Raw genomic sequence first — 72089 nt, 5'->3', positions numbered from 1 at the left:
AACATGGGCACCATCAATGCACTGACCTTGAATAGTTAAAAATTTTAAACAATCCCCTTCCTTTTCCAGGGACGCTTATAATTTTTAAACCAAATCCTCTTCCCTCTCTAGGGATATTAAGACAGGTCAGTGCACCCCCATGTACATATACAACATGCATTCATCTCAATGGCATCATCAACATCAACATCATCTCATCGCAATGTCATCATCAATATCATCTCATCTCAATATCATCACCAACATCAACATCACCTCATCTCAATATCATCACCAACATCAACATCACCTCATCCCAATAACATCATCAACATCAACATCCTCTCATCTCAATATCATCATCATCACAAGCAATCACATTCCTCATATATACATATAACTCATGTTTAGGATTCACATTACTTAGGTCTTCAGACAACATACATCACATATCATAATAATTCGTAATATAACGAGATTGATATTCTTTTAAGGGAAAATTCTAAATTAAAGAAGAAAACTATAGTATACAAGCAACTTTTAAGCCCATTTAAAATTTAACCAAAGAGATAAATAAGAGAACAAATGTAAAATTTTGGGCAAAGTCTCCTCTATAAATAAGAATTTTCTCAAAAATTTCAATGAATACAACAATGACATCATTCACAGTTTTATTCATCTATAACGAATATATCACATGCCATGAGTTTAAAACACAGTTTTTCTTGAAACCAACATACAACAGGGACAAACATTCCACCCCATAATTGGGTTCCCTGACCCCAACTATGGTATCAAAAGCTATTAACAAACCATAAACTCCTCTCACCTATCTATACCTCTCTCTTAGTTCCTCGTGGCGTTGTTCTGAGAACTTTCAACACTACTAGAAAATAGGATTTTAACATCAGTTATTAAGGACTTTTAACATCGGTTATTAACTGATGTTGAAAGTACCAATGTTGAAAGTAATACCGTTAACATCGGTTTTGAAAAACCGATGTTAACATAAAATTGACAACATCAATTTTTTTAAAAATTGATGTTATATAGTAAGAGTTATAAAAAAAAGTCATATATATTCATATAAACATCGGTTTTTATACATACAACCGATGTTAACTTATACATACAACATCAGTTTTTGGAAAAACCGATGTTAATATATACATTCAACTAAAAACCGATTACGTATGTATATATTAACATCGGTTTTTGAAAATACTGATGTTGGTAGTCAGCCAACAACATCGATTTTTAGTAAAAACTGATGTTGTTTTCTGATAACTGACATCGGTTTTTGGTAAAAACCGATATCGTTGTTCAACAACATCGGTTTTATAGAAACTAATGTTGTGAATGAAGCTTAACATCGGTTTTGAAAAAAATATACATACAACATCAGTGTTAATATATAAAAACCGATGTTATTTTTTGGATTTTTTTTTTAATGTGCTGTCTTTTTTTTAAAATAACCCCAAATTAACATGTAAATTTAAAAGCAGAACCACAATAGATAATTTTCATTCTGTTTTCAAACAGTTTTTAGCAGAAATTCCATAAAAATTGAATATTTACTATGAATTAAAAGAATATTTAATGTGCATATAACATGAATTCTAAAAAATGTAAATTAACTAAACTACAATTCCAAAATTACTTAAATACTAATTGTTTCATTTTTAACTTTCAAATAATAGGTTGCCCAATGGATGCAAAGCGCCTTCAATCTCTCTAGTTCCAATGGTCTAACATCATTGAAATACTGCATGATATAATAAAACATAAGTTAATAATGTATAATAACAATTATAAGAAAATGAAATATGTTTGAATTAAACAATTATCGTTTTCCAATTATTCTTGAAACTTCCTAAGATTATAGTTGACATCCAGTGCATGACATAATATCCACAATCAGTGCTTCCTTTTTGTCTATTACACTAAGTACATTATGAAATTTAGATTTTGAATGTTAAATACAAATTAGTCTACACACTATTAAAATATAACTAGAAACATTGTTTAAATGGCTTACTTTAACAACAATCCACCTAGCAGCAACCTTGGATTTACTTTGTGGAGTATCATTAAATCCTTTGTTCCCGACTAATGCTAATGCAAATGTATTGAAAAATAGAACTAACCTATTAATAATTCCTTTGAGGTAGTTGTCTGACCTATTATGCAACGAACAAAACCAGATGACAACATTTTCCATAGGCAAAATGACGACCATTTGCCAATGTGCATTGTAGTGGAGAACAATATAAGTTATTATACTATTATACTATTATACATTATTTAAATTCATTTGTTTAGTTTAACTTACCCATTCAAGTAGGCTTCTAGGTACACACCCCTCTTTGAATCTTGCATCCAATTCTTAATATAACTTTCTGATTCAAATTGCGATTGTCTAGATCTCTGTATGGATTGTGGCTCGAGGGATCCATACACATCGCATTCCCTGCTTGCATACTTGTCTCAGTCATATTCCTATTGTTGTTAAAATAAAGTAAATTATGTATGAATTTAAAACAATAAGTTAGGTAATAAACAATAATATAAACTGACTTACAAAATTCACAATTGTATAACAGAGATGCTGAGACATTGACCACCGTGTGCTATTTTAGACAGATCTTCATGCTTTATGTACAAGGGGAAGTTGTCATTAAACACCCCAAACACGGTAGCATCCCACATAACCTACAACGGCTTAAGAAAAAACTGTGGGATGGTCAATGTCATCAGATATAGGGGATCATCAACATATGATCCAGCCTATCTACAGGTTTCGCCGGTCCCAAAGCTCTCTGTCTATCCAACACAGTTAATTAACATAATTTAATTACAATGAACACTGCAATTGAAAAAAAAACATTTAATGACAGTGAAATACATGTTCTAATAAACGCTTGACAAGATGTGTCAGCCAAGCAACGAAGGTGTTAAGTGTCTGCCCCACTAACTGAACCTCTTGAGTGGGTACAAGAATGGGAGCATCTACATCTCTAACTTCCCCAAAATCAACCTTGACTTGATCATGGTGCAAAGGGATATTGTGAATGGTTGTCGACCCCTCATAAAGTCTTCCTAGGGCAACCAGGTGGGGAGGATTTTCTTTGACATACAACCCGCATTTCTCTGAGTCACCCGTGTCTGGATCGTTCTTTGAGGGATCAACATAACTTTCCTTTGTGCTGACCCGAGCAGCTGAAGGACCAACCTCAGGATCAGGAGGCAATGTGAGTCCCTATGATTGCATTAGCCATTGAAATCAGGACTGCATCTAGCTGAAGGACAACATTAGTTGTCGAGTCACTTTTTCTGTGATTGACTCCTCCAGCTGGTCCCTGTGTTTTGCATCAGTTACTCCAGGACTTCTAGAGCCATGGATGAAGACATGCGGGAGGTCCTTGGAGCCGGTCCAAAGTATTGTTTGATTGTGACACCGACTCCAGCAGCACACACACGACTAGGGTGTTCTAGTCGCCCAATGGAAGAAGTCAATGCATCTTGACGTTCATGGGCAACAAAGGAACCCTCTGAGGCCTGCTCCTCCAAGGAATCCTGTAACAAATACATTTATTGGTTTATTGAATCAAACAATAAACATAAATAATTGAAAGTGACTTACAATCTTGTTAGCAATTTGCTTTGTTGCCTCAAATGTCATTTTCCCAGTTTTCTTGGTGCAGGCCATCTTCAACTTCATGTGTCGTCTGATGGGAGATGGAGGATCAATGACGGTGTCAGTGCTTCTAGATTTAACAGCTTCCTCCAATTGTTTCTTTTCCTTCTCCTCCATCACTTGTTTTCTAGAAATTCATAACCCCCACGAGACAACACGTGAGGGGCAATGTTGTGTTTCTGGATGGCCTGTGCCTTCTTTCGCACATCCTTTAAAAATTAAAGATTATCCAAAGTTATGATTACTGACAATAATAAGTAAATATAAAGTTTAAACCAATGAAAATCACAAAGTTACCTCCCACGAAGGGTCTATGCGGCTCTGACAAAATTGGGTCCACTTCTCCTTGCTAATGCCATACTTTTCGCATACAATGTCATCGACACTGTCCTTATTGGCTGCAAGTGCCCATTTCAATGTCAAATCAGACTTAAATTTCCTACATCGCTCCCTCATAGTATGAAGTATTTTCTTTTTTGTCCTCGAATCAGATGCTTCAGGAATATCAAATTCAGCCTGACAAACAAAAATTACATTTTATTGTTACTAAATTACAATTTTATTGCCAATGAACAACTTGCAACATTTAAGTAAAATACATGAATATCCTCCCATATCAAATCTTTCTGAGCAGTAGGGACTTGTTTCCAATTCTTGTATGTCACATCCAGCTTATCACGAGCGATGATCTCCAGATATGTTCTTAACTTCCTTCTGTGGGGACTATCAGCTTTCCCGGTTGCAGGATCCACATGGACCAGGGGCTCTCTACCCCAACTGGTCTAGTAGCCAATGATTTAGCCGGGTCGTTTTTCTTGTCCTCTTCATGGTAGAAGGTGAATGTGATGTTGAATCAGTAGAAGGAGGAGGAGGAGGGGAGCTGGGTGGTGTAGCCATTTGCGTATTAAGAAAAAAACATTAATTTTAAAAATGATCATAAAACTATTTTATGTTATGTAATTGAATAAACTGAAATGAAGTACATATAAAAAAATTACATTAGACAACATTAATTAATTATCCTTCATCATGATCATTACGATTTGCGTGAACATCGTTAGCTTCTTCTTGTCCAACGATGTTAGGCAAGATTTCTGTGGACTAAGGACTAACATAAGTATCAATGAGTGAATCATCATCTTCAACATTAACACCAATTGTTTTCCCGTGTAGAACCACTTACCATCTTTCATCACAAGGGCCTTGAACATAAAATACTTGTTTAGCTTGTTCTGTCATGATGAATGGGTCATTCTGGTAAGCGAGTTTCTTACGATCTACCAACATAAATCCTGCATCGTCGGTTCGCACACCGATATTATTGTCAACCCATTTACATTTGAAAACATAGACAGTAACTTGACATAGTTAAGCTCCTAGATTTCTTCAACAAAACCAAAGTAAGGGATGGAAGCTACACGGGGATTGTCATCATGTACACTAGAGAAGTGTTGAGATTCAGTCCTTAAGGTAACCCCACTGTTTTGCATTGTAATTTTCTCGTCTTGTGCTTTTGTATAGAAGGAATACTTGTTTATATCGTATCCTAATCAAGTTATAACATTTCTTTTAGGCCCATCTGCTAGTTTTCTTAATATTTCAGAAGCATTATCATCACCAAAGATTGTATCTTTAAACCAATTTAGGAAACTCTTGTTATGCTCTTTCAACACCTTGTTCTTTGACATTTTTGGATTACTTTCCTTCACTAAACCTTCATGGCAAAGTATGTAAGGCAAAAATTCATTACTGTAATTCAATACATATAAATGAGCTTATTACAAATCTTCTACACTTGGAGTGATAACATGCAGTTCTCTTGAACCCTTACCTCCCACTCTTTCGTCATGCCGAGACTCGGGAAGCCCAATAGGTTTTTCTTTTTCAATGTACTTTGAACAAAACTCAATAGCTTCTTCTATAATGTACCTTTCCACAATAGATACTTCCGAATGGTGTACATTCTTTGTATACCCTTTTAACATCTTCATGTATCGCTCAACCGGATACATCCACCGCAAATAAACAGGACCACAAAATTTGATTTCTCTGGCCAAATGAACAATTAAGTTAACCATGATATCAAAGAAAGCAGGAGGAAAATACATCTCCAACTAACAAAATATAATGGCAGCTGTTGGACCAGCGGCCTCAGAAATCTTAAGAAGGGGTGAATTAATTTCCCACTAACAAACTTTTAACCCCCTTCTAAAAGAGATAGGCTCAGAATGCAGAAGAAGTAGCAATCAATTTAATAATGTTCTTTAAACATGAAAGACAAAATTGATTGCAACAAAATAAATGAGATAAGGGAAGAGAGAATGCAAACACATTTTTTATATTGGTTCGGCAAAGTCCGTGCCTACGTCCAGTACTCAAGCAACCCACTTGAGATTTTCCTTTTCTCTTTGTAAAATCTTGTTATAAAGTCTAAACTACACAGGGACAACCCATCCCTTGTTTAGGAATCCTTACAACTTAAGAGACCCTCGATCCCTTAATCAATCTCTTTGTATAAGAAGAAAGAAAAGGAATTCTCTCTTGAAGAGAAGGATATTACAATTGAAGTCTATGGATGAACTCTTAATGGATTTGCAAGTGTTTGCCCAAGAGTTTCTTTTGAGAGAGCATTTGACAATGAAGTTCTCTTGGAATCTCTCTCATTTCCTTTTGAGAGGATAAGACATTTTGAACCAAAAGCTCTCTCTTCAAAATTCGTGCCTAAGTCACCTATTTATAGGCCTTTGATGGCCATTCACAAATTCAATCAAAAGATGTGACTGTTGGTAGATTTTCTAAAAACTCTCCACTGGTAATCGATTATAATGTTTGTGTAATCGATTACACAGTTATAATTTGAAGGGTTATGACTTTTGAATTTGAATTTCCAGAGTTCTGTTGTTGGTAATCGATTACAAACATATGGTAATCGATTACATGTTCAAAATTCAAATTCAGAACCCTTTTCAACAACTCTTTTTCATTCTTCCCTTCTGGTAATCGATTATAGTTCCTAGTAATCGATTACCAGAGCCTTGCATGACTTTGAAACCCTTTGTTCTGAGGCAAGGCTTGATCTTTAGTGAATCTTGAAACAAGGTTTTGTTTATTAAAACAATCTTGAAGCAAATGCTTATCCTTTGAAGCGACCTTGTTTGATTCTTCTTTGGCATCATCAAAATTCATGTATTCATACATTCACAGCAGCCTCATTTTCCAGCTCATTTGACTTGACAAGATCAAGGACTTTGCTACATATGGCATTGAAGAATAAGCATAGCTGAGTTATGGCAAGCCTGACTTTGTTAAGCAAAATGTCTCGTATGGCCACGACTAACAATTGTTGCACCAAGACGTGGCAATCGTGAGAATTTAAGCCTACCAACTTAAGATCTTTCAATTGCATAAGGCTCTTAATATTTGAACAATATCCTTGTGGGACTTTGACACGGCGCAGACACTGACAAAAACTCATATTCTCCTTTTTAGACAAAGTATGACAAGCTGGAGGCAAGTATATTTTTTTACCATTAGACCTTGGATGTAACTAGGCTCGTATACCCATCTTAGCTAGATCTAACCGAGTATTCAAACCATTTTTCGTCTTGCCTTGAATGTTAAGGAGTGTCCCAATGACACTATCACAAACATTTTTCTCTACATGCATAACATCAATATAATTTCTAACATCTAGATCGGACTAATATGGAAGATCAAACAAAATCGACCTTTTCTTCCATATGCAAGTCTTACTTTTTTTTCCTTCTTTTGGGTCTTTCCAAATATAGTATTCAAGTGTTGAACCCACTAAAATACCTGGTGACCAGTTAATGGTATCAGCACACTTTCATGCTCTTGACTTCCATTAAATGCTTTTTTCAATCGTCGATAAGGGTAATAAGGTTTCAGAAAACGTCGATGCCTAGTGTATACTATTTTTCTACCATGTTTTAGTTGTATGTAGCTTGTGTCTCCTTCACAGATGGGGCATGCACGATGGCCCTTAACACTGTACCCACTCAAATTCTCATATGTTGGAAAGTCATTAATGGTACAAAAAAGCATTGCACGCAAATGAAAAGTCTCATTTCGAAACCCATCGAACACTAAAACCCCCTCGTCCCACAACTTTGCCAAGTCTTCAATCAAGGGACTGAGATAAACATCGATGTCATTTCGTGATTGTCTTGGGCTCGATATCATCATAGACAACATCATGTATTTTCGCTTCATGCATAATCAAGGAGGCAAGTTGTAAATTACTAGCAAAACAATCCATAAACTATGTTGAGTGCTTAAATTGTCATATGGATTCATTCCATCAGTGGCAAGTCCAAGCCTAAGATTTCTTGCCTCTTTGCCGAAATCTGGATACAAACGATCAATCTTCTTCCACTGGGAAGAATCAACCGAATGATGGAGCATTCCATCACAGTTTCTCCCATCTACATGCCATGTAAGGTCTTTTGCATCATCTTCATTAGAAAATAGACGCTTAAACCTTGGAATGATAGGAAGATGCCACAACACCTTTGCTGGGGGGACCTTATTTGAGTTTTCATCAGTACTACTACACTCGTCATCATCCTTCACTTTGTATCGTGATACCCCACACCTAGGGCATTTGTGCATTCCTTCAAACTTATGTCTGTAAAGTATGCAATCATTAGGGAAAGCATGAATCTTTTGATACTCCATACCCATCGGGCACAATATCTTCTTGGCCTAATAGTAACTTTTTGGCAACGTGTTTTCCTCTAGAAGCATATTAGCACTACTTGAAGCAATGAACTAAAGCTTTTGTCACTCCACCCATATCTGGCCTTCACATTAACCAGACTTAACACTGCTGACAACAACATCAAGGAATTGTTGCACCCCAGATACAAATGTTTCTTTGAATCAGTTTGCAATGTATCATACATAGGGGCATGTACTTGCTGAAAAGACTCTTGTCCAAGATCACAAAACATATCCTCTAAGGGATCTCCCATTTCTACATCAAATGGTTCAGATTGGGACCCACTCTGCATGTCTGTCAATTCACCATGACATATCCATGTTGTATAATTCTTCTTAATCCCATCACACAACATATGCCCCCATATGTCGTCGAGTATTTGTCGTCTCCCATTCAAACAATTTATACACAGACAAAATTTTTTTCTATCCTCATCCGATCAACTTCTTTTGGAAACAAATTGCAATAACTATTCCACGCCTTCCTCATATGCAGGGCTCATGCGACTTTCCTTCATCCAACTGTGATCCATCTAAATAATAAGTTTGTGATACTCACAAAGTTATTTGATGCATGAAAATCTCACTTTTTCATTAAAGGTGTGACCCTATCCATTCAAAAAGACATTTTTTTATGGTAGATTCATACATCAAGGTTAAGTCTCTTTTGTTAAATTTGACGAAATTTCAGCAGCATTTCATATTGATCTCCAAGTACAAGACATGAAAGCAGTGACATTAATTTCCTGGCAATCTAGTATGCACTCAAAGAACAACTAGAAATGCATTGTACTGAAATTTCATCAAATTCAACAAAATAATCTTAACCTTAACGCATGAATCTACCATAGAAATATGACTCTTCCCAAACTGTCCAAATGGACAATTCAAGATTCAATGCAACGTAGAAAAGCATTGGTAACAAAAATGAGCATCAAAAGTTTATGAAAAACTTTCTTACCTGTGATGATGATCAGTACAATGTCCAACAACGAATGACGTGATTACGATGCAAACAAGAACACAAATGGTGCCTACAAATTAAATATTTGAATTAGAATTGGAATTGAATAAGCAACATAATATATGATAGCACGTTTAACTTATTTCATGCTATTGTAAAGAAGGAGAAAGTCTCAATCTAATGCACCGAATGAGTGATGAGATGATGAATTTGTGTAGTTAGTAACTGATTTATTATTGTTTTGCAGTGAAATTTGGTTTGCATGCTAACAAATATTAGTCAATGTGGCTAATTTATTGCAAAAAATCTTAGAAATCCTTGCATTGCATTTACTACCATGCCTAAAATTAACGAATCTCAAATACTATTATTCTGACACTCTATCCGAATCATATATATACTCTTTGATTCATAGTGCAATGATTATTATAGCATAATGGAAAGCATGCGGCAGTAGAAAGAGACACACCACAAACACAAGGTGCAGGGAATCTCAATCCTCACAACAATCAGTCAATCATAACCATGTAGTAGTACTGTTGCACTATCTCAGTGTGCCTTAATAAGTAGCCTAGCTTGCTTGTACAAAGTTACAAACACGTTCCCTACTATTTAAGATAAGCCTTTGCCTTGCTCCTACAACTCTAACTACCTAACAAATTCCATAAATACTCTTACCCCCTCAACATATTCAATTACTTTTATTCTGCTATAAAGATCTTGAAATCAACGCATGGTAATATCTGATACTTATATGTGAAAAATAATAGGGTTACCCATTCAAATTTTTCATCTCTATGCTTATGGTTTATTGGAAAATGTTAAGCTAGATTATACTTTGTTTAGAACTGAGGCAACATTCTTCTTTATTTATAAATTTGTTTGGATAACTGAAGAAAGGAAAATCATTTGAGATTAAACAGAGTGATGACAAAAAAGCTAGATCTTGTTATCTAGATTAGTAGCAATTCCTTATTAAACAAACAAGGGAATGTATCAAGGAAAAACACATAGTTCTACTGCATTATTTGATCCAGGAATCCTAAAATCCAGAAACAATACCATTTACCACATAAGAATTTTGTAAAAAATAAATTCTAGATTATATAGCAAGGGAAATGGGATCCACACAATCAATGACAGCATAAGTAACAACAATGCTTATGTAAAAAACCAATACCACTTATTTCGCTTATAAAAATCATTAAAAAATCAAATCAAATACCTACTTTTTTTGCAAAATATAATTTTATGCACCAAAAGAAAACCCTGAAAGCACTAGAAAAGGATAAAAAATATATCAATTTCAATTCACAATCATTCAAAACAAGTGAACAAAATCTGAACAAACTATAATAAACAACAAGAAAATGTGCCCAAAGAATAGACCAAAACCACCCAAAAATGGAGCATAAGATCCCAAATAATCAGGCACCAAGCAGCACTCTCACAAGCAAGCTGATAAACAGGATCCTAAATTCACTTTTTTTAATTTCAATCGCAAAAGTAAACCATTCATCAATTGTCTGCATTATTTTCCAATTTCCCTTTCAAAAGATAAAAACATCAACACCCTCATTTCACAACATCACAAACCAAGGCTTAACAAATGTCCACAGTAGCGATTCCAGCCACAGCATCAAGCTTTTTACAGTCACGAACCGCATAATGGCGGCTACATCGATTGTATTTTTCCATAATTACTTACAACAATAGAGACCAGGAGTACCAAGTTTGTATATCATTATTTCCTCAAGGGTCCTATCAGTATGTTATTGAGTTTTGAACCTTGGAAGTTATCAAAAGCTTTCCTCTACCGATTGAAGCAATAAGTCAAGCTGTTAGAGGTAATCAACAAGTTCTAGACTACTTCATCAAGGTAAAGAAGTACAATTATGCAGAATAAACATAAAATTAGGATGATACTATTAAGGGAAAGGTCACATTTCTAAAGCAGTATTAAATAGCTTATCAACTTCAGTAGGTCGTAGGGATCAATCCTGGAAAAGCATCAAGTTTCCAAAAAGAAAATTAGAAAAAGTATATTGCTATTATGCATGGAAATTGGAAAGCCACCTAAGTCAACAACATTCCTAACCACGTACCTCAACGGATTGTATCTTCTAGTAAGTGATGAAAAGGATTCAAACTTTTTTATACCAAGGGATGCTCAGAATCAGAAAAGAAGCAATCACATACCTCAATGGATTGTATCTTCGAGTGAGTGATGAAGAGTATAGGGAATGCTCGGAATGAGAAAAGAAGCAACCATGTACCTCAATCTCGTGACAGCAGTGACGAACCCCAACTCGTGAACCAGTTGTAGGTTCAACAGCGCCAATGATGACACGTAACGACTGATGCTGACAAGGAGACGACGGTGACAGGTCGCAAACTGCAGTGTCATGACAAGGAGACAACAGTGACAAGAAGGTCTTGCTGGTGAGGGAGAAAGGGTTTGCAAGACTGAGTGTGCATGGGGAAAAAGGGTTTGGGGTTTTAATTTATGAATAAGACAACATCAGTTATTTTTTTTTAAAAAAAATCGATGTTACCATCAACTAGTTAACATCGGTTTCATAAAAAACCAATGTTAACAATCTTATGTTAACATCGGTTTCATAAAAAACATTTTAAGTTTAGAAAGTTAACATCGATTTTTCAAAAACCGATGTTAACATCAACTAGTTAACATCGGTTTTTTTTAAATTGATGTTAACGAATTAATGTTAACATCGGGTTTTGGAAAAACCAATGTTAACATCAACTAGTTAACACCGGTTTTTTCAAAACTGATGTGAATTAACTCAAGTTATTTATGAAAATGCCACCGTGCTCTTGTTAACTTCGTTTTTTTTAAATCGATGTTAACCACGCGATGTTAAATCTATAAATTATAGTAGTGCAGGTTCGCGTCCTTTGGCTCAAACATAAAACTCTATATACCAAATCAAAGATAATTCAGTATAGATTTCGAAGACATGGTCAAATTTAACATTCGGGGTCAAATACCCTCTTAAATTTAAAGGGAACTAAAAATGTGTGTTTGGAGTCCACATCAAATAGACGTCATTTTGAAATTCTAATCACGCCAATGTGATTGGGGTTCAGTGAAGGTCACGAAAACAACATCAATTTTATAAAAATGTAACTTTTACAACGTCTCATTTTCAAAGGTTTTTCGAAGGAAGTATAAAAATATCCAATAATGGCACTCAAATCACAAGAGATACTAAGGAAGGCTAAACTAACTAGGAGAAAGCATAGAATACACAGTTACCTTGAAGAAACCGTGAAGGGAAGGTCGAAGGCTCCGTTCTCTACTAAATCCTCGAGTTGAGTTTCAAAGATTCCACTCCAATTAAAGTGTTCCTCTCCTTGTGGTGGTCCGGCAACAAGCGGCAACAACTCGTAGCAGTCACTAATGGTTGTTTTTAGTGGAGAAGCAGGTTCGATGGTTTGGGTGAGGGTTTAGAGAGGGAGAGAGAGAGAGAGGTGAAAATCGCGTTTTTCACATCGATAAACGTATTTATAATCTGCAAGACTCGCTTAGCGAGCTCATCTCATTAAGCAAAATTTAACTTTTGGTGTTGAGCAAGACATTTCATGTTGAGCGAAATTTCTCTCTTGGCTAGAATTGCATTTGGCGAGCTAGTCTCGCTAAGCGAATTATTTCCTCTAGGTGGAATTGCGCTTAGTGAGCTACTGTCACTAAGCGAGATGATCAGAGATGTTATTTCGTAGATCCCAATGGTCAAAACGTGTAAACTTGGGTTGTGAACCTACAGTTCAAGAGTGAAGGTGATCCAACCATTAATGAGCCCGAGATTGTGATTTTACCGAAACAGGTTTTGGGTCAATCTCGAAATCACACAATTCCAACACAGATAATGAAACTCTACATAACCTAACATCCACACCAACCAATAGCACAAGGATAATTCACATTACACTTCAACTAATGCAAATTAATCAAATAATTAAATAACATAGAAATACATCAAACATCTATTTTTGGTTATGAAAATTAGAGGATGTTACATGAACCAAATTAAATGATCGTGCAATAGAAAAAGAGAGTTTAGAGAGAATAATAATTATATATATTCATTCTAAGAAGAGTAACCATTTATATCACTACTAAAAAAAGGCTTTCTACATCGCCCTATTAACATCGGTTATTGCTAAAACCGATGTTAACGAAAGCGCGGTGGCATTTTTGTAATTAAATGGAGTTACTTAACATCGGTTTTTGCAAAACCGACGTTAACTACTTCATGTTAACATCGGTTATTTAAAAAACCGATGTTAACATGATGTTAAGATGAATATGGTAACATCGGTTTCGGCAAAACCGATGTTAACTTCATAGAGTTAACATCGGTTTTGAGAAGGCTGATGTTAAGGAGTTGATTTTAACATCGGTTTGTTTAAAAACCGATGTAATGTATTTGATGTTAACATCAGTTTTTACAAAACTAATGTTAACTATATTCAGTTAACATCGGTTATCCATAAAAAACCGATGTTGTTATGTTTATAAGTTAAAAAAAATTGAGATTTCACAAGCCGCGCGCGCTCGAAAACCTTGCCCTCCCTCTTCTCTTTGTCATCCTCCTGCCTAAAATCGCTCTTCTCTTTCTCCTCCCGCCTGAAATATGCCGGAAACCGCTCCCTCGACACCCACATTGTCCTCGCTCGAACCCACAGAACCCCCTACACTACCGAAAAAACCACATTGTCCTCGCTGGAACCCACAAAACCCCCTACACTGCCGGAAAACCCACACTGTCCTCGCTTGAACCCCACAGAACCCACATTGTCCTCGCTCGAAGAAAACCCTACATACACTGTTGCTACTAGGGTGCTGAAACACTCGTGGGTGCTCAAAGCTCAAAGCTTTCTCCGCGAGGTACGTAGGTCAACTTCGTGTATGCTAAGTTTTCGTGGGTGTTCATGTTTTATTGATGATAATAATAATAATAATAATAATACGTCTTCAGTTGCAGTATTGCTGATTGAGGTACAAGGAAAGCTTAAAGTTTCATGCCATTTTGTTAGATCTCACTGCCATTGTCACTGTTTGGGTTTGAGGTAAGCTTCATCTATTTTTCATTTGTAGTTTACTTAGGAAACATGTTGAAGTTTGTCTCTGTTAAATCTATAAACTGCTTGGAGCACCAGTAGAGATAACTAGTGATAAGGATCCTGTTATTGTGAGTGGTTTGACCCAAATTGAGAGTGGCATCGGATAATAAAGAAAAGGTTTTTGTTTGCGATTCTACAGGCTTCGCTCACGTGCGTGTGTTGTTGGGTTCTCTTGATCAAGGTAACACTAACTTCTATACTTCATTTGACCTATTTTTTTTTCTGGGTAGTAATAACTAATGTTGCATGATTTTTAGTAACGTGTTATTCTGTTTGCACTATAACAGAGAATCAACTATGATTTCTGTAGATGGATCCACAGGGGTCTTGAAATTGCCTACAATTGCTTTAACATTTTACTGTCCAATAGAGGGGGGTTGACTGTTGTTGTTTTAACATATTTTTTGTTTCTTGAGCAACTGATGCTTAAGTATAGATAAAGCTCCCTCCAGTTTGCCTTTAAAGTGCACACGGGTGTATCTTGTATACTTACCCTTCAATTTTAGTTGTGGGTTTAGATCACTGGTTTGTGATGTACTCTTAAATTAATGGAGCGTGGATATACATACCCTTAGGAGCTTTTTAGGGTGAATATAGTTGTTTCTTTGCGTGTAATTACTGTTTTCAATTGTGGCTTTTGCAAATTCTTGACTAGGCCACGTTTTATTCCACTCTATTTACATCGCTGCATGGGAATTTTGTGTAACTAAATGCATGTTTTTACCCAACTGGATTTAAGGAATTGGGTTGCTTGCTTTCTTTTCTATTTTATTCGCTTAATTGTTGAATGCTTCCAGACTGTTTATAAACTATTCACTTGCCTCGTATTGGTAGTTTCTAAAAGTTCTCATATGTAAGTGTGCTTTCAAATAAACTATGCTTGTAACTGTTTTACAATAACATATCCTGAAGTAAACTGCTTATGTGTTCGCGAATTTTTTTTTTTTAGCTTATCTTCATAATCTGCACTTGAGCTTACAAAAACAAATGCAAACATCTCATCATTCATAAGATGATCTAGAATCTAGATACATTTTTGGACTTAGAAATTTCAATACTTTAAAGTAGAAAATTATATAATGCACATTGATTTTGCTAACTTAAAAGTTGAAACCTAACCACCTGTAAACATGATGATTCCTAATTATCCTCTCGTTATACTCAGTACTAATCTAAGACTATCACAACAGTCTTCTTGAAACCTAGACAATCTTCTGAATTGTAGAAACCTGCAACAATTATTCTCCTAAGTTTTTGTTGCTATCATGATAAATATACAAGATGATAGTGCTTTGTTGATCACTACCTATGAGAATCTCTTCTTGTTCAATGCCTTGAACCAACCCCGCCAAACCCTCCCAAAACATTTATTTCAAAAGTGCTTCTTATCCTACTTGTGGACTTGTGGTGCATAAACACTGATGATATTGATAGTCTCTTGTGTAACCATTAACCATTAAGTTTAAAGATAAGATTTTGTCCCCTATCCATTATACATCCACCACATTTTTCTTCCAATTCCTGTCCACAATATACCCACTCCATTCTTTCTTCTAACCTTTATGGCATACCAAAGTTTAATCCTTGTATTGTCCAGCTCAGTTTTTTCTCTAGCCCATTTAGTTTCTTGAAGATAAATGATGTTAGTTCTTCTCCTTATGATGACGTTCACCATCTCTAAAGACTTGTCAAAGTATCAATAATCGAAGGACTAAACTTAATCAAGCATTTTTGAACTAGCTTCTTTACTTACGTTGATACAGAAAAATGTGAGGACCTTGTTCATTTAACACTGCATCTGAATGCTGATACATTGACTATCTCATTTAACGCTGTGTTTGAGCCATACAATGCATTACTTCCGAGTAACAACCTAGTATTAGTATGAATCTGTTGTAAGTGATCCATAGTTGAGGTTTTGGCAAGTTTTATGTTGGTTGTCAAGGAGCCTAACTCAACTCTTTTCCTTTACCTGGGCTAGGGGCTGACTATAAGCCCATAGGCGGTTTTAGTGTAACATACATAGCAATTAAAAAAAAATAGTGTGTCATATTAGTAATTAAAAAAATGAAAAGATATTTTTAGGTTCCTCTGGCCCCTTAGAAGTTCCGTCATTTTCTATGTACAAGATATTTTTTATATGCATATTTTCTGGGCTCTCTCCAACAGCTCTGTGATTACCACAAAGAGGACACGTAATATCCTGTAAAGCCACATTTCTCCTAAGCAAATTAGCCCCGGTAGGGAGCCTATCCCTAAACAACCTCCATGAGAACATCTCAGCCCTTGGGGGGATTTTAAGCTTCCATAGAATCTGGAAGTTCCTCCTGTGCTGACCAGGGCTATTGATAGGCAGCAAGAGCCTGTATGCTGACTTGGTAGAATATATCCCAATAGGGTCAGCTTTCCACAACATTGTGTCCTGCACCTGCTGATGAATTGAAATAGCGGATATATCATCCATGAAAGCTATTGCTTGCTCATTCTCATGGTCAAAAAGGTTCATTCTCCATTTAAGATCCCAACTCCATGTATTCTGATGAAACTTTCCCATTTTAGAGATGGAAAGGTTTTGTTGTCTGCTAATCATGAATAGTTGATTGTACTTCTGCTGAAGGCTGCATCCCTGTCCTAGCCATAAGTCTTGCCAGAATCTTACCTTATCCCCACAACCAACCTTCCAGATCATATTCTGGTGGATAATGTGAAATTCAAGCTGATGATAAAGCTTTCTAAGGTCCTTCCACCATTGGGAGTGCCATCCTTTATCTCTACCATTCTGCAAATCTGACAATCTTCCATATTTGGAGATTAGAGTTCTGGCCCACAGCTTCTTGTGATTGGAGGCTAGGTCCCAGACCCATCTACCCCTCAAGGTTGCATTGAATATGGACATGGTCTTTAATCCCCAATCCCCCATCAATCTTTGGAGTGCATATGTCAGCCCACTTTACCCAAGAAATTCTCTTATGGTGTTGATTCCCCCCCCCCCCCCACATGAATTTCCTTTGAAGAGACACCAGTTTATCTACTATTCTTTGAGGAATCTTGAAGAAAGATAGAAGATAGATAGGAAGTGCATTTAGAACAGATTTTATCAAGGTGACCTTGCCACCCATAGATAAATTTTTCTGATTCCACTTGGAGAGCTTGGCTTCAAACATGTTGATCAAAGGCTCCCAAACCACCCTGCTGGAGGATTTAACAGCAATAGGCATACCCAAGTAATGGAAAGGAATGTCCAACTGCCTACAGTTCAGAAATTGGGCTGCTTCATAAGCCCAATTGGTCTGAAACCCGACAACCCTAAACTGGCTTTTTGCATAGTTAATCCTCAACCCCGAAACCATTTCAAAGCCCCTAAGCATGGACTTCAGCACAAGAATATTATCCCAAGAAGTCTCTCCAACAAAGACTGTGTCATCAGCATATTGCAATATATTTATAGGCACATTTTGCTTCCCAACCAAAAAAATTCTATAGAGGTTTTTATTCAAAGCCTCTCTCATCATGCCAGTAAGGCCCTCAGCCACTATATTAAAGAGCAGAGGAGCCAAAGGGTCTCCTTGTCTCAGTCCTCTAGAGGGGACTAGTTCCTTTGTAGGGCTCCCATTTACTAAAATTGAGATGGTAGCTGATTGAAGACAAGCAGAAATCCACTGTCTCCATTTAAGGCAGAAACCTAGCCTTTCCATCATGTAGTCCAAGAAAGACCAAGATACTGAATCATAAGCTTTTTCAAAATCCACTTTAAAGATCATGGCAGGCTTCTTTCTTTGAATAGCTTCATCCACCACTTCATTGAGAATCAGAATTCCATGCAGAATGTGCCTATTTTTTATGAAAGTTGTCTGCCTTTCATCAATTAACCCATCCAACAGAATCCTCAACCTATTTGCCAAGAGTTTGGCTATTACTTTATACATACAACCTATGAGAGAGATGGGCCTGTAGTCATTTAAGGATTGAGGTTGAGTTATCTTAGGGATAAGAGCCACAAAAGAGGCATTGCTGCCTCTAGGAAAACTTCCATGAGCATGGAATTCATCCACAAATCTTCGAAAATCAGGTTTGAGCACCCCCCCAAAACTCCTTGATAAATCTAAAATTAAAACAATCTGGCCCCGGGCATTTATCACCAGCACAACTCCAAATAGCATCTCTGATTTCTGTGTCAGAGAAAGGGGCAGTCAGCCCATCTCTTTGATTATGTTCTATCATAGGAAAATTGACCCCATCCAGGGTAGGTCTACAAAGGTTTTGTTCAGTGAATCTTTCATGAAAGAAAGTAAACATTGCATTCTTGACAAGATGAGGCTGCTGAACCCAAGCACCATCAATGAAAATTCCATGAATAGCATTTGAGCATCTTCTGAAGTTAATCACCTTGTGAAAGTATGTTGTATTACTATCCCCCTCCTTGATCCACTTGGCCCTAGACTTCTGTCTCATCAAGGATTCATAGGCATTTGTAGTATCCCATAACTCTTGTTGCAAGGCTCTCTTGGTTTGAACTTCAATTTCAGATAAAGTTCTATGGGAAGCAAGAGTCTCCAAATCAGATAACTTCTGCTTCAAGTGCTGGATCTTGTTAGCTTTAATGTCCCCCTTATCTTTGCTCCACTGATTTATAGAATTTCTCAAGTTCCTCAACTTATTTTTAAGGGCAATTCCACCCCAACCACCCTGCTGACCTGCAGTCCAAGCCTCTTCAACCATAGAATGATAGCCTTTTTGGTTCAGCAACCAATCCACAACCCGAAAAGGCTTAGGGCCCCAGTCCACCAGTTTTGTCTTCAAGATGAGTGGACAATGATCAGAGAAGTCTCTTTGTAGGACATGCTGAGAGGTATTAGGCCACATAGATAACCATTGATCAGACACCAGAAATCTATCAAGCCAACTCTTGGCACTGCCATTGGGCCTAAACCAGGTAAAGCTGTTTCCAAGGCATCTAATATCATGAAGCTCCATCTCAGATATCCAATCATTGAAATCTGAGATATCTGAGGTGGTAGCAGTCCTTTGAGATGAGCTGATTCTCTCATCCTGGCTCCTAATAGAATTGAAATCTCCAAGGACACACAATAGGCCATTAGGATTAGAGAACTTGAGGTGTCTCAATTCATCCCACAAGATCCTTTTCCCAGCTTGGTCACAAGGGGCATAGACATTGACAACATGCAACCACTGGTTTTCTTTTGCCCACTTGCCTACCAGCATTAGGAAATGCCTACCTTTGACCCTCATTTCCACCTGGAAATCAGAATTATTCCACAAGCACAACAAGCCACCTGATGCTTGGGTTGATGGAACAAAGTCCCAGGATATAGAGGAGTCCCCCCCACATGGATTGACAAATAGTCTTATCAAAAGAATCCTTTTTTTGTCTCTTGAATACAGACAAGGTCCACCTTATGTTTCATATTGATCCTCCTAATGGAAGCCCACTTAATTCCCTTGCCCAAGCCTCTTGAGTTGTAGGAGAGAATAATCATGGTTGAGCATGTTTAATTCCCATCTCAACTGCCAGCTTAGTGTCCCTTTTTTCCATGTCTGACATCAACTCTCGAAGCTTCATACTGTCCTCCCCATGGGTCATACCTATTTCTTCTATTAAAGCACACTGTCTTCCCAGGATATGGGGGTTTGATTGCCCAAAGCAATTGTCCTGATTTTTGCATTTTGAGTCCAGGTGAGATGCTGTAGTGGTATGGGTTGTCTTCAAGGTTCCTTTGTTAAGAGGAACCACTATAGGAGATGTTAGAGGATCCACAACCAATTCCTAGTTATTTTGGGCCTGTTCTCTAGACCCCCTAGCCATTTTTCGTCTAACATAAAATTTAGTATCAACAGAACCAGGGATTGGGTCTGGAGGTCTGAGGCCCATATCCCCATTTTCCATTCTTATGTCGGTCTGGTCTAGGGATATATTATCCCTATTGTCGGCCTGGGCAGAGGATGTTGGTAGACTTACTACCTTCATATGCTGGTGTTCCTGCTTCCCTTCTGAGTGGCGGTCTGTACCTGCGGAGGTTTCCTCAAATGGATTCCTCTGCTGACCAACATGTGGGTCAAAATGCCTTATCGGTCCTAGGACACAACAGGAGCTTCAACGGTTGGGTAAAGGTTCAATTTTTCGTTGTCGTCTGCATAAAAGACCATTACCAATTGGATATGTACTTAAATTGTGGAGTTTGTAGAGAAGACCAAGTTATCTTCATTGTAAGTAATCATAAAACTAAATAGAACAATTACAAAAAAATTGAAAATTTAGTGTGCAACTGTAGGTTTCTTAAGCAAATGACACAACTCCCACTAATAGAAGTGATCGTTACGCACTTACTCACACATGCAGTATTTGAACCAATGCTGAGAAAGTAAAGATAATACAATTACTTGTTTGATTTTGGTATCCTATACTATTAGAAAATCCTGCTCTGATATTGGATGACCATTGGTTGAAATGAATACCAAAATCCTTCTCCAAATGTGTCAGCCATGTCCATAACAAGAAAATTGCATCATCTAATATTCTGTTAGGGTTGAAACTCCCATTGGAGAATATGATGTCATTTCTTTGCTGCGAAATGGTCCAAGTCAATGCAACTCCCTGCTGATACATAAAACTTTCTAGACTATCATGTCATTTCTTGTCTTCAATATCATTTAGCTTCTGCTCCTCCTCACTGCTGATTTTATTTTTCAGAACAAATTAATTCAGTGTTATGTATGACATGGACTATGGTTTTTTTTTAGGTTATCATATACTACTTTTAATTGACATTGTTGTTGAAGGTCGTTCGGGTTATAGCAACTCTAGGTACGTACGTAGGAACTAGTATGTATATACTGCTGTTTCATTTAAAATATTATATACTGGTGTTTGCTTTAAAATGTTATATACTGGTGTTTCATGTAAAATGTTGCATACTGGTTTCAATGAATGAGGAATTGAGTCCCTTAGAAAATGAAGCATTCACATGAAATTCTGCAATAAACCTTAGAAACTCAGCTTTCAGCTCCTTCCAAAAATGCTTATTAAACCTTTTTTTTATCAGCAAAGATAAATATATTATATTGAAATAAAGTACCAGAGGTACTAATACAAAGGTATGGACTATTATATGTAGTACATAAGTAGTCAAATAGGTCTACTTGTGTGGTGTACAAGTATTGCTGAATTATGTGCACTCCCTCTACATAAACAAAAAACCTTGTCTAATATTGCTTGACCACTGATTATAACGGACTGTGAAGTCCTTCTCAAATTGTCTAAGCCAAGTCCAAACTATAAAGATAGCATGTTCAAAAAGCCGATTAGTATCAAATTCTGCATTTGCAAACAAAATTCTGTTTCTAAGCTTCCATATAGACCATGTTACTGCCAACCACCAATACCTTCATCGCTTAGCGCCTTTGATATTCATCCATGACATCGATTCCCACCAAATTGGTTGGATTTTGATGCAATGAACAAATAGGTGAGATTCATCTTCCATAGTTCCACTGCAGAAAGGGCAAAGCATATTGTTGATCTGCATGTGCCTTTTACGCAGATTCTCTTTTGTGGGCAATCTGCCCCTGCATAATCTCCAAGCGAATACCGCAATTTTGCTAGGTATGTTTGTGTTCCATAGTTCCATACTCTAATCCTCCTTCTGACCACCAACAATTTCCTCCCATATCAGATTGTAAGCGCTGCGAGTTGAGTAATTCCCTGATGGATCTCCTAGCCACTTCCAAATGTCAGTTTGCTGTTGCTGTATGGTTTGTCCTTCTACCTCCCTAAGAAAATTGATGGTTGTATCAATTTCATTGTCAAAAAGCAGTCTTCTCCATGAAAATTTCCATTCCCAGCCCTTGTCATTGTGAATTCCCATCTGCCTAATGGTGTGAATTCCCATCTGGAAATTGGTCTTTGAGGGGAATCCAATCCTCAACCCAAGCATCTTCCCAGAACAGGATTTGGTCACCCCTACCCATCTTCCACCTGTTCAACCTATCCTCAAATTTCCTAATTATAGGATCCCACACCACCTTTATTTTGGGATTGACACCAATCAGAATGCCTAAATAGCAGAAAGGAAATTGGAGCAAAGCATAATTGAGGTAGTTTGCAACATGAAGACACCACTCCTCAAATTGACCAACAGCTCCAAATTTGCTCTTAGCAAAATTAATTCTCAATCCAGAAACCAGCTCAAAACTCCTGAGAATAACCTTCACAGTTTTGACATTTGCCATAGATGCTTCTCCAAAGAATATCGTATCGTCAGCGTATTGAAGAACATCCACAAGCACCTTATTGCTCCCTACCAAAAAGCTTGTAAAGCATTGATTTGATACTGCTTCTGATGCAATCCTATCCCGCAAGGGCATTAGGTAGAAGACTCCAAGTAGATTGGGCTAGAGATCCAAGGGAAGGCCCTAGGGTTCTCATGAGCCTTAGGGTAGATTTCGAGCCCATGGGCTAAGTATGAGCCCTTTTATCTTTGTAAATATTAGAATAGGTTTTTCCTTCGTTTGGGCCTTGTATTTTGGCCATTCTAGTAGTATAGGGTTTTAGCCTTGTATTTCGGGCATTTTGAGTAGTCTTTGTAGTAAGGACTTTTTTTTTTGTATTTTCATGTTTTTTGTCATGGGTGTGAGCTTAGCTATTATAGGGGGTGTGTAACTGAGTTCTAGCTTCTCATCTCAAGGAGGTGAGCTTAGCTATTAGAGAGGTATGTGTAGCTAAGCTCTAGCTTCTTTAGGAATCTTCTTAAGGAAGCTTCTCAAGGAGGTGAGCTTAGTTATGAGAGGGGTGTGTGTAGCTAAGCTCTAGCTTCTCAAGGAAGTTTTCTCAAAGAAGCTTCTCAAGGAAGTTTTCTCAAGAAAGCTTCTCAAGGAAGCTACCTAGTCTATAAATAAAAGCATGTGTAACACTTGTTGTAACTTTGATGAATGAAAGTCTTATGAGATACACTTCAAAGTTCCACTTCTTTCCTTCTTTTATTCCTTCAATTTCGTGCTCCCCCCTTCTCTCTTTCTTTTCCTCCATTGAAGCATCCTTCCAAGCTTCTTATCCAAGGCTCATCTTGGTGGTGAAGCTCCTTCTTCCATGGCTTATTCCCTAGTGGATGGCGCCTCCTCTCACCTATTCTCCTTTTTCTTCCGCTGCATCTCCATGGTGGAAAAACACCATTAAAGGACCTCATTGAAGCTCAAAGATCCAGCCTCCATAGAAGCCCCACAAGCAAGGTTCCATCAAGTGGTAATCAGAGCACAAGAGCTTCAAGTAGGTGCTCCTTAAACCTCCATTATTTTTTTTCTTTACCTTCTCTTCCATTGTTGTTTCTTCATTTTTCTCCATGTATCTCCTCACATGTCTTGTTCTAAATGTTGTTAACATGATTCTTTAGAGTTTCCACCGATTAAACTTGCTATAGAAGTTAGATTTGATTTTCTATGGTTCAAATTTCTTGTTCTTGTTCTTGAACCTTGAATTGTGTTGAGTTTAGGTTCCTTTGAGTTTTGTCTTGTTATTTTTTGTGGCTGAATACTAAACCATAAAATTCTTACAAAAATATTAAAGTAGAAGAAAACCTCAAAAATCTAGAGTGACTTGTTCACCTATTGTAGTTTTGTCATAGAAGTCATGTCTAGTCATGAAACTTGTCACATAAGATTTCTTATGTTGTGCTGAATTTTATTTTCTTGTTTCTTTGTCTAACTCATTTGTTCATGAGTGTATGAAATTCTTTTAGCCTATTATTTGATTTGAGTCAAATCTTTCATGTTAATTAGTCCTTAACATGTTCATGCAAAATTCTTAGAGAGTCTTTGATTGTGAACCTTTTCTTGAACTTTTAGGTTTCTTTATGATTGTGTCTATTGTGAATTTGAGTTTTGGTGATTGAATTGCTGGCTGAAATGTTGATCCTAAGTGAATATTGAACTCCGAAAACTGTGGTAAACAATCCTAGTGAGTTCAACATACATAGGAAGGTTGAAAGTAAGCCCAAGGCAATCAATATACCATGCTTAAAGAAACAAATCGCTGGTGCTGGCAGCTTGGGCATACAAACTTGTAAAAATTACTGAGAATTGGTTACTTCGAATTTTGAGCTGAAAGTTTTACTGAATTTTCTAGACATCTGGAAAAAAGTTATAAAAAAAGAAACAAGTGATTTGGATAAAAGGAAAAAATACGAAAAATCGCACAAGTTGGCAGGAAAATCAGTATCCAGAAAAAAAAGGTGAAAGGGAAGGGTGCTTGTTGTTTTGGCTCAAAACTTATTCTATAATTGGAAATTTCAATTCAAAATTAGTGTGAAGCTTCTCAAGGAGGTGAGCTTAGTTATGAGAGGGGTGTGTGTAGCTAAGCTCTAGCTTCTCAAGGAAGTTTTCTCAAAGAAGCTTCTCAAGGAAGTTTTCTCAAGAAAGCTTCTCAAGGAAGCTACCTAGTCTATAAATAAAAGCATGTGTAACACTTGTTGTAACTTTGATGAATGAAAGTCTTATGAGAAACACTTCAAAGTTCCACTTCTTTCCTTCTTTTATTCCTTCAATTTCGTGCTCCCCCCTTCTCTCTTTCTTTTCCTCCATTGAAGCATCCTTCCAAGCTTCTTATCCAAGGCTCATCTTGGTGGTGAAGCTCCTTCTTCCATGGCTTATTCCCTAGTGGATGGCGCCTCCTCTCACCTATTCTCCTTTGTCTTCCGCTGCATCTCCATGGTGGAAAATCACCATTAAAGGACCTCATTGAAGCTCAAAGATCCAGCCTCCATAGAAGCCCCACAAGCAAGCTTCCATCAGCTTCCCTCATCATGTGGCTGATGATGTTTACAATTTAATGATCCTTTGCTACCCTGCAATGAGACACACACAGATACACAAACACACACACATAGAGACAAACACAAACACAAACACACACACACACATAAAGATACACACACACACACAGTCACACACACATAAAGAGACAGACAAACACACTGAGCCACAGACACACACACATAAAGAGACAGACAAACACACTGAGCCACAGACACACACACAAAGACACACACACTGAGTCACAGACACACCCACAGTCACACACACATAAAGAGACAGACAAACACACTGAGCCACAGACACACACACAAAGACACACACACTGAGTCACAGGCACACACATACACAAACACACTCACACACATAAACAGACACACACACACACACACACATAAAGAGACAAACAGACACACACACACAAATAAAGAGACAAACACAAACACACACACACACACACACACACACACACACACACACACACACACACACACGCAGAGTCACACACACATAAAGAGACAAACAAACATACAAACACATTGAGCCACAGACACACACATACACAAACACACTCACACACATAGACAGACACACACACACACACATAAAGAGACAAACAGACACACACACAGATAAAGAGACAAACACAAACACACACACACACACAGACTCACACACACATAAAGAGACAGACAAACACACAAACACACTGAGCCACAGACACACACATACACAAACACACTCACACACATAGACAGACACACACACACACACACACACACACACACACACACATAAAGAGACAAACACACACACACACACACACACAACTGTTGATGTCCTTGTATGTTCTTGTACGTCATGAATGTTCTTGTATGTCATGAATGTTGTTATACGTGTTGAATGTAATTTGCTATATAAATAATTGTTGTTCATGCTGAGTGAACCGTAGATTCCCGTTTGAGACTGAATGCAATGATTCTTGCGGATAGTTTGCATTAGTCATTGTATTTAGTCTTGAAATGTCTGTTTGGACAGTTTGGGGAGACTGGTATTTTTATGTTAGACTCATTCGGTCAGGTTATTATTATTTTGATTAATTTGATGAAATTTTGGTTGAATGCATTTCAAGTTGTTCTCTGAGTGCATACTTGATTATCGTGAAATTCATTTCACTGATGTCATGTCATGTACTTGGAGACCAATGCGAAATGCTGCCGAAATTTACTCAAATTGTTCAAAATAATGATAACCATGACGTTTGAGGCTAACATAAAAGACAATCTTCCTAAATGGGATAGGGCCACACCTATAAATAAAAAAGTGAGATTTGCATGCATGGATTTGCTTAGATGGATCGAAGTTGGATCAATCAAAGTCGCATGAGCCCAAAATATAAGGATGACGTGGAGTAGTTCTTGCAATTTGCTTTAGAAAGAGGTCGACCGAATGAAGAAGGAAAATATTATTGTCCTTGCATCAACTATTTGAATGGAAGACGACAACTACTTGACGACATACAGGACCATTTATTGTGTGATGGGATGAAGAAGAATTACACGACGTGGATATGGCATGGTGAAGTGACTGACATGCAGAGTGGGTCCCAATCTGAACTATTTGATGTAGAAATGGGAGATCGCTTGGAGGACATGATTCGTGACCTTGGACAAGAGTCTTTTCAGGAAGCACACGCCCCTGTGTATGAAGGATTGCAGAGTGATTCAAAGAAGCCTTTGTATACAGGGTGCAAGAATTCCTTAACCATGTTGTCTGCGGTGTTAAGTCTGGTTAATGTGAAGGCCAGGTATGGGTGGAGTGACAAAAGTTTCACCTCACTGCTTGAGGTAGTGCGCAATCTGCTTCCAGAGGACAACACGCTGCCTAAAAGTTACTATAAGGTGAAGAAGATACCGTGTCCTATGGGTATGGAGTATCAGAAGATTCATGCTTGCCCCAATGATTGCATACTCTACAGGCATGAATTCCAAGAAAAGTCCAAATGCCCTATGTGTGGGACTTCACGGTACAAAGTGAAGGATGCCGAGGAAAGCAGTTATGATGAAAAGTCACAGAAGGGTCCGCCAGCAAAGGTTTCGTGGTATCTGCCTATCATTCCAAGGTTTAAGCGTCTTTTTGCTAACGAGGACGACGCAAAAGACCTTACATGGCATGCAAATGGAAGGATTTCTGATGGACTGGTCTGTCATCCGACTGATTGCTCACAGTGGAAGAAGATTGATGGTTTGTATCTGGATTTCGGGAAAGAGCAAAGAAATCTTAGACTTGGACTAGCCAGTGATGGAATGAATCCATATGGCACCTTAAGCACTCAACACAGTTCATGGCCAGTTCTGCTAGTAATTTACAATTTGCCTCCTTGGTTGTGCATGAAGCGAAAATACATGATGTTGTCTATGATGATATCGGGCCCAAGACAGCCAGGAAATGACATTGATGTTTATCTAAGTCCGTTGGTTGAAGATCTGAGAAATTTGTGGGACGAGGGGGTTGTAGTGTTTGATGCATTTCGCAAGGAGACCTTTGAAATGCGTGCAATGCTTTTTTGTACCATTAATGACTTTCCAGCATATGGGAATCTCAGCGGTTACAGTGTTAAGGGTCATCATGCATGCCCCATCTGTGAAGAAAATACAAGTTACATACAACTTAAACATGGGAGAAAAACTATCTACAGTAGGCATCGCCGCTTTCTAACACACAATCATCCTTACAGACGACTGAAAAAAGCTTTTAATGGAAGTCAAGAGCATGATATTACGCTGATACTGTTGACTGGTGAGCAGGTATATCAGCGGGTTCAACACCTGAATACTGTATTTGGGAAGACCCAAAAGAAGGATAAAAGTCAGAGTTGCATATGGAAGAAGAGGTCCATTTTCTTTGATCTTCCGTACTGGTGTGATCTTGATGTTAGACATTGTATTGATGTTATGCATTGGAGAAAAATGTTTGTGACAGTGTGATTGGGACGCTCCTTAACATTCAAGGCAAGGCGAAGGATGGCATGAATACCCGTCAAGATCTAGCTGATATGGGTATACGATCACAGTTGCATCCAAGGTCTGATGGGAAGAAAATTTACTTGCCCCCAGCCTGCCATACTTTGTCCAAGAAGGAGAAGATAAGTTTTTGTCTGTGTCTTTGTCGGGTGAAGGTTCCACAAGGATACTCTTCAAATATTAAGAGCCTTGTGCAGTTAAAGGAGCTTAAGCTTGTAGGGTTAAAGTCTCATGATTGTCATGTCCTCATGCAACAATTTTCAGCCGTGGCTATACGAGATATCTTGCCAAACAAAGTCAGGTTAGCGATAACTCGTCTGTGCTTTTTCTTCCATGCTATGTTTAGCAAAGTCATTGATCCATTCAAGTTTGATGAGTTGGAAAATGAGGCCGCAATTATATTGTGCCAGTTGGAGATGTATTTTCCCCCTACTTTCTTTGACATCATGATTCACTTGATTGTGCATCTGGTCAGAGAAATCAAATGTTGTGGTCCTGTTTATCTACGGTGAATGTACCCGGTTGAGCGATACATAAAGATTTTAAAAGGGTATACAAAGAATCTATATCGTCCAGAAGCATTTATTGTTGAGAGGTACATTGCAGAAGAAGCCATCTTATGTGTGTGTGTTTGTTGAGAGGTACATTACAGAAGGCTAAACCTGTTGGGCTTCTTGAGTGTCGGCATGATGATAGAGTGGGTGGTAAGGGTTCAAGAGGACTACATGTGATCACTCCAAGTGTTGAAGATTTGTTACAAGCTCACTTGTATGTCTTGAACAACAGCAATGAAGTTTTGCCATACATAGTTAAGCATGAAGCTTTAGTCAAATAGAATAATCCGAAAATGTCAAAGAATTGAGTGTTGAAAAAGCATAACAAGACTTTCTGTGATTGGTTTAAAGATACAATCTTTGCAAATGAGAATGTTTCAGAAACATTAAGAAAGCTAGCAGATGGGCCTAAAAGAAATGTTATAACCTGGCAAGGATACGACATAAACAGGTATTCATTTTACACAAAATCACAAGATGACAAAAGTAAAATGCAGAACAGAGGGGTCACCCTAAGGGTTGAATCTCAACACTTTGCAAGTGTCAATGACGCCAATCCCTGTGTAGCTTCCATCCCTTACTTTGGGTTCATTGATGAAATTTGGGATCTTAACTATGTGAAATTTACGGTATGTATTTTCAAATGTAAATGGGTTGACAGCAACACCGGTGTGCGCACCAATGATATAGGATTTACGTTGGTAGACCTAAAGAAACTTGGTTACCACAATGACCCTTTCATCATGGCAAAACAAGCTAGACAAGTATTTTACGTGCAAGACCCTTGTGATGAAAGGTGGTGCGTGGTTCTGCAGGGCAAAACAATTGGTGTTAATGTAGAAGATGATGATTCATACATGGACACCTATGTTAGTCCTTTGACCGCTCAAATCACTCCTAACGTTTTCGGAGAAGAAGAAGCTGACGACGTTCATGCTAATCGAAATGATCATGATGAAGGAGAATTGATTAACATCGTCTAATGTAATTTTCCGCAGAGACAGAGGTCACCAAAGCAAGTAAGTGACAGCTACATTTTTCTCTGATTGAGGCATCGGTATTTTGTTTTAGATGGTATCCTTAGGACTTCATACAGCTCATGTTTGTCGCCAGTTTCATCATCCACCACCCTTTTCTTCTTTGTCTTCTCACGTTTATTGTTGTTAAACCCATATTTATGTTTTCTTCCCTTCATGTCTTGTTTTATCACAACTTTAGTCGAATCTCCTATCTTCGGCACAGTTGAATCTCCTGTCTTATTCTCCAATGACACACTTTGATGTCCTGTATCTCTTTTCTTCGTATGTTCTAGTGCTTCAGCTTTAGAATGCATAAAGCAATCTGAATTTTCCAGTGATCACCAAAGGCTTCTGCATCAGCATTGACACTCTCCACCCTCTTTGGTTTATGCTTTTGTGCTGTATTCCATGCTTCCTCCTTATAAATCTCATATTTATTAGAGGTTGCACTAGAACGATCAGCACCAATCTGTGCTTCTTCCTCGTCTACCAGCTCAATATCTTTCCTTTCAACTTTCGTTTTGTAAATTACAATGTAGTTTACAAAAGGAAAGGTGAAACGAAAGATATTGAGCTGGTAGAGGAGGAACAGGCACAGATTGGTGTTGATTCTTCTAGTGAGACCTCCAATAAATCTAAGAATTATAAGGAGCAAGCACATAATGCAACACAAAAGCATAAACCAAAAAGGGTTGAGAGTGTCAATGCTGATGTAGAAGCCTTTGGTGATGACTGGAAAGTTCATATTGCTCTATGCATTCTGAAGCTGAAGCACTAGAACATATGAAGAAAAGAGATACAAGCCATCAAAGTGTGTCATTGGAGAATAAGACAGGAGATTCAACTGTGCTGAAGATAGGAAATTCGGCTAAAGTTGTGATAAAACAAGACATGAAGGGAAGAAGGCATAAATATGGGTTTAACAACAATAAACGTGAGAAGGCAGAAAAGGTAAGGATGGTGGATGATGAAACTGGCGACAAACATCAGCTGGATGAAGTCCTAAGGATGCCATGTACATGTGTATTTCTGAAGATATGGTATTTACATTCCATCAAGCATACATTGACTGTTGATTACATGTAATACACTTTTTATAACATGGTTGCCCCAAATCACAATTAAAAAGCACAACTAAATCACTTTCAGGGCACCCCTTTTGTTGGGTTTTTTGTTTTTGGAAGGTGGCACCTTGGGTGTCTTGTATGTGATGTCCTCAGTACCTCTGGTACTGTTATGTTTTATTAATAATATTATACTTTTGCCTTCCAAAAAAAAACTTATGACTGATCCTCTTTTGATTAATCCTATTTTGTATGTTGTTGTATGTATTGTATAAAAGATCAAGGGTTCTCCACCTGCCTCCACTCCTTCTCCTCCTCCTTTGGACGCATCAGCTTTGTCGTTTGCCGTGAAGCGGACACGCAAAGCCTCATGTCTATGATCGTTGTCCACTAGACCACCTGGTGCTGAGAGACCAATGGTGCATGTTGATCCTACTACCGGGAAGGCCGACAGTTCCCACAGGAAGAAATTAAGAACATATTTGGGGATTGTGGCACGTGATAAGGTGGACGTCACCTACGAGAACTGGAAGGAGGTCCCTACTACTCAGAAGGACCTGATTTGGGAGGATATTCAGGTATTTTTCTTTGCTTATTTAATTTTGTTTAATTAATAGCCAAAAAATACATTATTGTAACAAATAAACTTTATTTCATGTTGTCAGGCGGAATTTGATATCCTAAAGGCTTCTAATAGTAGGACGAAAAAGAAGTTACTGCAGACCATGGGGGAGAGATGGAGGCAGTTTAAATCAGACCTCACGAGGAAATGGGCCCTTGCAGCCGATCAGGACGGTGTCGAGGACACTGTCTGTGAGAAATACAACATCAGCAAGGAAAAGTGGGCCCAATTTTGCCAGACTCGCAGAGACCCTTCTTGGGAGGTATGTTCCTTGCCATTTAAGTTGTTTTTCAAATAACATGATGTTGTTATACTTCATTCTACCAATTTCAAATATTATTGTTTAATTTTTTCAGGATATGCGCAATAAGGCACAGGCCATCCAGAAGTAGAATACTACCCCCCACGTTTTGTCTCGTGAGGGTTATGATTATTTGGAGTAGAAGCTCCTGGCTAAGAAGACGAAGAAGAAGCTGGAGGAAGTTGCACAGTCAAGAAGCGTTGATGGCATCATCGACCCTCCATCCCCGGTCAGATGCCACGTGAAGTGGAAGATGGTCCGCACGAAGAAAATAGGGGAGATGACGACTGAGGCCGCAAAGGAAATCGCTGAGAAGATTGTAAGTCATTTTCAACTAACCATTACAATTATATTTCAATATTTTGTGAATGTCATGTACCACTGTGTGTTTTCTGTGCAGGATTCCTTTGAGGAGCAGGCCACACAGGGATCCTTCGTCCCCTATGGACGTCAGGATGTTCTCGCCGCTGCTATTGGACGTCCAGAGCACCTTATCCGTGTCCGTGCTGCAGGAGCCGGTATCATCATCAAGCAATACTTTGGATCGGCTTCACAGACGTCCCGCAACGCTTCCTCCCTGCCTCCTGACGAATTGTAGCAGCTGACCCAGCAAATCAGGGACCAGCTAGAGGAGTCCATCACAGAGAAAGTGACGCGGCAGGTCATGGCATCCTTCAGCCACATGCAGTCCCAGCTAGAGGAGTCCATCACAGAGAAAGTGACGCGGCAGGTCATGGCACCTCTGGTTGGTCCCTCCGGTCCTCGAGTGAGCACAAAGGGGTGTTGTGTTGATCCCTCAGGAAATGATCCTGAGACGGGTGACTCTGACAGGTGCGGGTTGTACATAGAAGTAGATCCTGCCCGCCTGGTTGCCATGGGGATAGTTTATGAGGGATCCACTGTTGTTCATAATACTCCTTTGTTGCCTGGCCAAGTAAAGGTGAGTGTGGAGGAGGTTACATGTGCAGATGCTCCAGTTCCTGTACCCACTGATGAGGTTTCCTTAGTGGGGCAGGAACTTCACACCTTCCTTGCTTGGCCGACACATCTGGTCAAGTCTTTATCACAATAGGTACTTATTGTCCTTACTATATGTTTCTTCTTTTTAAATTAATTCATTAAATGTGCCTCAAATTAGGCTATTTAACTTTGTTTCATGAACAGGTAGCTGTGTCTCCGGCAAAACCACCTCCAAAGCCCGATCCGGAGGTCGATGATCCGCTTTATCTGATGACATTGATCATCCCAGAGCTTTTCTTGAGGCCTTATCAGGTTAGATGGGATGCCACCGTGTTCGGGGTCTTTAATCCAGATTTCCCCCTCTACATAAAGCACGAAGACCTCTCCAAAATCGCACACGGTGGTCAATGTCTCAACATATCAGTGTTACAGTTGTGGATTCTGTAAGTCATTTTATACTACTTTTAATTGCCTAAGTTATTGCTTTCAATTCATAAATATTTAACTTTGACTTAACATAAACAGGCATCTCACTGAAACATGTATGCGAGTGGGGAATTATGATATCTATGGATTCCTCGAGCCACAGTCCATTCAGAGGTCTGGGTAATCATAGTTTGAGTCTGAAAGTTACATAAAGAGTTGGATGCAGAGTTCACAACGCGATGTCTATCTTGGAGCCTACCTAAATGGGTAAGTCACAAAATAACTAAATTTAATTAATGTTTAGTAATGTACTAACCCATTTTAGGTTCCACTGCAGCGAACACTGGCAGATGGTGGTCATCCTGCCCAAGGAACACCTAGTTGTCTGGTTTTGTTCATTGCATAACAGGACAGACAACTACCTTAAGGGGATTATTAATAGGTTAGTGTTCTTTTCAATACATTTGCATTGTAATACCTCATCGTACAACACCAGTTGTTAATTGTTAGTCATCTGGAACAATGCGTTAAAAGGTCTTGATGATGTTCCACAGCCTAAATCAAAGGCTTCTGCTAGGTGAATTGTCTTCAAAGTACGTCATTTACATAAAACTTCGACTTATATATATTTCTTTATGTGTCTATACACTAGTTGTTTAATAAATATCCAAATTTCATTATGTATTTAGTGTAATAGACAAAAAGGAAGTACTGAGTGCGGCTACTATGTGATGCACTGGATGTCCACCATCATTTTAGGAACTTTTAGGAATAATTGGGAAGCAGTAAGTTTATTTCAAACAAAATTGATTTATTTATAATTTGTATTACATTATTAACTTATTATGATTTATTTCATCATGCAGTATTTTAACGATCCTAGACCATTGGAGCCAGAGAGATTAAAGGCATTGCGGATCCAGTGGGCACAGTTTTATCTCCGAGTTAGAGATCAGGCCTAGGATTTAGGAACATTGGTTTTTTCCTTAGTTTACTTTGGTTTAACATTTTTGATATTTTCTATTTAATATGAACATTGAATTCATTTGATGATTGTTCTTTATGATAAATCAATTATTTGATGTTTATTATCATTAAAATTGCTTGAAAGCAGAATAAAATGTTTATTTACTGTGAATTGGCCTTGAAATTGCATTTGACAGGTACAATTTTGGGTTTACTGTAAAAACAGAAAGTATATATATAAAAAAAATACTTGAAAACAACATCGGTTATTAACAAAAACCGATGTTAATATGATAAACAACATCGGTTATTTACAAAAACCGATGTCGACATGAACCTTAACATCGGTTGTAATAGACAACCGATGTTAACATTTGTATATTAACATCGGTTATTTGTATATAACCGATGTCAGCGTTTGTATTTTAACATCGGTCATCTGTAGATAACTGATGTCAACTCTTGTATATTAACATCGGTTATTTATAAATAACCGATGTGAACATTTGAATATTAACATCGGTTGTCTACACATAACCGATGTTATACACAAAGAAGTACACCAAATAAGTGTATGCATCATCAACGTTGACATCGATTTTCTAGAAAAACCGATGTTAATGGAATATATTAACATCGTTTATCATAGGAAACCGATGTTAATATATTACATTAACATCGGTTTTTAGAAAACCGATGTTAATATAACATATTAACATCGGTTGTACTGCAAAACCGATGTCAACGTTCATCATGCGTACACTTTTTTTGCTGTTGTTCATTGTGTTTAACATCGGGTATCCAAAGAACCGATGTTGTCATATATATGTTAACATCGGTTTTACAAAATCGATGTTAACATTCATACATTCAACATCGGCACTTTCAACATCGGTTTTAGAACTGATGTAGAATGTTCTAAATAACCGATGTTGAAAGTGTATTTTCTAATAGTGTATATTCAAAAGATAATTGAAAAATTACAAAAGATAAATACAAATTAAGATAAATAATAAAAGATAAAGGAAGATATCAACATCACAAGAAATTATTCATAAAAAGGATAAATGTGAGATTAATTAATATTTATATATATGAAATTTTACAATTTACACACATATAAAGTACTTAAATTTATATAAAAACATAAATAATATGAAACACTAACCTAGCCACCGTTTACAACTCCCCTCCTCAAACCAACAACAAATATACAACAGAATCAAACAATATAAAATAGTTGCATTAATCAATGATATACAATTTTTTTCTATAGGGAAACTATATGTCTATGTTGAATGGACCTAGCGACACCAGGGATTCATCACACAAGAGTCGTTCCCGCAGAGGGAGTTAAGAATCGATCCTCTCGTTTCCCTTTTGCATTTGGGAGAGAAACACATTGTAAAAAAACAAATATAGTAAACCTTACATAGATATTTGTCTTTGTATCTTTCCCAAAAGTTTGAGAGGAAACATGAAAAACAATATTCATCCCTGAAACAATATGTAAATATCAAAAATGTTAGCAATGCATCTTCTATGATATATATTCTTTTGACATACTTTCTCTTAGATGATGTTCATGTATGTTTTACCAAGTATGAGATTGATATTTTTAGAGGATTAATGTTATTTTTTGTCCTTATAAATTTGACAATTTTTTTTCTTTTAATTATGAAACTCACTTTTTGAACATACTCTTCTTTATTGGCTTATATTTATTGAAAATCATAAATTTTGATAGATCTTTCATTATTTTTAATAAATTTTAATTAATAATAAAAAATTTATTTAAAAAAAATATGTTAAAAAATATATCATTAGCACTCCTCATAAAAAGTGTATTAATAAAAATAATAAATGATCAATTGCGTCCCTAAAAGGGTATAACAATAACAATTTAGTTATTAAAAGAACAAAAATTTTAATTTAATTCCTAAAATATAAAATAAATATGGCAATTAAATTTGTTAAGTTTCATAGGACTATTTTATCATCAATGATAATATTTAATGAACAATTTGACATTGAGTTATATTTTTAGAAAACTACTTTTTGATATTAAATTATAAATTTCATAAAACAATTTTATTCTAAGTTGTATGATAGGACATACTAAATCAGAATTTCGTTCTGCGGTACTAAAATATCATCATCTTACACTTTAGGAACCAAAAAGTAACCATTTACCTATGAAAGAAAGTTAGCGAATATGTTACTAACCTCTCATTGGCGATTATAATGATCATTTGTATCGTGGTTTTGGACTAGCATTAGCAGGACCATTGTTTCCCTTAGCAATGTTCTGCACAAGCACATCTCCCACACTCTCTCCAATGCCCTCAACGAGTCCTCCAATGAACTCAATGACCACTTGAGAAGCCACACGTGCTGCAGCAGCAAGCACGCTAGGCTTCTCAGGTGTCCTAATGCCGTTGGCTTGTAGTCCGTTGATCTTGGTCTTGGCGCACACCGCGTGGAGATGGTACTTGCACACAGTGCAGCGGTAGACCTTCCCGGACCTCCGCTTCTTGCACTCACCGCAGACGAAGGAGGCGGGGTCCGGGGCAGTCGATGAGGTTGTTGGGAGCATTTTGAGAGTGTGGGGGTGGGGTGGGTACTCGATTTCGGTGTTGAGCATGGCACAGCATGGGTGCATCTGAAAGGCACATGCAGTGCATAGGAAGGCAAAGCCCTTTGTTGGTTTGCCACACACATCACATTTTGATTTTGCCATCCCAGTCTTGGCTGAAACAAAAAAAAAAAAAACAATATTAATTAAAGAAAATGTTAATAGTGCATTTCATCTTTCATAGTGTAGAATTTTTCATCCATAGTATGTATAAAGAATTTATAATAATTTATCTATACATTTTAATCAACATAGTTATATTTCTTTATGGCTCATGGTGTAGAATGAAAGACATAAAGAGAGGGAAAAAAATAGAAGATAAGAAAAATTGATAAATTTAATAAGTGATGTGATATAAAATAAAGAAAGAGATAAAAGACATAAAATAAAAGTGAGATGGAGAAAAAAAGATAATGTGTGATAATAATATCTCGTTAGTTAATTAATGAATACGAAATAAAAGTTGGGATATTAAGTAGGAATATTTTTCTTCCAAAAAGTAATGAAAGACGAAATGACTAATTTAAAGTAATATAATGGAGAGAGAAAATAGAAAATTGAATAGTTAAAACTCATAAACATGTGATGCTAATCAATTTTGTTCTAATTTATACAAAAGATTCGTTATAAAAAAGCATTTTTTTTTTATCTAAAACACACAAAGAGACTAGTTAAGTAGTTTTAAAATTACTTTTATTTCGAAGAAGTTTTAGAATTTGTTAAGTTTGATTGTGTAAGCTTTAAAAATCAATCATTTGATTGATAGGATTCATTATTTATAAAAAGTTATTGAATGAATTCATTTGATCAAATTTATTTTTAATGTAAGTGGATCTTAATTTATCAGCATCAGCATCTATGTACTTGACTTTTTTGAAGTTTTGATAGAGAAAAAGTACCATATTTATATTTGACAAGACCTTATATTTCATTCTATACTATCTATATGTTATTTTACAGATTTTTTTTGACAGAACGTTATTTTATAGATAATGGTATAAATGTTTGTAATTTTTTAATATAATTAAATGAAAGATTAACAATAGATAGCCTAATTTTTAACTGAGAGAGTTAGGCTGGTCTATGTTGTTTAACAATTTTCATAAAGGCAGCAAGAAAAAACAAATTTCATCACAAACATTGAGTTAGTTTTGTTGTTGAATTAAAATATTTTATGAAATATATTAAATTTAAGAATTTCATAAATTTTAGACATGAATATGTCTAAATTTCATTTACTATAATATAATATTTAAATAAAAAATTACATTTGTACAATTGTACTCATGAATATATATATATATATATATATATATATATATATATATATGTATGTATGTACGTGGTTTACCTGGTTTGGAATGGAACAAGACAGAGTGTTGTGAGTGAAAGGGGTGTGCCTTGAGAGCAGGAGGAGCCAAGGCACAGAAGTCATGCAGCTGAAAATCACATTGCTGGCAAACAAACCTCTTTCCAGAGCCATACTCTTTGCACCCCACACAATTGAACAGGTCAGGGAGATCCACCATTGAGAGAGGGTGCTGAGGGTGGCTGAAGTGAAGAATCTCCTCCCCAAATATGAGTTGTGGTGAGGTAGGAAACTCCACAGGTGGAGGAGGGGACTTTTTGGTCACATAGCCTGTGGAATATTGGTGGTCACTTGGGGCTGTGATTTGGTATTCCATTGTTGAAGAAGATCTCTCAAGCTTGTAGGTTCTTGTTTTCTTCACTTGTTTTAGGCTCTTCATCATGGTGGTGGATTTATAATTGAATTGGTGGTGCTACGTATATAATTAAATTTTCTTCTCTCCCAAGCTAGCAACCTTTTGCAACTCAGATTCAGTGGTGTAGAACAAATGGCAACACCTTGTGGAGAATATATATTAATTGGGGCTGCCAAAAGTAAATTTCACTATTCATGTCTTTGGAAATTAAACACCTAGCTAGGTTGTTGAAATTAAGAAGATGCCATGCATCAAAGCATCTTGCATGGAAGTACTATTTGCCTCTTGGGGCATTTTGTTAATTTATGATGCTTCGTGCTTAATTGTGCCACCTCGTGCTACCCTGTAACATGTCCTCTCCCTTCTGTCTATGGACCCGTCCAAATATACTTATCTATTAAAATATTATGTCTGGTCTTTTTCAGGTTTTTATTTTACTTTTTTTTTTCATTTTGTCATATGGTAAAATGAAATAACTATTTAATTTGGTACTTGAAACTGACATTTTTTGTGTGTTATACTTTGATCTCTGAAAGTTTTCTTTTATGGACAAATTCTTCAAGCTTCTCGGGAAAAAAATATATATAGTTCCTTAAAAATGAGATTGTTTACATGTTGGGTAACTTGATAGGGTAAACCTGTTAGTAAGCTGACACTCTGGGGATTAATTTGTATAAACATACACTTTCAAGACCAAAATAGCATAAATTATTTCTTTCCCGGATTAAATTGTATATTAATTCCTAGCTAATTGATAACAACAAGACTTTTTCAGATTTTATTTTTTTAGCTAAGGTTTTATTATTAACTTGTCGTTCCTACAGCTTTAATATTTTATTTAAAAAAAGGACATTAAACTAAAGGTTTTAGTTCCAATATTAATAACAGGACAATAAATATATATAATGGAAAGAAGTTCTAATATATATATATATATATATATATATATTATATTAGTTCTCTTCCAGAAGAAGTTATAGTATTTCCCCGTTAGCTTACTATAACTTTAAGTAAACAAGCTTCGTTAATATAAGTACTCAAATTATAACCACGTAAGGTTTCTTGCATGTGAGGGAATAATTTATTAAATAAAATAACTTATGTTTAATTCTTTTTATATGTAAAAAAAAAAAATTAGGCTAGTGACTGTTATATACTACAAACCAAATTATTTTTTCACCCAAAAGATAAAAGACACCTGTGATTTCTAAAAAAAATAATAATATAAGCACCTCAATTTTACAGAGGCACAAATTCAGAAATATAAGGCGGGGATATTTTTTAGCTTTATTATTATTAAAACATTTAACTTCTAATAAATAATTATTTCCCAGATAATGACTTTTAGAAAAATCATGCATAGGAAACTCACTTAAACAAACTTGACAAGTAACTCACCTTACCTGACTATAGTGCGTTAATTAAAGTCTACAAGTAATAAAGGTCTATGAAACGTCATAATATTGGCTATTATGTGTTTATTGAAAGCATAAAGACTCTTTACAATACTGCTAATTAACAAATATATGAAACTTTTAAAAAGGGGGCATGGCCCATGCTTACCTCGGTCGAGATCTTTAAAATTAATGAACCATACAAATCTTGAATAAGTGACTTTTACATTATTAGTATCATATTCTAACTAATTAAGCTAATAAACTAATTATGTTAAAAAATAATTAATGTTATTGTATATGACATTAAATTTTTTAATATATATTTAATACATATATAAATTTATATAATAAATTTTGTAATAATTAATTTTGATTTAATAATATATTTTTTACATATATAAATTTTGAATGAAAATTTGAATTTTTCATAATGTTAGATGTGTCACGTTCAGTAGTGATGAGACCTAATTTATATACATGAGTGAGAGTTAACTCTCATCTTCTAATTTTATTTTATAAAGTTGAGTTAAAGTCATAATTCATTTTTTAAGATGATATCAAATTTTATCTTAATGATTTATTGTTGGACCTATTGCACCACACCCTATTGAGCCGCTATCACTCACAAATGTCACATCCTATAAACTTTGATTCTCTTTGTTAACAAAAAAAAGTCTTGTAAACTTCATGGTCAATTTGTCCAGCCCTCGATATGAGGAGGGCATTAGAGATTTCACACTGACCAATGATAAAGCCTAATTAGTGTATATAAGTGGAAAGACAACCCTCACCTTACAAGTTGATGTTTTAAGGTTGAGTAAGACATATAATTCATTTTTTCGGACATACATTACACTTTGTCATTGATATTTTTAAAATTAAGTAAAATTTAAAATAAAATTGATATAAGAAATAAACTTATCCTAATTGTTAACCAATAGTGAATGAGCACCTTATTAATTAATAAAAATATATTAGGAGACATGTTCATGATGTTGAATAAGGATTCTATTTTATTCAAAAGGATTATATTAAAGAAAAAAAATTATAATGAACGAAAAAAAAAATTAAATTAGAACAAAAATTACACAATTAATAAACTAATTTATCTGAGGCATATCATCTTCATATTTACTAATTAATATAAAAATTTAAACTTAGAATTATTAAATTTAAAAAATAGTATAAGAAAAATAAAAATATAAAAAAATCTCGTTCAAATGTAAATAATTACATTTATAACATTTTATAACATAAGAATAGATTATTCTCAATTTCTCATGCTTTTTGAATTAATATAAATATGTGTGGGTAAGAAACTTTATTTAATACATGTACATTAGGTTTCCTTTCCAATTATTCTAAAACGCTTATTTTTCGTGTGTTGAACACACTTTTTTTTATATTGGATGTACCAATCATTTCAATCATCATAATCATACGTTCGACAAAAATAAAGGAATTTATGCTTTTCCCCAACATTTTAATTTTTTTTAGAAATAATAACATTTTAGTTCAGTGTTGATTTTATTTAAGCTTTTTGTTATTGAAAAATTACACCGATCTCTATTTTCTTTAAGAGCCTATCTCTATTATTTAATACCTAATCCGTACACGATAACATCAATGATGTTTAAAAAAATTAAAAACACATTTTCGATTCTGATGTATGCATATAATACTTCTTAAAATACAAAATAATAATTGTTTGGGGAAGTTCAATATAAGTATCTTTGTATATATATCAGAGTTATTGGTCCGAATAGTATTCAGTTGGATCTCTTAAGTAAAATTTTAAGTTTAAACTTTTTAGATAAAAAAACGTAATTTGAAAGAAAAACTTCACACCATTGTTATCGTAGCCAAAAGTTTTCTCTCAAATATCAATATATAAACACAATTTAAACTAATATATTATTAATTAGGTTAATTTGTTCAAAATTATTGTTTTTTATAAAAAAATTAATTAAATCAAATCAATTAATTTAATTTCTTTTGCTATGTACTTTAACCAAAGTATGGCCCTAAAAAAGAAGGGATGCACAATGCGAGGGCAATTATTTATCTATGTTCATATATACAAGGAAGACACGTAATAGAACCAATTTTCTAGGGCATATATATATGTTTCTTGGAAAGCCAGCATGGGAATAATTTAGGGCCCAACATATGGTTTTGATTCCAGATGGGGCCATTAAATTGAGATTTCTGCGAAGTTGAAGTTAGATGAAATAAAATGCGATACCTGCCACCAAAGTCAAGATTTTCTTTGGAGCAATTGAATGGGTTATTTGCTTTCGAGATAAAATTAGGTATTTTGGTAAAAAAAAAAATTCTGATTCATGTAAGCTATGTGGATTTGCACTCCTATATGATTTTATATTGTTTTTTCTGAGTTGTAAACCATATATTTGAAGAATTATTAGATGCCTCTTTCAATCACTTGACTAAATGTCATTGAAAGTGATTCCCAATTATTATTTGTTTGAGTGTAGCAAGGGATTCCCATTATATTATTCGTACACATATATATTTGCTTTATCCCATTTTGGCTTCAAGAAATCCACAAGCTTCACAGCAAAAAGGAAAAATCAAGATACGTATTCGGTATTCCTATCTTTAATCTTTAAGACTTTTAGCACCACAGAAGATTTCCACCATATATAGTTTCATTTTGTTATGTTGTCACTTTTTGTTATATATAGTTAAGACTTACTGGAAGAATAAACTATTAATTAGAGGGAAAGAAAATTCGATACCTAACGCAGCCTCTATGTTTCTTCTAGATAAATTAATCTCTAAGCTAGGATATTTTAAACGTTTGCATTGTGGCAACAAAATGCCTACTACTGCAAATATAATTCAAAGCTGAACAATACATTGTTTAATAAAGACAAGAAGATGCAGGTTGAAAGAGGAAGGAGATACCTCCTTTTCGTAGTCCAACATAGATTCGTCTACCTTATCTCACCAGTTAGTTACCAACATGTCAAATTTCTTTTATGGTACATTTTCTTTTTACTGATCATACATTGAATTTATTTATATATTAGATCTTAAAGCATTTTCACATGAGTTATATATTTTTTATACTGCACACATGAGTTATATTATTCATATAACTTGAGTTCAAGTCTTAACTATACGGTCATATTAAATATTTTTTAAAAAAAATTATTGTACATAATCATCTTATTCAACTTAAATAAAATTATTTTCCGAAAAAAATATGTGATATAAACAAAATATATTATTCATACAACAGATATCAGAATTTGGTTTTTTCTCTCTTCATCTTGTCAATTATCTTAGACTTTTTCTTTCTCGATCTCTCTCATTTAATTTCTAGACAAAAAAAAGTAATATTCAAACTAGTTATAGAAACGTTTTCTAGATCATTTTGTGTTACATTATGTATAGATTACGGAATCGATTGTGCTATAGTGGAGTACTGTTAATTACTGGAGGATGGAATAATAAAATACGTACGTATGGCAGAACTGGAAACCATATTAGGCATATATATATATATATATATATATATATGTACCAGTAAAATAACGCCACACTTTTATTTTTGAGAAACATATGAAGTGGGAAAGACCTTTTATTATGAAAAAACTAAAGAGTAAGAATAGTAAAAAACTATGCTTACAACCCGTTCACTTGAGTTCTTTAATTAAAGTCTAAAGTTTAATTTGAATATGAAATCACAATTAAATGTATCATATTATTCCAAATGGGATGAGAGAGGATTAACGGGATGTCAAATAAGAGTCTCCAATACATCTGATTAAAAAAAGAGTAAATCATTGAATTAAATCATCAATAGTTAAGATTAAAAATTAAAATCATTTGACTTTTTTAAATATTCATATAATTACTAAATAACTTTTAATCTTAATTATTCAATATATATATATATATATATATATATATATATATATATATATATATATATATATATATATATATATTCTAGATTTATTCCTCTTACTTTCTCATAATAAAACTCATCTCATCACTTAATGCATATGTTCCCTTTTTTAATGTTGCTAATTTATAGCATACTAGTATTTTAACAGGGATAAATACTTATTTTTAATTTTTGAATAACTAAAATATAGGATAAATCAATATTTTTTAATATATAAATTATCATAGATGAAATTCTTAATAAAAGATTAGTTTTAAACATATATATTGTATTTTGGATTTACAAAAAGAGAATTTATAAGTCGATTTAAAAACTATCGATAATTTATTTTAGTAAAATATTAAAATTCAGTTTAAAAATAAGAATTAAAAGATACATTGAAAGAAATAAACGATAAAAAAAATAAAGTATAAAGATAAAGATAAAAGGAGTGTATGTACGTAGGTGTTTGAGATAGCGGATAAAGAAAGTTTGAGATAGCGGATAAAGATGAGCTAGTTGTTAGATCAAATTAAAATTATATTTAAGAAGTACATTTTTTGGGAATAAAAATTAAATTAAATGCTAAACACATGATATTAGGATATGGCGTGGGCCTCAATGAAAGTAAATCAATGATAATGACTCGTAAAAATACTCCCATTTTTTTTTATATAAAAAAAACTCTTAAAAATGATCTCTTGAAAAATAATTCTTAAAAGAATGTTCTCATTTAAGATAAGAATTTAAATTTATAATATAAAAGTAGATAATATAATGCTTCTTTCCTATCAACATTTATTTACTCCCCAAAAAAAAATGTCAGATTTTTTTCATTTTTATTTTTCTAGAGACAAATGATATGTTGTATACCATCAGGAGTGTACGAGGGTGAGCGTGAAGGATGTATAGCATATGTAGTAGCAATTAAAGAATACGATACTTACTTGACTTATACGTAATTATTTTAGTAATCTAGTTTAAGAAGTATTTATTTGAGTAATCATGTGCATAAGAAAGCGTGTTGAACTGTCTCCTCCTTTCTCCTTTATTTTTTTATATGGGTTAATCCAGTGCTTGAAATTCGAAAAAAAGACATTTTTCTCTCTCTTCAATAGATTCTGTTTTCGATCAGCCATCTAAAATTTTCAAAAATTGAACCAGGATTTACAAATGAACTTTACAAAATGCGATCCTTCAGGCACAGTATAAAGGTTGTTTGCGTTGTCTTGCTATCCAATTTTAATTCCTATTTAGATACAAATTCTTAAGTATGCCCATATATATGTCTTATAAGTTATAACATATGGCTCCACCTCATCGACAATATGTAAAACATACAATATGTATTTCCATCCTCTTCTATTCTTCTTTAGTGTTGAGACTAAGGTAGGCCAATTGATTTGACATTGGAGATGCATTTGATATAAATTCATTAATAGCTTCTTCAATACTATTTTACAGTTCATTTGATACAATTCTCTAACCAACATCTTGCACGCTATTTTGAATAATTCAACGTCAAACACAATATAAATAGTTCTTAAATAGGAAACTAATCAAGTTTATTTGCAGTTTATCTGAATCATATTAAATATTTAATAAAAAAATTAATAATTTAGATTTTTTTTACTCTTTATATTATTTTTTATTTAGTATCAAATACACACTTTACAAAGAATAGTTTTTTCGTAGAACCAATACACACAGAACCAGACACTATAAATATTGTAAATTACAGTTTTATCCTTCATTTATCATAAGTAACCTAATGAGATAATAATACACACTAATGTTGATTAGACGTGAGAAAACACAAATTTGGTAAAGAATCACTATAACACCCCCAATATTTATGTACAAATGGTGGTGAAATTAGTCTTTTATTAATAATAGACCTGTTTTGTTAGGCCTTCCAGATGTGACACGGGTCTTAGTGTTTGCAACCCAATAAACCATACGTAGTCCTATATGTTCCGAAACCTAAACCTAATCTTTTATTTCTACTCTCTTCTTTGGAACGTGTGCTTCCACTTAGAGTCATCAGGGGAACCTTTGAAAGAAACACCATTGCTACTGTGAACGGAGGATTGGAGAAGCTTTTGTCAAGCCCTCTTGTTGTGAATGTCATTTCGAGGTAAGGGAATGTAAGTTATCTCGCTCATGGGCATGGTAGTAGTCGCAAGTCGAATATAGTTGACCTCTGACCCCAGTTTGCTATGTTTGATTGAATTGCATAAAGGAAAATGATTTTCCCCAACACTTATTATATTTTTTGCATTGAATTTCGTGTTTGGATGAATTGCAGAATTATCTTAATAATTGCTCTCTTTGCATTCGTGTTTTATGTGTTCCTTGTTGATTAGATTTCATTATGAACTTGTCATATACCCTTTGTGTGAGTTTTGAGGTGATTGGAAACCCTCGTGCTAGAGTTTATGTAGAATAACTCTGAGCAAAACTTTCTGTCAGTCATTATTCAATTTGCTAAGCAAAACGAGCACAAAAAATGGGATGAATTTTTATGATTAGATTTCTCACTGAGCGAGAATGTGTTTGTTGAGGTACTACTAAAAAAAAGGTCTTCTATATCGGTTTTAATGGTCTTGCTACATTGGTTACGACGCGTGGTGGTAACACATTGTCGTTGAATACCGACATCGGTTGGAGGATCGTCCTTAAATGACAACTTTTCTACATCGGTTGTGTAGTTCAACCGATGTAAAATATGAGTTTTCTACATTGGTTCTAAGGTTGAAATCGATGTTGAATGGTAGGGTTTCTATATCGGTTATCAGTCAACCGATGTAGAATGAGTAATAATGACAAGGTTTCTACATCGGTTATAAGTCAACCGATGTAGAATTTAAGGGTTTCTACATCGTTTATCACTCAACCGATATAGAATAATGAATTTTTTATTATTATTTTTGCGAAATTTACAATTTTCCCTTCAAATAATGATGTGATGTTAAAGTGCATGATTGTGATTTACTAAATGTAAAAATACACATATTTGCATATATTTGAGCCAGTAATAAAAAAATCACAAACTACGTGTAAGACTAATGTGAAAAATCAAGAACATCAAGATACAGTTTTATCATAATTAAATACTAAAAGAGTCCACTAGTGACAAAGCCAAAGAATGTATAGGACAGTAAAGTTATTATTTTTAGTATTTTGCTTCTACTATATTCAACAAGTTAAAAAAAAGGTTTAGCAGCTTTAATTTTTTTTTATAGCAATATCCATTATACCCCTTTGCGACTTATTCTATCTAATATAAGTTCCTTAGCGAGGAACCTATGTCACAAAGGACATTTTGAAGCGCATTGGATTCTACCTTTGACCCAAAGAGGTTCATGCATTATAGCATCTCTTGTATCAAAATCAAAAGACATTATGGCCTACGGATTCCACCCTTCGTTTGCAAGGTTGGCAGCCAAAAAGGGAGTGAATTAAAAGTTGTATCAGAAACTATATATGACTAAGAAGTTAAGACATATATATTGGAATCCAAGAGACATTCGATCTTGTAAAAGCAGGAAAACATGAGCACATATAAAGTGGAGCCAGTGGATGAAATGGAGCCACCTAAGCAAATAGGAATCTCCATGATGCCTAAACCGGTAATATTCAATTCATTGATGCAAATCGGGTTGTCTGCACTTGAGAAAAGCTCAATGCATTGAGCTGAATATGTACACCGTAAATTATGTTCATTGTTAACTAAGCACTATAGCTAGTAAATAGTAATTATCACAAGCATCATACTAAAACATCAAAAGAGCATCATAAGCAAATTTGTTCTTTAAAATAAAAGATAAATTTCCACTTACATAGAAATGGTCCAGTTCCAGCAGAGTCACCCTTCACAAGCTTGAGCTGGATGGTCACTTTCCGAAACATATATTTTCTCTTAGATCCAAATCCAGCACCTGCAGTGTTCAGAAAAAGGTCACATGTTTAGATGAAAAATAACACATTTTGCAGGAAGAAATAGAGTAATGAATTGGTGATTGTGGGTGGCAACCATCCTTTCCAAAGAAATCTCCCCAGGAAGAGTCTACTTGAATAACCATGGAAAAACAAATCTATAGCCTAAAGTACCTGGCCTAATCCTCTACATATATCTCTACTATCCTTCAGGATTCTAGACATATCACTTAATATTCTGCCCGGTAATAGTTTTAGTACCTTATTATATATCCCTCCTTTTCCTTAAATGGTAATAATTGAAGTTTGTAAAAATTATAGATAACATTAGTGCAAGAGACTCGTGAAACTTCGGATAAAACTCGCAGTGACAGTATTATGCACATGTTGCAGCAGGAGAGAATCAATAAGAAACCTCAACTCTTACACTCAGTAAAGAACATACAGAGGATGGGCAACAAAATTCTGCTGGATTACATAAAACAAACATATATTGTGCATATGCACTTCAGCAGTGTTGTTTACACCTTTTTTCTTTTTACATTCTTTCTCCGCACCCCCTTTGTCCCCCCTATAATACAGTTCCCCTGGGGTAGTGTAAAAGAAAGATATTGATATACCTTTTAAACGCAGTTACATATAGGCAAACTAATAAAAGAATTGCACCCGTAATAGCATGGAGTATATTAATTCAATGGGATAAAGCCCTGCAAAAAAATAAAAAGCCAAAATTAAACACGTTAATGTTTTAACAGCATTTTAATAGAGTTCATAAAAATATTGTAAGATAAGGGCAGGACCTCTGTTATGTAAAAGCAAAAATCCTATCAGTAATACTTGTGCGGCATATTGGACCCTCAAAACAAGCAAGTGAACAAGATTTACACACTGCAAGATCAAACAAGAGGCTATAAATATTCAGACAAAAATTGTAAATCCAAAAAAGGAAAATCACCAACAAATTTTTTGGGTAAGAGATTGAGACAAGTTAGGAAGAGACTCACAACAAAAATGTCGGCATGAAAGCAGAATTACTGTAGTTGGAGATTCAAAACATACTTTACAAACATGGGAATTGGCATCGCCATTTCCAAGGTACTTGAGTTCTTTTTCCTTCATTTCTTGCATGCGCGCCTGAAATCATAAATCGCACTAAATCTCTGAAGACCTTTCAACATGGGAATTGGCATCGCCATTTCCAAGGTACTTGAGTTCTTATTTCCTTAATTAGGATTATTAAATCGTGTTACCTTAATGGATTTAGGACTTGTGCCAATAATACTACTACACTTGACCATAATATAATTATAAACTAGAAACACAATTGCACGCTGTGCAAGCATCTTAATGTTTTACAGAAAATTTTTTAATAGTAATAGGATATATTAAAAAGTAATAAAAAATTAATAGTAACAGGATACATTAAGTTAAAGAATGTCATTCGTTCCAATTTATATCCTTAGAAATCTAATTGTTTCTTATAATTGGATGCTTGCAAGAGATCAATTTTTTATCAGGTTTTCTCGTGACTATCACTACAATATATGTTTGAAAGAAATTAGTTAGTATATTACTTATAAGTTATAGAGAAATATTTTTGGTCAGTTTTGTATGTCTTCCTACAAAATAGGTTGGACATACTTCACTGATGTTTTGGTATATTTTCAATAAAAGTGTAGGAGTGCAGTAAAAAAAAAAAAAGAATAAGAGTATGATGTTGATTGTCCTCATTTAAACTCTCTAGTTGAAACTAATTGGACGCATAGATGCATCTAAAATAAAGCTTGTAACTCCTAATCTAATTTATGCTAATTGCTCTAAAGACATGAAAGAGATAGAATGACGAGAATGGTCTATATAAAGTATAAAGACAATACCTAGTTAGCAAAATAAGATTGAAGTTAAGATTATTGGGTCAGTATTTTGTATCACAATCATATCATATCAAATAAATATCCCATTATTCACGGTCTTGATTCTCTCTTTTCCTTCTTCCCTACCTAAACCCTATAATTTCAAAACCAGCTAAAGAAAATCAAATAAGAATTTTCTAGGACGAAGAAAAGTATAAATAGCTGCACAATAAGGTTACCTTGAGGCGAACAACCAAGGGCTCTTCTTTGGGCATTTCCTCATCTGGTTTCGGTGCAATATAACTTTAATAAATGGTACAGGCTAGGGAGTAATTTGTAGACAATTTTTCATGCAGGGACCAAAATGTTGAGTTTTTACATTAAGGGACTAAAACAATCTTGAATATAGGGATTAAATTTATACTCTAACAAAAAACAAAAAGCAACTAACTAACCTCATTCATATCGTGCCATGTTTTTCAATGTATCCAATCCTTACATGTAAACAATTTTTATAGAAATATTTATTCTTACATACGCAGGGACGAGGAATCCATAATTAATAGGAGCAACAATATGAAAATATGATAAAAAAAAATACTCAAATAAGATATTAATTACACATTTTCGAATCTTGTGATCACTGGCACTTTCCAGTTCTGAGTAATACCATTAGTAAGCTATTATTATCTCCTGCTTTATTGATACATTTCAAAGTAATAGGTTTATGTGGGACACTTTCATTGATATAATAAAATACTAATATATTTCTCTTAATTAAACGTGGAGCTCCTAATAAAATTCTCTTGTCTCGATCCGTAAATAATATGACATTCTAATATAAAAAAAATCTAAACATAAACGGCAAATTAATTAAAGCAATCCGTGAGATCATGGAAGTGAATTAAGTCAGTTAGATTAGGTTTACAAAACAAAAATCTGGTTTCCTTTTCAAATTAAATGCTCAAGTGCAGTCTATTTATTTAACATGTATAAGTGTTTTTGAAAATTTGCCAGATCATTTTAAAAATCAGGCTAATTAAAGTTTTATACTTCAAGTTCATATGCATGATAATAAATTAAATCCAAACTCTAAAGGCATATAGTAACCATGCAGGATTTTAAAGCTAAAGAAAAACATTTAAATTATTAAATTGTGACTATAACATATAAGTAACAAGTGGCAAACAGGAGGAATAAATACACAAAAATACCAAAAAAAGCTACTCTTCCATGATTGCAGAACCAAATGGTGAATAAGAAAATAGTAAAGTGGCTAGGGAAAAGAAATGTGACACCAACTATCTCCATGAACAACAGCCAATAAATTGATAAATAAATAAATAAAATTGAATAAATTAAAAAAATAATCCATTTGAATAAATTAACTTATACACGTATTAACTTAATTAATTAAAAAAATACCAATAGTATATATGGTGAAATAAATGCTAAAGCTGAGAGAGTGCATCATAGTCAAAATTCAAATTATAGGGGTATCCTGTAATAGATTTTTCATAAACATTAGTATATGAGATAGAAAATACTAATTCTAGAAGTTAAGGGAAGAAATAAATGTTGTATCATACCTGAATGATAGTTGGTCCTTTCAGAGATTTTTTGTATTTAGCCAACATGCCTGCCATATAAGCTTCCCTTTCCCCAATAACCTCATCATCTATACCAGGCTCAGTGACTTCAAGGCACGTGGTGTGAATATTTCTTCCAAGCACTATCTTTCTTTCTCCATTTTTTGTACCATTCTGAACAACCCAATTTCCCTATTTGTAGCACAAGAATTATCTGACAGACATAACACACAAGTGAATTATCAACAAATAGAAAAATCCAAGTGCAAACAAAATAAACTATGAACATAAAACTCAATCATCACTCCTTATCAAACATTTTTCTGGAAATCGCCATTCTAATAAAAAGAAATGAAACAAGTCTAACCAAAAAGCTCGAACTGCTATACATGTTCATCTACACATATCCATGTTAGACATTTCTAATTGCATTGAATAGTATTCATTTCACTTTATTATTTTTTAAGCTTTTCCCGCAATCAAATCAAAGAGGCTGTTTTGTCAAAAGGCAACAACTTTATCCATGCGCCACACACCCTCAATCTGTAATGGCTCATACTTAATTTTAAAACAATAATTCTAACTTTTAATTTAAGATTTTTGTTTTATATTAATTTTATGTGCCGTATTATAAGCCCTTTCATGTCTTACAATCTCAACCAACTTTCATTTAAATATCCTCCACGAAAAAATAGCATTTATAAAAAAAGGAAGTAAGCTTAGAAGGCTTCAAAGAAGAAGAAAATAAAAACAGATTTACCAGAAAAGGAACTAATTCAGCATATCTCAAGCCAAAACCAAAGTAACATGATGAAATGCTCTGTTTCGGAGATAATATACTCAAATAGTCAAATGAAAGAACAAAAATTCTCAACTATAAGTAAAGAAGAATAGGCACAAACATAATGAACTACAATTTACAAGCAAGAACAAAATCTCTCTGACCATAAAACCAGAAAAACTCATTAAGTAATAAACGAAGCTAAGAAAAGTTCAAAAATCTAAGTATTTGAATCATATAGGAAGCAATCACAATTCACCAAACTTGCTTATGAAAACTAGAGAGCATGGAACAAAAGGAGTAGTACTATTTGAGACTCTAAATTGGATGAATGTAGGTGCTGGATGGAGAAGCATGGAATAAAAATATCCATAGTGAAAACAATACAATTCAATGAAATTAGGATTCCATCACAGACACACACAGAGGACCAACGCCAAACACTCTTAGTCAAAAGAGAAGAGAAGGCTCACCAAAACATCGTCGAACTTGAAGTGGCGAGCGTACTCCTCGACGACAATCATGGCGGCGGCGCCCTTGCGTTGGAGGGCGATGCGCTTGGCCTTCATGGAGGCGGACTCATCGAGTGCGTCAGGGCCAAGAGGAACAGCGTCGGACGGAGGAAGAAGCGGCGACAGAACCTTGGGGACGGGGACCTAAACGGTGGCGTTGTCCCTACGCGTGTTGGCGAGGAAGTCACGGAGCACTGTAACATCGTGAACGAAGGCATTGGGAGCGTCAGGAGCAGCGTCGAATGCGCGCAGAAACCCTAGCGTGCAATGGGGGAGGAATACGAAAAGGGGAAAGAAAGAGAAAGAGAGAGAGAAAGAAAGTTGTCGTCAATGGGGGAGGATAAGCTTAAGCTAGGGTTAATAAGTGGTAAAGGAAGGAATACGAAGGCAGTTTTGCTTTAAACCTGTCGTTGTTCAAGCTTTTGATAATTACGGAAATGCCATCGTGTCACATTCTAAGACGGTTATTTATAACCGCCTTAGAATGTACGACGTAAAAACAAATTTTTATTCACCTAATTACAAAATTGCCACCACGCCATATTCTAAATCGGTTTTTTAGAACTGTCGTAGATAGCGCGTCGTAAATACAATCTTTTCTAGTAGTGAGGGAGAGGAAATTTACTATACGAATATCCACCTTCGCTAACTGAAAATAAGGTAGTAGGTAGGAGGAAACACCTATAGCCAATTTGTTGTGCAACAACTATATATCAGGGAGTGAAAAAAAAAATCAGATAATGAGTGGAACTTCTGTAGCAGAGTCATTGGGCATGATTTATCTCGCTAAGTGAAAATAGTATGTTGCTAGGGGAAACTTCTTTTCGTTGAGTGAAATGTAGATAAAAATCTAGGAAATTCCTGTAGAGGATTGGCTGAGCGAAATTGAGATAATAAATCCATTTAGGATGCATGTAGTGAGTCACTAAGCAGTTAGCCTCCGGGAGAAAAATAGGTAAGTGTCACTAAGTGAATTCAAATGTCTCTATACAAAAATTTGATAGAAAGTTTCACAAACTGTCTTGCTAAGTGAGGCAATCTTTGCCAAGAAAATTGCTTTAGAGTAAGAGAATCCACCTAGTTTCTAGGTGCGACACCCTTTACCCCAACATATAATTATCATTATTAGTTAACATCGCAGAATATATTTTAAATGAATTTTTCAAAAACTTTTTTAAACATAACTTATAAAATAAAAGGCATCACATACTCTTACTTCCCAAATAGCATATATAGATAGAAACTAAATAAGCCTCTTGGCATTCCAAAGGTCATACATGTCCATAAGTAAACTATAACAAGTTTGAAATATAAATCTTAAAGAAACAATTATAAAGTTCGATACAAATGTCATAATCTACTACCCACCCCCCGGAGAATTTATAAACAGATACAAATCTTTATTCTCTTCTTCTATACTAAGATATACCATAAGACTAATTAGTTGATTCGATATTTCATTATCAACCTCTTGATCTAAAAAAAGTAATCTTTCTCGATAAAGTCGATTGATTAGGATTCCATTTTTTTCCTTAAGAGTCGTACATGCACCTTTTGATGCATACAGTTCACCAAAAATCATATAATGAAGTATTGTATCTCATAATAAAACATTAACATAAACTACTATAAGTGAGGTCTACGACTCTCCTCGTGCAATGTGAACAACCTCTGGCTGAGTCTAACTTGTACATGGCAATCAACTCATGGCAACCTATGGTCAATTTGAAGGAACCAAGTCTTAATGATCAACAATCCACAACAAACACTATTAGAAAATATATTTTCTACATCGGTTATTTATGACTTTTAACATCGGTTTTTAAATCGATGTTGAAAGTACTGACGTTGATAGTATTATCGTTAACATCGGTTTTTAAAAATCGATGTTAACGTAAAATTACCAACATCGGTTAGTAATATGAATTGCACCCAAAAAATGTATATTAATGTTGAAAGTTAACATCGGTTTTCTCTAAAAAAATCGATGTTAACGAATGTGTTAATGTTGACAGTTAACATTGGTTTTCTGTAAAAAAAAAATTGATGTTAACGAATGTGTTAATGTTAACAGTTAACATCGGTTTTTGGAAAAAACCGATGTTAACGAATGTGTTATATAATGTTAACTGTCAAATTAACACATTCGTTAACATTGGTTTTTCCAAAAAAACCAATGTTATTTTTAGGATTTTTTTTTAAATAATGTCTCTGTTTTTACAAAAAAAACAAAATTTAACCTGTAAATTTAAAATCAGACCACACAGCACACAACATATATCATTTGCATTCTGCTTTCAAATAGGTTTTAGCAGAAAACTAGCTATCAACAAAGGTTATTCAATGTTAAAATGAAACAACAATTGTAAAAAATGTAATGCAAAGTATGTAAACTAATTAAGTAACCTAAAGTTACATAGTTGCCTAACATCCTATGTTTGATTTCCAACTTTTAGATAATACTGTGCACACATAAAATATCTATAAGTAGAAGTTTTATTTAAATCACGTACCTTAACAACAATTCACCTAGCAGTAGCCTTGGATTTAGGTTGTGGAGTATCATCAAGTCCTTTCAAAGCACTAGTGTTGAATATGAAGAACATTAAAATATTGATGTTGTTGAGTTATGCCAATGAAAATGTATTGAAAACAATACTAACCTGTTAATTATTCCCTTAAGGTAGTTGTCTGGCCTGTTATGTATTCAAGATTGAATACAATGATTAATGCAAACTGTCCGCAAGAATCATTGCATCCAATCTCAAATGGGAATCTAAGGTTCACTCATCATGAACACAATTTGTATAGCATATATCAATTGTCATTAATGGCAGTGAACACGTAATAAAAATATTCATTGGTAACAAACATTTGTACCTGTGATGATGAGCAGCACGGTCCAAAATGAAAGCAAGAATCAAAGAAATAACTGAATGAACACCTACATCAATCATCATTCTGAAAAACAGATATCAATATGCTACTTATATATAAAGGACTAAAGGAAGTATTACATTAGTTAAAATAAACCTCTAAAATATTGGTAGCTCTTTTTGTACTACTATACCATTATATTATAATAAAGGGTTAAAATTTGTGCACTATATCCTCTAAACTTTAGAGAAATTCAATATATTGTCCGGCTAAACATAAATAGTACAACTCTTTGGTTGAAATATGACATTCGAATTCAGTGTCACATAATTTAAAAAATATTTATAAAATAGGACGACATAAGCAAACAACATACCGAAAACATCTTGCATTAATTCAACTCTTGCATGCATCTTTTAGTCGAAAGGAATAACTTTCAACTCTAAATCATATCAACCGAAATGCAGATAGTGACACGAGAAATCGAATGTTACTCCCCTAAGGAATCATAAGTCGTACTAAAAATACTTGATAGACCATTTTCTATATAAAAAAGAAACCTTTTAATTTTTTTTGACAGAAATGGAATTACCTCATTTCATTGATAATAGTAACTAAAATACAGCCAAGAATAGTATGAAGTATGTATGGACTAACAAAATTAGTAGCGGAGAAACCTTTTAATTAGAGTTTAGAGTTTACACGGTATCAACAAAAATAAGTAGGAACATCAAATTCCTACATATTCATAAAATTCACGTAACATACATATGTGAAAAGTTACCAGGCAAAAATCTAAAACTTGTATAAAACTACATGCCCACTGCTCTTCTATATTTTATTTGACTGATTTTTTATGAAGAAATGAAGAAGAATTCCTATTTTTTATTTAAGTTAAAATATACAAGAATAGTGGGCATGTAGTTAAAATCTAACTCTGTTCATTAAATTATATGAAATTTTCTGATATCCGAATTTGATTTTGACTAATAAAAAAATTAATAGTTACCAAAATTGTCAAGGAGAGGTGATTCAATTCAAGATTGAATCGGCAATCGGCAAGGGTAGTAACCTCCCTGAACTCCCAGGATGTTCTTAAGGTATGTATAAAAACACTTGTATAATATATTCTCCTTTTTGAATTTTATGTTGTCACCCCCTCTCCCATGCTCCTTTCAATTATGTGTCCACGTTTACTCACGTTGCTGCTCCCTTAGTGTACCCCTTTTTAGATTTTTACGGTTTTAGTGTTCTATGTTTTAAAAAAAATCAATAATATTAATATACTTTTTTTTCTAAACCAAAAAAATATACTTCATTAGTTTATTTTATATGTTTTCTGTCTAATCAAAACTCAAAACATATAAAATATATAATAAGTTTTATCTATTGATAAATATATCTTATAGGATTTGGATTGCTAGTTTAATTTCTTTTAATTATCTTTTTTCTTTATAGATATATGTTACACTATAATTTAAATTTTTTCTAATTGATTTTAATTTTTTTTAAAATAATTTTATTTATTGTCATCTAAGGATTTATAATATTTAAAATTTAGTAGATAAATTAATTTTAGGTGTAATATATTAATTTTATAATGTACTAAAGTATGACAATTTAAAAAACTCTTTCTTCATTCTTCAAGAATAAAGAAGTCAATAATTTCATATATTTTATCCTCATCTTATATTATAAAATTCAGAAATTTCAAAACAAGTTTGTAAAATGATGAATGATCTTTTAATTAAAAGAAATAAGAAGTAAATGATTTTTATTTATTGTTATATTTACTTTTATATGATATATGCAATATTGTTTATTATTTGACAAAATTTTAGGCAACTATTAATAGTAAAAATTAGTCACTTTTCATGTTAGCTCTTTTCTCCATATTTTCCTCATTTTTTTCTTCCTTAGAATATGCTATAAATGTTAAGTTACAATTTTTAGACCCGCGAACTATGGATGTGTGTTTTTGCTGCGACATATGTACTTGTCTATTTGTGTGTATTGGTGCATTTCAATCCAAGTGAATGCAAAATCAAATTTTTATATACGAACAGAGAAACAGACCTTCAAAGAGGGGAGAGAAACATAATCAGGGAAGGTAGAGACCAAGAAAGAGGTCATGCAACATGTGATTAAATAATTAAATTGTTCATTTTGGTCGGTGCTAATTGGGATGACACATGACATGAAATACTTGCATGGCACTTAACTTGCTAAATCAGTAGTGTTAACTGTTAACTACATTGACCGGTGAAAGTTATATTTTAGATTAATTTGAGGGACTTTTTATTAGTTTCTCTAATTCCAGGACTAACTGGCCGTTTAGCATCAAAAAAATTTGTTTCCTTTTATAATGTTAGCGCCACAACCAATAAGCACAAGCAAATATATTTAGTTATAAAAAAGGTAAATCAAAACTCAATTTCCATAAATTTATTAAAAATCTAAAAATGTCAGAGGGGCGTTGAAATGAGCTACATGCTAAACATACTTCCTTCCCATCTACATTCCTAATCTCATTGTTCCTGCTATCATTGATAGGACTTTTTTTCCAATCCACCACGAGCTAACATTATTCCAATGTAACATTATTCCAATGTAACATTATTCCAAAGTGAACAAGGTAAAAAACTTTTATATGAATTTTTTTCCTTTTATGTAAACAAATCATAGTTGCTTTCATGTTTACCATCTCGACTGGTATTAGTTATGGAAGTTTAGGCCTCTATCAGGCTATCATCTAATGTTCTAAACATTAAGTCGGTGCACCAAAGGTATGGTCCAGGTAGTTCCAAAGTAGGCACAATTTTTTCCACCCTAAAACGTGCCAATTTCGATCTCTATCATATACTCTATGTTGTTCTGATATTATGGAATACTGTAAGGGTAGTTATGAAAGAGAACAACTATGATTTAGAGTTAATACTAATAGTTTATCTAATTTTTAGGTGATGAATAGTTAAACCAATCAAAAATTTTAATCCATATATATGCTCTTTCTACTTTGCAATTAATTGAATAAAGCCCAAGATTTTAAACTACAAAAAATGAGGCTGACTGAGGAAATTACCAATTAAGCCAAGTGCTGTTAGATCCCATAGCAAAAGATGATTGTCGGTCCCATCAATCACCAATCTGAAATTTCCTTGGTTTTGCCCCCCTTCTATAAAAGATATACCTCCCCTTGGACCTCAGAGACTTTTGTGAGTGGTTGAGGTGACAATATCACAGTAATCAAATGGACTAGCTACTTCCTGTAAAAACCACCGTTAATATAGTTAAAAGCATATTTATAAAGTCAAAGGAAAATCGAAACCTTTTTGCAAAGGGCGCATCCAATCGAACACAGAACATGGAAAGAAAGAATAAGGTGTGTGTGTAGTGAAATCGGTAACGGAGAAAAAAAAATGACCTAGTGAAGCTGTGAGTGCTACTGCGATGGCGGAGAAACTGACCAAAAGCGAACCTCTATGTGTTGTGAGGTTTAGGGTTTGGGAGTGAATTTTAGAGAACGTAGTGGGTGACTCTGTTGTTGTTGGATGAAGGAAAGAAAGAATAAAATTAAAATTTGTTTTGCGGGTAATAAGAGGCTGCGTTAGCGGTAGAATTGAAGCGAAAAAGGTACAATAAAAATGGAATAGGAACCAATCTCAACTTTGTAATTGAAATAGAATATTAAAAATTAAATTAATTAAAACAATATTATCATTTGTGAATAATCATGACCAATATTTTCTCATTTTACTTCTCTCTCTAAAAACAAAACTTTTTATTGTCTCATTAATTGTCTGTATCTAAAATAAAAATTGATATTCTGAAAAAAGAATATAAAACTTTATTTTCCCTCTTTGACATTTAGTTAATTGCTGCTGTTGTTTTGTTTTTTTAATACCCTTTTCCTTTATGTTGCCATTCACTCAAAAATGGAATATACATTTAATATATGTTTGACAAGTATTTTTAGCTAACATATTAACTAAAAGTACAATAAAAATAATTTAATTAAATAAATATAAAAATAAAAGAAATAAACATATGCAAATTGAATATTAGTCTATTAGATTAAAATTGTAATTTTTTTAAAGAAAAAAATACTAAAGTCACAAAAAAAAATAAAAAAAACAAAATTATGAATCAATTATTAAAGAAAAAATAAAATAAAAATTTAGCCTAATCATTTTAAAGTTCATTCTTTTTGTATGTTTATGAGTATAGTGTTGAATTTTCTATTCCGATAATTAATAATGTGAGTTAATTTTCTATTCCGATAATTGAATTTGTTTCAACTTTCAATATTTTTTTGTTGGCTTTTTTTTCTTGAATTAAAGATTAGTTTTTTGTTTTATTTTTTCACATGACTTATAGTATAATTATAATTATCTTAAAATTCATGTTTTTCATGATTTATTTTTTTATGAAACAGTAGATAGAAATAGAATTCAAGGTTTTTGGATGTATAAAACTAGTGTTCATACCCCGTGTTGCTCAGATACTTTTTCCATTTTATAAATTAAAAAATAAATTAATATATATATATATATATATATATATATATATATATATATATTGTTTTTTAATGATAACTTTTTATCCAAGCTACATGATTACATATATTAAATTAAATATATTATATTTTGTCAAATACTTTTTTATATATAATATTTTTAGTATTAAATAATCTTTGATTATCTTCATCGCCACATGTTAATATCCAGGTATATTTTTTACTTTTAATACGATAACATATAATTGTTCATGAAAAACACATTTAAGGATGTCACCGTACCATTATCAATTGACAAGTTCATTATGTTTTCCACTTTTGACATAACCCATTAAATTTTCCTACATGAAAGAAAATTGATATTTCATGAAAATAATTTAATAATTTTTTAATAATTTAATTGATATTTCATTATGTTTTATTTTGTTGGCGTGTTTTGTTCCTCTTGAGTGTGTCGTGGTTACCAGATCTAATATGCTCTTCCTCTTCTCAAACTTAGTTCGTGAATTAAAATTTAAAGTTTTATTAAGTAAATCTAAAAAAAATATTTAATTGAGTATTAAAATAACTTTTGACAAAAAAAAATTCATCACTATTTAAATATAATTCTTTTTCTTTGTTTTTTTTTTCCTAAATAATTTTTTATTAAATTTATTAACAAAAAAACTCACATAATTTGTTGGGGAGAGTCGAGGGGTACACCTGTGGACCACGAGCCACCACATAAGGAGACCTGACACCACACTCTAACCCAAAACCTTAAGGCTCAGGTTTATGGGTCTTCTCCTCACTTATATGGTGTTCAACCTTTCCACTTCTACCCGATGTGGGACTTCACCTCACACTTGTAACCCAACACATCTCCCCCTCAAGTGTGAGTCTCTTCCACATGGTAGTCTCCCCCTCGAGCGGAAGTCTTTATCATCCACGAGTATAGCCATGGCCACCTGTGGTACTTGCATACTCGTCTGAGCCGGTCATCAACTTGAACCATCGGCTCTGATACCAATTGTTGGGGAGATTCGAGGGGTACACCTGTGGACCACAAGCCACCACATAAGGAGACCTGACACCACACTCTAACCCAAAACCTTAAGGCTCAGGTTTATGGGTCTTCTCCTCACTTATATGGTGTTCAACCTTTCCACTTTTACCCGATGTGGGACTTCACCTCACACTTGTAACCCAACATAATTAACAAATAAGGTTAAAAATAATTAAAAAAATGACAAATGTAATAAAAATAAATTACATGTGGATTATAATTAACTCTAAATTTAAAGACTTAAAACATAATTTTCGTGTCTCATGAAAATATTTTTATTTTTGTTCTAAAAAATTTGTTTAAAAATAATGAAAATATCATTTATTTTAAATTCTACAAATATATGAGATAACTATAATTATTTAAATTAAACCACTATAACATATATTTTCAATAAATCAAATTAATATATACAAATATTTTAATTTACTTTAAATTTAAAGATAATACGTTAATATAAATATAGTAGGATTTCATTGAATTTTTAAACAATATTCTCCATTTACCTTGTTAAGAAGAAAAAAACTAATTTTTTATTTTTATAATAATTAAATAAATATATATTAATAATAAATTTTAATTTTTTTACGATATAATTTTTTTTTACCAACATTCTATAAAAATTCTATAAAAGTTAAACTCTATTATTAAAAACAGTTTTTTTTTTATTTTCAAATTAACTAATATCAAATAATTTATATAAATGTGTGTTATATTTAAATGATAATCATGAAATAATAAAACTAAAATTAAGAAATTGATTTTAAAAATTTAGTTTAATTTTTAAATGCTTACCTTTTGAATTTATTATTGTTTATTAATTATTATATTTTTTTAGTTAAAATATAATTAATAACGCAATATATGATTTTTTTTAAAAATATATATAATTAAAAAAAAAAGTTTATATTAACATCAGTTATTTGAGAACCGATGTCGTTAAGCACTTACAACATCAGTTTCCAAATAATCGATATTAAAACTAAATTTAGTGTGATTTTAACATCGGTTATTTGAAAACCGATGTTGTAAGTGCTTAACGACATCGGTTTTCAAATAACTGATATTAAAAATGAATTATTTTAACATCGGTTATTTAAAAATCGATGTCGTTAAGCACTTACAACATCGGTTTTCAAATAACCGATGTTAAAATCACACTAAATTTAGTTTTAATATCGATTATTTGAAAACCGATGTTGTAAGTGCTTAACGACGTCGATTTTCAAATAACTGATTTTAAAAGGGTGATGTTAAAGCTCATTTTTTTAGTAGTGAAAAACCCATTCCATATCCATTAAAGGGTCACTAAAGCTTTTGGGAAGTAGTTCTCAACACTCTAACACGTCATTCAAAGTCAAAACATAGAGGTGGTACTCGAGAGCATACCCCATTAAGCAAGACCCTTGGGTCGCTTTAGTGAGGCGAAGTTCTGGCGTGAAACTCACCCTCCCAAGTATACCTTTTTTAACATAAAAGAAACTTCCCAAAGGACAGAGTTAACTCTTCCCAACATATAGGGGTGATTCCAAACCAAAATCACATCACACCCATCATCATCTCATCAATAGTTCATATACGTCTAAAAAAATAATACATTTGCCTCATCAAAACATAATTATTGTAACAACAATGAAACCACTTGACCATAATATAAACGCCTCAAGAACAACATAATCATCGTATAAATAAGCCTACTTTATTTGCACAAACATTTTGATGTCATTTGAATCATAAAAAAGTGGAAGTGTTTGAAGAGGATTTTCAACACAACTAAATTCTAGCCCAGTGAGTAAAGGAAGTCATGATTCATTTAGAATGTTTCAAAAGTAACATTCTAAAAAACATGAATTCTAGCCTAACAAGCCAAAATCGTGGTGCCCAACCAGCTAGAGACAACATTTTCAAAAAGTTGAATTCTAGTCCAATGAGCCAAAAGTTGCACCCAACAAGAATTATGCAGAACAATTTCGAACTAGTCCAAATCAACCATTTTTATGCATCATAATTCATTCTCGACCTATTTTTTTAAACCAATCCAAATCAACCAAAACATAGAAAAGGGTAAAGCTTTCATAACCTATTGAAGATCCAAGCTTTTGAGATTTGGGTATAATGTGGAGAAAGAAAATTCCTTAGTGCCCAACAGAGAAGCTTCTTCTCAAACACACCAACACGTCTACCAAAACCACAAAAATCATCAATCAAAACAACACCAACTCAGATTTTGAAATCAAAACCCCAAATGGGTCACCTTGTGGAAGGTAGAAAAGGGAGAAAAAGACAGCTCACCACTTCAAAAAAAGGAGTCTCAAGCTCAAGGGAAAGGAAGAACAAGTGTTCTTGAAGGGAAAATCAAGTCTCATTCTTGAGAGAAGAGAGAAAAGAGAAAGAGTGAGAGAGCTCTTGAGAGAAGAGAGGAAGAGAGCTTTAGGGTTCATAAGAGGAAAGAATTAAAGTGTCTCTCTTGGCTCAAGGGTGGCTTATAAGGAATAGAAGGAATGAGGAGTAGGCCTCTCCCACAATAGCCCACGACCCAAGCCAAAACCTCCAATACAACTCACTTCTCATAAAAAACATAAAACATCATTCATTTAATTTATATTTTTCAACAACAGAAAATAAATTATTCATTCTTTCAATTTAATTAAAATCACTAAATCATATAATTAAGAAAATCATAATGTTACACGTCACATACTTTTGCATTCCCAAATATCACATACGAGTAAAAACTAAATAAACATTTGGACAATCCAAACACCATACAAATTCATAAGTAAACTATTACAAGTTTGAAATATAAGTCCAAATGAAATAATCATAAGTTTGACCTTGACATCACGGTTTATCAAGCACTATATATCATAATAAGATATAATCCTAAAGTATAATAAATGAGGTCTAAGCCTCTCCTCTTGCAACATCATCAACCTTTGACTAAGCATCACATTCATATGGCAATCAACCTAAACACAAGCAATGCAAATAAGAAAGGGAGTGAGATACGTCTCACCTCATTTATATACAATATAAAGATAAAAGCATACATCCTTACACTTGGCAATTCAATCATACCATAATCACTCAATCATGTACATTCTCATATATACACATGCATTATGATGCAAATTTAGCTTATGACTTTATATGCATGTGGTACTAGTTAAAAACATCGCGAAATATTACGAGGACATGAAATTGACAAATTTTCACACCATGAGAAACTCAACAGCACACTCTAATTGAGATGAGATTGTCGAAGGTGCATCAAGGTTGTCACATCTTGCAAGAATAATCCAACCTATGAGATCAACATGAGCCACATAAAGATTTCAAATCAATTAACAACCCCAAGGATATAGTAATGCTTTAACTCATTTGTGCCCTCTTCAATTAAGCTCAATCACATTGCTCGAAAAATATGATATATATTGTACATGAGGCATACAAGATATCTATTGTATTTTCACACTATCACAACATGATGGTCTCTATTCCACATGAACTTGGGTCACATACTTCTCATTACAACACATTACAATGATATGACTTGATTCACCTCATATACATATATACATCGTCATAACATTATAATTTCAATGTAAGTATATAAGGTAACAACAAATGTCATATTTGAAGTAGGCACACATATACATGATTTTCAAACATCACATTACATAAACATTACAAAAAGAGAAGAAAGTCTTATCTTCATTCCACATAAAGTACACCCATTATGATAACTATCAACATGTTATTATGATTAGTATGACATTTCTTAATTTTTTAGTGTTATATCTACTATTTTCTAATTATGAGTCTATGACCTTCATAGGATATGATTGTAATGTCTAGAGGTTTACTCATACCATCAAGTTTATTTTTATCTTTTTAGAAAGATAAGACAATTATCTACAACTTTTATGTTGACTTCAAGATTTAGTTTCATATCCTACTATGCATAAAACTAACAAGAACATGAAATTATTAGCAAATTCTGATAACTTGGCCTTTACTCCCTAAAATGATAATATTGGTAGTTCTAAATTTTTTTTTTGGGAGAGACCAAATTCATGGGTTAGCTAACAGGTAGGGCTACAATTTTCATGATCACTTTCCTAAATTTACACTTTAAAATTGAGTTTTAGTTGTTGTAATCAGTTGCACCTTTTGTAATCGATTACAACAGGACTAGAATCCACCAAAATACTTTGGAAATCAAAATAATTAGTTACAATACCTTCTAATCAATTAAAATAGAACCAAGATCAACGAAGTAGCTTCTAGGACTCAAAGTAATTGATTGCAAGTCCTTGTAATAAATTATTACAAACATAGAGCAAAAAATCCAACTCTAAGAACTTATTTTTTCTAGACAAAATGTAATGTAATTTATCAAATTGTTAACAATGGTTAGAAATGCGACTCTGCACCCTAATTTTTTTTTAACAACCCAACACCAATTTCCAACATAAGAATGTCCTAATAATAAATTATATCATCCCAACACAAGATACATATTAGAAAACACAAATTAACACATCAAACAACAATTTCATGGTTCAATTTTAAGGAAAACGAAAAGGATAAAAAACACCCAAACCTTACCAAACCCCAATTAGAAAAAAAATCTCAAATTAGAATCTCATGACAATATAAATTAGATTGCTTCAGGGTATTTACAGCTTGTCCAAAAAATTAGACATACAATAAACTTAGACCTAAGATCATACGACCTCCTCATGACTCATTTCCATATGTAACATCCCAATTTTTGTAAACTAGATTAAAAAGAATTGTTATTTATAAATAAATAGAATTTTAAAAATAATGATTAGATTTTATAAATAAATAAATAAGGAGATATAATTATTAATTAAAATAATGATTTGAGAAAAAATGAAAAGGGTATTTTATTTATTTGTTTGATAGAGAATAAAATCAAGTTTTTTTTTTATAAAATAATAAATAAATAAATAGAGTAAATAATAGGTCGAAAATTCCCCTAGCTATAAATAGCAACATGATAGGTTAGTTTTCAAACTGACTCCTCAGCCTCCTCTGCCTCGCAATTTCGTTCTTTCTCTCTTCTCCCAAAACCCTCACTTTTTCCCGCAGGCCACCTAACCTGTCTCAGAAAAATGATGATCTTGGACTCATTCACCGTTGGATCGTCGTGAAATTTGAGCACCACGCTCGCAATCCACTTCCGAGCATTCTCACCATTGGGAATTTCGATATTATGTCTGAGCTAAGATAAATACCCCTCACATTGTAGCATTTTCCTTTCCAGCAGAAACCCAGAGCTGTCTCGGAAAAACTACGATCTCGGTTTCGTTAACCGTTGGATTTTCATGAAATTTAAATATGTTGTTCGAAATTCAGTTTAGCACGCTTTAACCGTTGGGATTGGCGGATAATATTTGTGGGTGGAGAAAAATAAATCGCATGATGACAGTACAAGTGGAGGCTTCAATCCCTTCTCTGTCTCTTTGACAGTTGGGAACTCTATCGGAGCAGTTAGAAAAAAAAATTGGAGGAATTTTAGGAAACCGCTAGAGATGCTGTTATCGCTGGCTGAAGACACGTGAGCCCGCTTAGAGGTAATGGATGAGTTATTCACAATTGTGAATTAGTGAGAACATGTGTAAGGATCCTTAGAGATATCAATTGGAATGAGTTTTGGGGTATTTTTGCAATTTTCATTTTATCCTTATAATTATTATAGTGAATTATATATATTTGATAAACCAATTGTTGTGAAATTGATATGCTATTATGTTGAGCGTGAACCCTATAAATCGAGTACTTTTTCTAATTAATATGAATTGATGAAATAAAGTAAGGAGAAATTTAGAGAGATATTGATTTTGTATTTTCTCTTTTTCTTGCTGTCTAGGTTTTTATATATAATTTAAAAAATTAATATCATAATTGAAATTGACCAAAGTGTTCATATAATTATTTAGAATTTGTGCATTGAAAGCTTACTTTGTAATTTGTGATTCAATATGATGTATGCTAGTTTATATGTATATATAGAGGTAGTTATTTATATTAATAATTTATGTAAATAATATTGTAGAGTGTTATAGTATGATTCCAAAAATTATTAAGTGTTGGAGTTTGAGAATATTATGGTTAAATTTCATGAACATGTGTATGTTGTACCTTATGAATATCATTGGAAATGTTATGAGATGGTTGATGTGATGTTATGAGATGTTAAAGTGTGGACATGATATTCGATTGTGAATAAGTGGATGTGCTAACACTTGATGTTACATTAATTATATTGTGAGCTATGAATTATACAATAACCCGACCAGTGTTTATGCGCAGTGTTAAAGAGAAAGTGTAGGTTCCTAGTTAGGAACCAGTGTTAAATTGTAGTGCAATTGTGTTAAACATGCTTGAAACATGAGTGTGAGGTCGTGGTATTGTATAATTCATGAGCAGTGCTTATAAATGAAATATGTGATGAATTGTGGAATAATATGTTGCCTTGAGATTATAATATTGTTATTGAGATTGAGTAAAAATGTAAAGTAGAACAGGTGTTGAATTGTGAGATACGTGAAAATATGTGATGATGGATTGTGACATTATGAGATGTGAAATTGTGAATGAGTTTTGGTTGTGAATAAGTGTGTGATTAACTCTTGATGTGACATTATTTGTGTTGTAAGCTATGAATTGTACAATAACCCGACCAGTGTTATCTTGAGAAAAGTGTAAATACGCAGTGTTAAAGAGAAAATGTAGGTTTCCTATTTAGGAACCAGTGTTAAAGAGAAAGTGTAGGTTCCTATTTAGGAACCAGTGTTAAATTGTAGCGCAATATGTTGTACGTGTTTAACACACGAGTGTGAGGTCATGAGTATTGTATAATTCACGAGCAGTGTCTGTGTGCTAAAATGATTTTAGGGGTTGGACCTGAATCAGGAGGGAGAGGCCCTGACGGACTCTTCGGAGTGTAGGCCTTGGGGGTCACCGAGTTTGAGTGTTCCTTTAAGCCTATGCTGATCCCATATGGTTGGAGCATTCTCGCAAAACATCGTGACCCTGACTGGTCTCCCTATGATCTTACTTAGTGAGAGTGATCTGACAAACCCATTGTGTGGTGCGTCTTGTTATGTACTCCTAAGCGCCCCAGGGTGGTTTTTCATTGACATGGTACCACATTGCATATAGGCTTGAGTCTTAGCATAACTGTCTCATACGCTTGCTAATTGTGTATATGAAATTGACGTGTTATTATGTCTTGATCAGAGCGTGTGATTCTTGTGTAATGTGATTGATGATTGAAAAGTGAACTTTGAATGACAAAGTGGTGGAATTACGTGAATTACGTGTAAGTAACTTTTATTTGGTTTATATGATATGTATATCTAGTTGTCTTGTTTCTCTATTAGTTAGGAATGTGATAACTCACTCCCCGTGTGTTGTTTGTGTTTGGATCATATGATGATCTTGAACTTTGTGTTCGGGGGAGCAGATGATTAGGTGAATTGATTTAAGGAATCTTGTGCTGAAGGACGTCAAGACACAACGCTCTGATAGGATGTGACATTGGGGTATAGGGTTTTATATTAATTGTATAAAGTCTTAGATGGTCTTGTTTGAACCGAGATGACTTTATTATATGATGTAGAAGAAAGTGAATGTGAACCTTTTATCCCTTTAAAAGACTTGTATTTAAAATGTTTTAAAAAAAACTTTTAATTAATATTTGAATTTTTATTCCTTTGTTAGTATATATGTGAGGGGTAGAGGGTGTCACACCATACATATGAGAGAAGAGAAAGAGACAACCTACTCCCATTACCTCATGAGAAGCACACGAAGAGGTACTCCTCCAATCTTGATTCACAATTCTAGTAAGACCCCTTGCAACAATTCTTCTATTGGCTCTATGGTGGCACAATCCAAGAAAAAGAAGAAGCTTGGGTTTTGTTTTTGGGAAGAAAATTAGACTCTTCTTCTCTTTGGGTAAGGACACAAGTTTTGTTAATGGATCATAAGGAAAATGCCCACTAACATTCATGAAATATTTATGTAAATAATTGAAAATTTTCTATTGCTACTAAATACTTTATATATTAAATATTATCTTTTAGCTTGTTTTAAATGATATAAATATTGTGAAATTGTTTCTATGAATTAATTAAATAAGTGATACTTGGGTTTATAACTAAAGAAAATTAAAATGAGTTTTATGTAAATAGACAAGAAAAAATAGAAGAACATTGTGAACATGCTTCAACAAGTTAAGTGTTGAGTTTTATGTATGTTAGTGGACCTTTTTCTTATGAACCATTAAAAAGACCTATGTCCTCACCCAAGATAAGAAAAGTCTCATTTTCTTCCCATAAACTAAACCATAACTTCTTTCTCTCGAATTGTGTCAGCATAGAACCAATGAAAGAATCGTTGCAAAGAGTGTAACCAAAACTGTGAATCAATAGTGGAGGAGTGCCTCTTCTTGTGTTTTACTTCTTAATGTAAAGGGGAGTAAGTTTTGTCTTTCCCTTCTCTGCTTTGTATGGCAATGAGCTATGAGTAGGTTGCATGATCTTAGGTATAAGTTTATTGTACGTTTAATTTCTTGGATGGGTTGTGAATATCCTAAAGCAATCTATTTATACTGTCATGAGATTCTTCTGATTTGGGATTTATTTTTGAATTGGGGTTTTGTGGGATTTGGGTGTTTTTGCCCCTTTTTGTTTTCTTTAAAATTGAACCATGTAATTTTTGTTTAATGTGTTAATTTGTGTTTTCTTATATGTATCTTGCGCTGGGATAATATAATTTATTGTTGGAAGTTCCTATGTTTGAAATTGGTGTTGGGTTGTTAAAAAACAAGATTTATGGTGTAGGATCTCATTTCTCACCACTACTAACAATTTGATAAATTATGTTACATTTTGAATAGAAAAAATGAGTTCTTAGAGTTGGATTTTTTGCTCTACGTTTATAATAATTTATTACAAAGACTTGCAATCAATTACTTTGAGTCCCAGAGGCTACTTCGTTGATCCTAGTTCTGTTTTAATCAATTAAAAGGTATTGCAACTAATATATTTTGAGTTCCAAAGTTGGTTTTGGATTCTAGTTCTATTGTAATTAATTACAAAGGGTGCAATTGATTACAACATATAAAACTCAATTTTAAAGTGTGAATTTGAAAAAGTGGTCTGATGAAAGTTGCAACACTAAACATTAGCTAACTAATGGATTTTGTCTTACTCAACACAAATTTCTAGAACCCTCGATATGACTATTTTAGTGAGTAAAGATCAAGTTATTAAAATTTGTAAATAATTTCATGTTCTTGTCAGTTTTCAGCATAGTAGGCTATAAAACTAGATCTTGAGATCAATATAAAAGTTGTAGATAATTGTCTTATCTTTCGAACTAGGTAAAAATCAACTTGATAGTATGGGTAAACCTTTAGACATTGCAATGATACCCTATGAAGGTCATAGACAACATAATTAGGAAATGGTAGATATTACACTAAGAAATAAAAAAAATGTCATACCAATCATAACACCATGGGGATAGTTACCATGATAGGTGTAATTTATGTGAAATTAAGATAAAACCAAACCTGCAAACTTTTCCATCTTTTTATCTCTCTTAATCATCCAACTCACCTTATATTTTTAGGATTAAGATAAGAGTTACTTCGCTTTTTATAATGTTTATGTAATGTCATGGTTGACAATCGTGTGTAAGAGAGCCTACTTTAATTATGATATTGATTGTGATTGCTACCTTATATACTTGAGATTATAATGTTATATATATATATATATATATATATATATATATATATATATATGGATTGCTAACATAGACTCATTTAAAAATTAGAAGGTGTATGTTAACATTTAATACCTTTTTATTTGGACAAAAAAGCCACTCTTACTTGATTTAGAGTAACATAAATTAAAAATAAAAATAACTCAATTTATTTTTCTCTTTCCCATGTTGTCTTCCATCTCGACTTCCTTCTTGTTAGGTCGTGGAGCAATCCAATTTCTCTAAAAAGGTTATAATGGTACCAGAAGCAGGAATTGATGGTAAATTGGAGATTAATGGAGCAACGTTTGGTTTATTGGGGTGTACGAATTTAAGATCATTTGGAGAGTTGTGTAGGCCACATGATTGGGTTTCTGAATTTTGCTTCTAGACTAATCGTTGGTGGGGGAGGCATTTTCGTTGTTCTCAATTGTAGCCTCCTTAACAAACATGAATAAACTTATATGCCACTTGAACTCAAACTTTCTTCCCAAATTCAACTAAGTCCAATAGTTAATAATTTTATATGTAAATAAAGTGCAGCCCCAAATGGCTTGAATTTTGCTTCTAGACTAATCGTTGGTGGGGGAGGCATTTTCGTTGTTCTCAATTGTAGCCTCCTTAACAAACATGAATAAACTTATATGCCACTTGAACTCAAACTTTCTTCCCAAATTCAACTAAGTCCAATAGTTAATAATTTTATATGTAAATAAAGTGCAGCCCCAAATGGCTTATCCTCCCATATACACATATACATGCACATACATACTAGTGTGCGTACTTGTGCGTCGCACAATGATATAGTTGATTAAATTTGTATATTATAAGATATAAGATAATAATCAAGAAAATATATATTAATATTAAATTATTATAATAATGAATTAAAAAAATTAACTTAACCTATGATAATTTAAATGTTAATGTGGTTTTAGATAAATTGTTCATCCCTTTGGATAAATTATATATTTTCTTACTTGAATTTGCAACAAAATAAAGTTATTTTTATTCATAAAGTATAAATTTTCATATTTGATTATTTGGAAAAAAATATTTCTATAATGTTTATCCTCACGAATAAAATATAAATTTTTTTACTTAATTATTCAACCCCAGGAATAAAGTGTAAAAAAGTTTTTTTTATATATAATTTCTATATCAATGCATAAACAAATATTTATATTTTTTAAATATATTCAGTACTTTTC

General features: G+C 33.8%; 1 protein-coding gene and 2 long non-coding RNA genes across 4 annotated transcripts; all 3 read right to left on the bottom strand.

Moving 5' to 3' along the window:
- Positions 1 to 35354: 35354 nt before the first annotated feature.
- LOC114419149 lies at positions 35355 to 38875 on the bottom strand. Its single transcript, XM_028384792.1, has 3 exons — positions 38271 to 38875; positions 36511 to 37035; positions 35355 to 35781 (listed from the first exon to the last, which is right to left on the bottom strand). The coding sequence occupies exons 1-2, from the start codon at positions 38668 to 38670 to the stop codon at positions 36533 to 36535; spliced, it is 903 nt and encodes a 300-aa protein (XP_028240593.1). The 5' UTR covers positions 38671 to 38875; the 3' UTR covers positions 35355 to 35781; positions 36511 to 36532.
- Positions 38876 to 47303: 8428 nt separating this feature from the next.
- LOC114419148 lies at positions 47304 to 55191 on the bottom strand. Of its 2 annotated transcripts, XR_003668180.1 has the most exons (8): positions 55144 to 55191; positions 52592 to 54344; positions 51338 to 51551; positions 49988 to 50031; positions 48900 to 49029; positions 48696 to 48783; positions 48516 to 48602; positions 47304 to 47897 (listed from the first exon to the last, which is right to left on the bottom strand). It is a non-coding gene; the product is annotated as an uncharacterized LOC114419148 (long non-coding RNA). The 2 variants fall into 2 exon arrangements; XR_003668179.1 differs by lacking the exons at positions 51338 to 51551; positions 52592 to 54344; positions 55144 to 55191 and having other exon boundaries at positions 49988 to 51330.
- A 352-nt stretch (positions 55192 to 55543) lies between these two features.
- On the bottom strand, positions 55544 to 59102 carry LOC114419321. The gene is made up of 3 exons (XR_003668235.1): positions 58932 to 59102; positions 58590 to 58773; positions 55544 to 55591 (listed from the first exon to the last, which is right to left on the bottom strand). It is a non-coding gene; the product is annotated as an uncharacterized LOC114419321 (long non-coding RNA).
- Between the last annotated feature and the right edge of the window lie 12987 nt (positions 59103 to 72089).

The sequence above is a fragment of the Glycine soja genome, chromosome 7 (assembly GCF_004193775.1).
Source record: "Glycine soja cultivar W05 chromosome 7, ASM419377v2, whole genome shotgun sequence".
In the NCBI taxonomy this organism is placed as follows: Eukaryota; Viridiplantae; Streptophyta; class Magnoliopsida; order Fabales; family Fabaceae; genus Glycine; species Glycine soja.
The sequence above is the reverse complement of the archived record's forward strand: the minus strand, read 5'-3'. Positions and strand labels throughout refer to the sequence as shown.

What these genes read in the sequence shown, in the direction of transcription:
- LOC114419149 (XM_028384792.1), bottom strand. Translation starts at nt 38,670, where the DNA reads ATGATGAAGAGCCTAAAACAAGTGAAGAAAACAAGAACCTACAAGCTT. An exon ending in CTTGTTCCATTCCAAACCAG is followed by an intron (nt 37,036 to 38,270) that starts GTAAACCACGTA and finishes TTTTTGTTTCAG; the next exon opens with CCAAGACTGGGATGGCAAAA.